The following is a 72,089-nucleotide window of genomic DNA, read 5'->3' as shown; positions in this document are numbered from 1 at the left end:
CAGACTTAGGCTTGCTGCACTATTGTTTGGGGATTGAAGTCTGGCAAGAGCCAGGAAAGATCTTCATCTCTCAGAAGAAGTATGCATGGGAGATCTTGAAGGCATTTGGCATGACTGAGTGCAAGGAGATAGCTACACCTATGGAGGTGAATGCAAAGTTATCCATCGAGGATACATCAGCACTAGCAGACATTGGGAGGTATAGGAGGTTGGTCGGCAGTCTGATCTACTTGTGTAACACTAGACCAGATATCAGTTTTGCTGTTTGTGTTTTGAGTAGGTTCTCAAACAAACCTCATGAGAGTCATTGGAAGGCTGGGATGCGGGTGCTCAGATACTTGAAGAAAACTCTTGACTATGGTATCACATACAGTTTCAGAACTTCTCTTGTGGGGAGCTGTGACTCAGATTGGGTAGGAGACATTGATTCCAGGAAGTCAGTTTCTGGTTATTGTTTCTCTTTGGGTTTAAGAATTTTCTCTTGGATTAGTAAGAAGTAACCAACAGTGGCATTGTCTTCTACCAAAGCAGAGTACAAGGCAGCTTGTTTTGTTGCATGTGAAGCCGTATGGTTGAGAAGGATTCTATGGCATATGGGAGTGCAGGATGAAGAACCAACTGTGCTAAGATGTGACAATCAGAGTTGCATCACCATTGCCAAAAATCTAGTGTTTCATGCGCGCACCAAACATATAGAGATCCAGTATCACTATGTGCGTGATTTGATGGAGGATGGGATAGTGGAACTTGTCTACTGTCCAATAGAGGAGAATGGAGCAGATATCTTCACCAAAGCACTTACGAAGGATCTACTTCAAGTTCATCTTCAGAGACTCAGCATTGGGCCGAGGAGATAGTTCACCTATGGGTGGACATTGAGGGGGGGTGTTAGATATGATCAATGCCCCACTCTCATTAGGTGCTACCAATGATCCATGGTGCTCAAAGTTGTAAGGCCCCCATTATGAGGAGAAGCCAAATGTGAGCCCGTGAGTCCTGACTTGTAAATCAGATGAGGTCTATGTGACTGGATGGCAAAAAGGTGACTGTTGTGGGTCTAATCTTTGGGTTAGAGTGAGTGGTTAAGCTGGTAGCAACTCGAGGCGCATTGCATCGAGTTGCGGTGTAAGGGAGTTAAAAGGGACCCCTATTGTGGGGTCCAGGGGCCACGGAAGTGGCCCCTAGCTGGGGGGTCCTAGGGGGGCCAATGGCCCCCCTAGCGGGGGTCCGGGGGCAGCCCCCCGGCCCGATGGTAAAGGGAATATTCCATGGCCGACTAGTGGAGGCTCATATGGTAGGTCGGCAGGCCGACCTAATGACCTTCGCGGGCTATAAAAGCTAAACCCCTTCGTAGCCATCTTGCACTCATCTTCCACCCAATCTTTCACCCAATCAGAGTTGTTGTTCCAGCTAGCCTTAAGCTCTTCACCTATCTTCTGTCTAGATCGCCATCTAAGCTTCACATAGTGGAAGCGCATGGGTGGACAGAGCCATCTTTGTATCAGTTGTTTGAAGTTAAAGAATTTACTGATTCTCCTCTTATCTGTTGTGTACTCTCTATCTCTTTCTCAGATTCTGTTCGCTGCGCCGTGTAATATTTGACAATCCTAGGCTCAAAACTTCGCTCTCATTTCAATTGACATAAATCTCATTCAACTACGTAGTAGTTAGGAAAGGTTGCGTAATGCTCAATCAGCGTACGAATATTTCATTCAGAAATGAAGTTAGGGAAAGGCTTCATGGTTCATTTTAACATAAAACCTTAAAAGCTTAGTAGCATGAATCATGAATGCATGTCCTAGTAGGATCAATGGAAGTTTTAACATGTACTTGGTCTTTACAAGAAAAGTTAGGGATTGCGAATCTAGAGGAAATGAATCGCATGCTTACGTGAATGATGACGTAATGTAACTAGTTTTTCCCCTCTTTGATCAAGACAATATCTTTAGGAATAGTTCGTCCTTGTCGTAACACAAGTAAATTAGTTTACCCAAAACACCTAAACTGCAAAGGATTCATTTAGGATGGTTAAATCGATACAATATACTCCAAGTTCTAACTAGGGTTTAGCACATTAAGGACTTGACCTAGTCGCACTAATTGCCAAGTCAAAACTCTCATACCCGAAAGTCTTGCCCACATTCACAAAATGTAGGGACAATAGGACGTACTTGCAAGAAATGATCTAGGGTTTCTACCCTAAGGATCACACGTTTAAAAAAATGAAACTCGGATTGAGTTGGAATCCTAGGACCGAACGATGTCGGCCTAGTGCAATCAAGAATGGATTGGATATGAAGACACCCTAAACCCTGTTTCTTATCTAATCATGATTCTGTGATTAGAAGACGCCATTTCAATGGGTGAAATAGTCCCATGGATTAGATGCGACACTTGTGCAACAAGTTGCAAATTCGCATAATCTTGTGGATTGGTCACAAGAGAATGGCCAATTTCTCGGAATGAGATTTGCAGATTCTTACGCTAATTTAACTCACAAGAGGATGAGTAGTTATCCTATTATAAAGTTACTAGATAAGGGAATTAGGTATTTTCTTTGAAGCAAAGGAACAATCAATAATTTGGGGCAACATATTCGCCATGATTTACTATTAATAGAACTTAAGGTGTTAGCCAAGTTGGGTTAATAGGGTACGGCCCTAACCCAAGGACATAAGGGATTAACAAGCAAACCCTTAGGGATCTTGCCAAGTCGCACTTGATCCTGGAACGAATGCTGGATGCATTCGGAGAGAAGGATTCACTCCTTAGCAGTTGGCCGAATAATGACCACTGGAAATGATTGTGATTGTAATAGTTTAGAGGGCACTGTTTGCTTTGTTTGCTCAAAGAACTAAAGGATGAAAAGATATCTAATGCTTCAGGTTGAAGTCCTGAAGGGAGAGGCAGCCTCAGTTACCCCCGACTATCTGCCTGGCCCTAACCAAGGGGGTTGTTAGCTGCGCCGGGAACGTGGACCGAACCCGCTGCGTGAGGTCTCTCCGTTGAGCGCTACTTGGTGTAGGAGGACGCTTGGGTGCCAAGGGGGCTCTGGCCGTAAATCCCTTGCCTTCCAAGCCCTACACAAGAGGCCAACGTGTCTCAGGATTGGATCTCGAGGCCCGCATACTAGTCTAGGGTGGAATCTTGGATTAGTAATCCCTGTGAATTGTTGGATAGCCTTCGGGCGGGGGATTATGGATAAGCCTGCGGGCTGGACTTTATGAATATATTCCAAAGATAAATATGATAACTTGTTGAAAAGGAACTTGTTTGACACTACTTTTCTATGTCAAGTGCTAAGATTATGTGAAGGAATCAGTGTCTAACGGGCTAATTAAGGAAGTTGCTTGATGCCTGTCCAACTAAATGTGGTAGGTAATTAGACAACTAAAACAACCTAAGGAAAGTGTGATGGATGTGGCCATGGGTCCGTCCTACGGATGGGTGGTCCCGGTTTAGTCGGGAACTTTTCTCAATCATAAAGGACAGCAAGGAGATCTTCTTAAAGGAAATGAATAACAAGGGCCCTAACCTAGAGTCTAGGTTATAATAATCTCGGTTTACGCTATTTTAGGGGAATGGAATGGGACTACGCCTTATGGTAGAGAGATCGAGCCTTGCATCCCTCTCATTTCCCATTCTCCTTGAACCAAGTGTAACGTGAATCCGCTTCGGCCTTGGCATTTCTGCGTAAAGTAGTTCTCTTGGGTTTCGACGCTAGTTGCCGTTTAGGAAATGACCATTAGGGGAAACCCTGATTCAGGTCGGTCCTAAGTGGGAACGGCTGGAATACTTCCGTTACATGCCAGACACACAGAAAGTCCTAGATCACAAACCCCGTAACATTCCATGGGAGTGCCGAGCAGAGCTTTCTAGACCTCCTTTCCGATGGAATGCTAAGACGTGTCCTGAAGGGAACAGGTGGATACGTTACAAACTCTTGGAAAACTCAGTGATTTTATTCTTAACACATAAATCTGATGGTTCCATTGGTTCCAAAAGGATGGTAAAACTCCAACAAACTTGGTTGGAATGCATTTAGATCACTCCTTCTTTCTCTCCCTGTTCGAAGTGTTGTCCACTGCCCACAGACTTCAATTCCAGCACAACGATTTTGCCAATCACTCTCTTTATCTTGTCTTTTCTTTTAAATAGCATCCAATTCTATCTTTTTAGGATAATATCTAAAATATCTAGAATATACTAGTTTTGCGCAAAATTTAATATTTTTGGACCATCCAAACTATACACATTAATACTAGTGATTAATATGGCTCATAACTCTCATTCACCTTGTAACTTCCGTGAAGGGTGGCTATGGTCCTTGTTAATCTGAGAAAAATATCGAATTACAACTCTCAGTTTTTCTTTTAATGTATAGTTTTAATAAAATATAAATTCTTAGCTATTAATGTTACTTAGTTTTTACCTTAGTTAGTCTTTAGTTAGTAATCTTACTAACTTATTGATTCACTAACTAACTTTCAAAATCATTAACCAAATTTTATTGCGTGGAAATGTTACATCCTCTTCCCTTAGAGAAATCGAGATGTCCTCATCTCGAGAGAAACTTGGGAAGACAAGCATTAATGGGGCTTGGGGCTTGTGGGTTAGGACCCACCATGCATCCGCTCCGCTACTCTTAATGTTTCAAGTAGTGCACTTATATTATTTGAATTAACCATAGGTACAAGAGTAGCATTTATTCTCAATTGTGTTACCTGTCGATTGAGCTTCAAGGATTTTTTTAGTCATCCTGATATGGTGTAGTGGGTTCTAGGTTTTTTTCATCATTTGATTCGCCTATATCTCCAAAGATTGCACTTGTGTATCTTTGTTTTCTTGGAGGCCCAATGGCTTCTAGACTTAAGTCACAGCAATCTGCTTGGGCGTGTCCTACCTCATTGCAATGGAACCATTGATGGTAGGGATATCTCCTACCGATGTGCCCTATCTGACCGCATGTATGGCATTTTTTATTCTGATCTCGAGAAATTCATCTTTACTACAATTATCAGATATAGGTACTTGGACAATTGGATTCGCTCTGTGTAATACATCTTGCAAGTTTGTTGGACTCATTGCTTCCAGATAGTGGTTCAGAGGAGTGTTTAAGCCACATAAATACTTGGATACTTGCTGCGCAATATTTATAGGTGGTGCGCATTTTACTAGGATTACACACTTTGAGTAGTAAGCTTCTGGGTTGATCCCACTTGCTTGAGCTTGAAGAATTCATTCATCTTCAAACTCAAGTATGTTTACGAAAGGTAACATCCACATAAAACATGTTTCAACTGAGCCTAAGTGACAGGGGCTTCAAAAATATATTGATATTTACACCATTACTTCCACCATATCCAAGCCTAGTCAACTAGCGTAAGTTTGGCTATCATTACTTGATTCATGGAGCCAATTCCCGAAGTAGAGAACTAGTCATGCATTCACTCAATCCACGTCTCTACCTCTAATGTAGCGTCTAACCCTTCTCCATCAAATTCAAGTGCCCTAATTTTCTTGAGAATGAATTTCTTCTATTGCATGTCAGCATTCCTGGGTGCAGATGGTGCCTGACAATCAAGCCATACCACTCAAGTTATTTCTATTTGGGATATATCTATGAGCCAAACATTAATCAATCATACATCATCATGAAGTTTTACTCTAATACCAATTGTCACGTGTCTGCCTATTGGCTATCGAAGCACATTTTAGTAGTAAATCGAAAAATGAATCTAAGCATCGCCGCAGACACTCCTTGGGAATGTTTTGAAGTTTGTCGCCTAAGGTTTCCTGAGTCTTCCTTGCAACGAAACGTTCACGGCCAAACCCACTAGGATCGACGTGAAATCTGGGTTCCTATGGCCAAGCTCTCCTAGCAGCATTCTAGTGTTAAGTTTTAGACATCCTACTTTACGAAAAGATAACTGATTCAAAGAAGATCCATACCGCACTTGGTTCAAAGAGAATGGGAAATAAGAGGGATGCGCCGCTCAACCTCTCTGCCTGTAGGGCATAGTCCCATTCCGGTCCCCTAAAATGGCATGAATCGGGTTCAAACTTAACAATACCTAAAGTCGAATGGAGATAAATCCTTGTGAGAAGTCTCCTAGTTCTCTGGGACAACACTGTTATAGGATGGACCCGTCGGGGATTCCTTCCATCCGCTTCCCTTGATAGCTTTGGTTTTCTAATTAGGTCATACCACATTTATGTGTGAAATATAGAATAAGCTTCATTAATTAAGCCTTTTAGGGCACAAGGTTCGTTCGCATAATTTACATCACAAACACAAAAACAAAATAAGCAGTTCTTTTGAAAAACAAGTTTCTTAATTAATCTTCAAGTTAATCTTTGTCTCTTGCCCATACAAGAGAATTATGTATCCCTTTTGTCCAACAGAAGTATCCAGTCCAAATCACATGGAACCACAATTTCTATCCTTTATCTAGAATAGAATCTCCCAACGCCCTAAACATTGGGCTCACGGTAGTATAAAATTCCATTCCGCACTAGGCAATGGGTGTCTAGAGCTCCACTGAACCCAAGCAGCCTATGAGTTAGACACAGCTTCTATGGTTGGCCTTCTAACCACTCGACCTTTGGCCCGTGAATCAAGCACTGCCCTCTCAGGGTAATCCGTGGTGGGATCTTCAAATTGATCCACCCGTGTAAAATATCATTCTTTAATTAATCCAATAAAGAATCAAGCATAATCAAGGCAATTGGCCCTAATAAAATCTTCTAAGAAAACATTCCTTTATTCCCATCGCAACTTGTCATTACAGACCCCTGTCATGCATTTGCCATCAACACAAGCCTTGGAATATTTATCAAAATCACAATGAAACAATCAGTTGATTGAAAGAAAAACATTTAGGGTGTTGTTCAATCAACCAACAAAAGTAATTGTATTTTTTCCAAACAATACAAGAATAGACACGATAATAATTCCGTCACATATTCGCTCTCCCCCCCTTGGGATCAAAGAGCAATTCTATGCAAAATTTACTTAATACTTATATGCACAATTCCTAATGTTATTCTTTTTACGATTATGCTATTCATAACCTCTTACTAATTCTTTGTCAATGAATAATCCATACACAACTAAGTGCAATTAACTTCCCTTAATACGTGCACTTTACAAACTCCATCTTTCAAATATGTGAGAAGAGGCATGTCCCTTCCCATGGCCTATTCTCGTACATCATAGTATGGAGCCTAATGTATCTCATGCAAGAATCAAAACAAGCATCTATAAATTTAGAAATACATTACTTATGATCAGAACCGCAGTTGGATTGACAGTAATTCCTTCGCCTGAAGCTTCTTTGCTGGTTATAGGATTGCCATCCGCACAAGACATACTTGTGTAGCTTGTGTAGCTTCGTTTTCTTGGAGGCCCAATGGCTTCTGAACATAAGTCAAGGTAGTCTGCTTGGACTTGTCCTACCTCATTGCAATGGAAGCATTGATGGTAGGGATATCTCCTACGGATGTGCCCTATCTTTACTATGATTGCCCGATTTAAGTTCTTGGACAATTGGATTCGCTCCGTGTAATGCATCTTGCAAGTATGTTGGACACATTGCTTAAAGATGGTGGTTTAGAGGAGTGTTTAAGCCACATAAAAACTTGGATACTTACTGCACAATATCCATAGGTGGTGCGTATTTTACTAGGGTTACAAACTTTGAGAAGTAAGCTTCGAGGGTTAATTCTAGTTGCTTGAGCTTGAAGAATTAATTCATCTTCAAAGTCTAGTAGGTCAGTCAAAGGTATCATCCAGGTACAGGATATTCCAGTTGAGCCCAAGTGATAGCAGCTTAAAAAATACCTTGATCTTTACACCATTGCTTCCACCATATCCGAGCATAGTCAACTAGCTTAAGTTTTTCTATCATTGCTTGATTCATGGAAGCAGTCCTGAAGTAGAGAAATAGTCATGCATTGACTCAATCCATGTCTCTACCTCTAATGTGGTGTCTAACCCTTCTCCATCAAACTCAGGTGCCTTAATTTTCTTAAGAAGGAATTTCTTCTCTTGAATGTTAGCATTCCTAGATGCAGAAGGTGCCTAACAATCAAGCCATACCACTCACGTTATTTCTGTCTAGGATATTTCTATGAACCAAACATTAATTGATCACGCATCATCATGAATATTCGCTTTGATACCAACTATCATATGCTTGCCTATTGGCTAGCCAAGCATGTTTTAGCAGTAAATTGAGAAATGAATCTAAGCATTGCCGCCTACTACTCCCAGCGAATGTTTCGAAGTTTGTTGCCTAAGGTTTCCTGAGTCAGCCTCGCAACGGAATGTTCACAGCCAAACCCACTAGGATCGACATGAAATCTAGGTTCCTAGGGCCAAGATCTCTTAAGAGCATTCTAGCGTCGAGTTTTAGACATCCTACTTTATGTAGAGATAATCGATCCAAAGCAGATCCATATAGCACTTGGTTTAAAGAGAATGGGAAATGAGAGGAATGCGCCGCTCAACCTCTCTGCCTGTAGGGCATAGTCCCATTCCGGTCCCCTAAAATGGCATGAATGTGGTTCTAACTTAACAATACATAAAGTCAAATGGAGATAAATCCTTGTGAGAAGCCTCCCAGCTCTCTCGGACCACACTGCTATAGGATGGACCCATCAGGGATTCCGTCCACCCACTATCGGAGGAGGGGTTTTTGTCGAAAGGTCGAATCCATCGAGGATCAGAAGTAGAAGGAAGTAGAGATAGGAGATGGAAGAGAATATAGAGAATACCCAAGTGATAAACACTACAAAAAAAAATCACAATGAATTGAATCAATATGAATTGAAAGAACCTGAAATCTTTGCACTACTCAGAAGCAATCTCCAGGCATTAGTTCTCTTGGAGCTCCTTCGTAGGCCAAAAACGTGGATCAGAAAAATCAGCTCCTTCTCTGCTGCCCCAAACCCAAATTTGATGGCTTCGTTGGCTCCGAAAGGGGGGTAAAACTGTAGGACACCTAGTCACGGATCTCTGAGATCACTCCTTCTTCTTTCAGTTCAATCTATAGTTTTCAACTTGTTTTCAACGATCGCGATGTGCACGATTTTGTCAATCTTTCCTTCTTATGAAAAATCTCCTAACTGGCTGAAAAAGCAACTAGCTTTTTGCATGCCATCCTAATCTAGAAGCTTTTCTAACTTTTTCGGATTTTTTACAATAAATAATATCAAATACAGGCCAAAATTATCCAAAAATCTAGTATTTTTGGATAATCCATGCAACTCACACTAGTACTAATGTCTCAGATCACATTGACTCTCTAGATCAATAAAGAAGTCAGATGATGATGCATTCCATACTTTTTCACACTGTTTCCTCATAACATCACGACATCCACCCTCTTTGAACCTGCACATCCTCCGATATGTGCCAAAATCATAGTTGTCACCAGATTCTGAGTCCTCCTCATCCTCTACAACCATATCCTTTACTTCTTCATCTTCCATATCTTCCTGGCTAGCCCTTGTATCATGGTCACTATTTTCTTCCAATTCTAGCAACTCATAGGCAGTAGATTCTTGCCTTTTGAATAATTTGATTATTTTCCCTGTTACAGGAAGTTTTATGGCTGTCCCATCCAGCTCATTTTATGCATAAGTAGCATTATCAAACACCTATCTTACCACATAGGGTCCAAACCATCTTTTGGAATCTTTAAGCATGGCACTATGCTGGTTATCTGAATTGCTATCATAAACCAATACCCAATCCCCATCTTGTATGGTTCTTGGTCTTAGTCCATGTCTTTTGTCAAACCGTTTCTTATTCTGTATCCTTGCTGCCCTTAACTTTGTAGTTGCTGCCTCTATGTCTTCTAGCTTTTTTTCCAACTGTCTAATGCGTAAGGCTAACAACTCCTCTTGATTCAACTCCTCTTCCCAAGGTAGCACACTCCATGTGACTATCATCTCTTCTATCGGCATGATAGGTTTTTGACCATACATCAATTCAGCAGGCATATATCCTGTAACGACACTATGAGTTATTCTATCGGCCCACAAAGCATAAGGGAGCAATCGTGGCCACTCTTTTACATTCTCTCCACATGCTTTTGCCAATGCCTTCACAATAGGTGGGTGATCTCTTTCACTTTTTCCATTTCCTTCAGGGTTATAGGCTGAAGTTAAAACAAGCTTTATCCCCAACCGTGCAAAGAAATCATGAGCTTCATCTACATCCAACTCACCCCTATCTATTGTAATTTTTCCCACACAGCCATACCGACAAAATATCTCTTCTAAAAGAAAAGTACATATAGCATTTGTTGTCTTAGTACGTAAAGCTTTCTGTTTCACTTGATTAGTCAAGTCTTCACGAGCAAGCACAAGATACCTCATTTGGTAAAGATCTATAGGCATTGTGACCAAATCCACCACCCACTTAAAATGAAGAGACAATAGATATGTGGGTTACAACCCATCCCAATGTCTCACAGTTGAATACATTTGACATGTTGTACATGTTTCCACAAAGAGAGCAACATCCTTATACATAGCCTACCACCAATGTCTTTCTTTGATCTTTGTAAAAGTACCCCAAACACCTCTATGACCAGCCCACAAGCTTTCATGAAATTCTTGCATTACTTTTACTTGTGAAGCTCTGTCACCCAAAACTCACAATGGCATACCCTGTTTCTTTTTAGCATGTTTCCATAAGTATCCATCTTTTAAGAAAAATCCATAGGTTTTCCTCTTGACCTTCTTAAACTCCTCATCTGACCATTCATCTCTCTTTGTTAATGTACTGAGATATTGAACAATTCTTAGCCACTCTCCTACATATTTGTCTTCCAGAAACACTTCTACACAAGATGCAAAACATCTAAAGTGTCTTCTCTTTGTTGTCCAAGCTTTTGTTAATGTTGTAGCAACACCTTGCATTGCTAAACTCACTCTTGCAACATCATTTTCAGCCATAAGAAAGTCATATTCTTCCTCCTCATCCATCATCCCATCTTCATTCTCATAGCATGCTTGAGATAACATGTTTGCCACTGGGTTATCTCTTCCTGCATATGCTGAAATTCAGGGTTCAAATATTTGATGTATGCAATCCACCGGAGCATAGCAATGTCTGGAGTAGCACAACTAGTAATCATACCCAATACCGGAAAACAATCAATCTCAATGACTACATGAGCACCCATAAAATACTCCTTATCACATTTAAGGGCTGTCACAATTCCCCATAATTTTCTTTTAACCTATGGATATCTTCTCTGTCGTTGAGTCAATACTTTTGCACCAAAGCGAATTGCATATCTTTACCCTTCCTCATCATCTTGCCCAATTTCCCATCCAATCCCAATTGGGCTTGTATCAATAGTAATAATGATAGGCTTTGCATGTGAATAGTGAGCCTTTCTCAATGTAGGAGCAGATTTTAAGAGTTGCTTCAATTTCTTCATTGCTTTCTGATGCTTCCTTTCCCACTGAATTTTCTGACCTTTCCTTAGAAGATGATAAAGATCATCGACTACATGTGCAAAGTGAGGAATCCATATCAAATAGAACACACATGCACCCAAGAATCTATGCACCTCTGATACATTCATGCATACATCTCTTATTCTATCAATCCCATCTATTTTTGCTGGTGATTGCCTTTGCCCATAAGGCCCACACATATGCCCAACAATCAAAACCTCCTCAACTGCAAAGAAAGACTTTTGTCCAAAAAGAGTTAAATGCATCTCTTCTAGACGTGTCAAAATCCTCTCACAATCCACAATATGATCTGCAACAAACTATCTACATCCATGAGCATCCATCTCTTCGTTATATTCATCCACTGCACACCCTTTGATTGGAACATCATCCAAGAAGGGCATAGTCAATTGAGGTATAAAATCCCTAAGTACCCTGTTCATAGCATTTGTCATGTGTGACACTGAGTTTTTTGCACCCTGTGGGAGAGTACACATCTGTACTAACCCCAAAGGAGTCTTCATGGTTGTGATATCCCTTCTTTCAATTGCAAGCTGAAACTGATCATAACCCGAGTAAAGATCATCCAAAGAATAGATTTCTCTACTTGCAAAAGCCTCTACAAATTCATCAACCACAGGACTTGCTCCCACATTTCTTATGGTCACTTTATTGATCGGTTGCATGTCTTAAATAAATCTCAAAGCCCCATTCTTTTTGGGCACACTAAACCAACGATTTGAGTACGGGGTTGAAGAAGGCTCCAAGATCTTCATGTGAATCTTTTCATTTAGCAAATCCATCATCTTTGGCAAGTAAGCGTTAGGCATTGGAATAGGCCTCAAGTTCCATGGTATATGTGGCACAGTAAATATGACCATAGGAGAGACAACATTTGGATCCACACAACCTATTTCACTTGGCTGAAATGAAAATGCCTTCCCATGTCTAGCCAACATCCACATAAAATACTCTTTCAGTAGGCAAAAGAAACCCTTCTGCACCAAATTTCAATTCCTATAATGTTTCAGATGTAAACTGATGACCTATATCTTTAGGATCCCATAAGTTTGGCTGCCTTGACACTTTTTCATACATACCCTCACTCTCTAGTAGAAGTGGCAAAGCAATTGGTTTAACTTTTTTGTCAACTGTCTTATACTTTGTCTCCACAAGTGCTTCAGCCCATTGTAATCCTTTCTGTTGAGCAAACAATGCTATAACATCATACATATCCAAAGAACATACTGACAACACTTTGTTTTCAGCCTCATTTTCTGCATGTATAGTTGCTGAAATTTCATCCGTAGTGTCAGTAATATTCAGCCCATAAAAGATGCCTGAAATGCCATCATTTTCAGCTAACATCCCCAATGCTCTCAGTTTCTTAATAGCCTATTTCAAAGATATGCGTTCAGGCCTACACATAGCTTCCATAGGCTTAAACCAACATGAACTGTTTGCTGTAAACTGAGAATTACCAATAGTAAATACATGCTTCATTTCATTAAGAGGCAAGTACACCCTCTGAACAGCACTACTATAGCCCCGCATATTACAACAGTGCTTAATGAAAATCCAGGTCTTTGAATTCCCTTGCATTTGGAATCAAAGGAGACTCTCGAAGCGTATCATGATTTCTAGGATGATTAACACAAACGGTAAGAAATTGAACTGCTTTTCTCCCATCCTTACTTTTGATTCTTGCATAAGCAGAACCATCATCAAGCACCTTTGTTTCCATACGCGCACCTGTAATATAGTGTTGTCCCAAAATCACTGCATATGAGGAATTATCTTGCACAAAGAAGTGTTGCTCTTCCTGTGCATCACCAATCATCACTTTAACATTAGGACATGTAGCATAGAGCTCCCTTGAAGAATTATTTGCGGCCCTCATTCGCCAACCATGATCAGTGTCTATAGGCCATGCACCATTTTCATACAATCCACGCTCAATGAGATTTATCTTCAGACCCATGGTCAAGTAAAGCAACACAAGGAGTTTCAGATTCCCCTATTTTCACTACCGTTTCAGTGGTAGCTCTAGCCCAATGATTTCTTGTGTAGTGACTTCAAGGAATAAATCCTAGATTCTCTTCTCCATATTATTGCATTTGCCTTACTCCACCATGCATATTGCTACAAGACAATTCATTTTCAACCACTTTCTTCTCTTTTCCACATGTTGTCCACTGATTAGTAGCATCCTGCATAGATAATCCAGTACTTACTTTATGCTCATATTTAGCCCAAATATCTAACAAACCAGTTTCCTATTCAAATTGCAGCAATACACTACTGGTATCACCAAGAAGCTGACGCTTCTTTTTAACTATGTCAACGATCTCGTCATGAAATTCTCGCTTGGCAATGCCAAGCACCTCTCCCAAGATAAATTCCACCCGACTGTTTAAGATTCGTTCTTCAAGAACCTTCTTAAGATCTGTGGCTATCTCAATGTCAGATTGCAACTTATATCCTGGCTGCTTGCCCTTCTTTTTCCCTCTTGTTTGTTATCATGTTTTTCCTCCTGACTGACCTCTTCCATAACATGCTCGGGAGGTGGCTGATTTGCAGCTTTAGGCTGATCCATACTTCTTCTTGTCATTCTTTTAGATGTCCCTGCAATATCTTCATCTCTTTTTCTTTTTTCTTCCACAAGTACATCCGTGTTTTGTACCTTTGCTAAATATACATACACTGAATATGCATCTATCGGCGATTCCCAACCAGTTATGCCACGAATGTCTTGCCCTGCATGAGACATTTCACTATCAATGACCTTTCTCTTTTCAACTGCATGTAAAGCATGTGTCCATATTTTAGCCTTTGGACTTGGCCATGCATTCTATCCAATTGTAGACCAAAAGTAGAAGCATGTACCGCTGCATAAGCATTTCGGGCAGCCAAGTCCTCCAACAACTTTTGCATACCTCCCTTTCCAAAATTCAAAGCAAGAGGAAATCCCGTTTCTTGTTCATGGATCTTGCCATCTTTCCAAAAGATAAGCTGTCGTGCCAAGGCCTCCTGATAGGCAGCACAATCCTTTCTCTCATGCTGCAAACTATCACACCACATACATCTTTTTCCAAGCTTAGGGGCTGCTACCCATCTCTTTCCTCTTGTCCTTTTTCATCCAATTTTGCAACCTTCAATTGAAGATCCCGCATCCCTTTGACCAATTCATCTAAGACATCTTCCCTAACAGAGGGAACAATAGTAGGTACAGCCATAGGGTTAGCCACAGAAGTAGGTGGCTTACTGGATACTTCAACTATTTTTCCCGTAACATTGGGCAAGCTAGAGACATGCAATCTTTCTCTTCTTCTATGCTTCTTCACAAGCGCAATAGTAGCTTCCTTGACATGTCTCCACTCTGTTTTCAAACATGTCTCTGTAGTCTGATCCTCTAGAAAATCATCAAGCTTCTCTTGAAGCTTGGGATCAGCTCCTTGTAGAAACAATTCGATTTTCTAACTTACAAGAGCTTGCTATTCTGTGAGATCTAACTGCTCAAATCCACTTTTCAAATTCTCTTAACAATTCCGTAGCCACAAGACCCTTATTGGGTTGTATAACCCACTCCTGAAAAGTCTTGCGTGTAATCAAACTGGTATCCTCAATATAAAATTTTTCCTTGAGTGTCTTCTTGAAGGCTACCCAGTCTGCATCCTGCAAGTATAATTCAGTAATCCATGCTTTCAGTTCATGAACAATAACATGTACAAAATACTGGCTCCATGCAGATTGAGCCACTCAAATAATTTCATCTTCTAAGCATAGGTATGTACATATGGAGATACATTCCTGCCATTGAATAACTTCACCTCACGCTTAATTGCTTGCAAAGCATTCATCACAACACTTTCTGTTTGAGCTGAAGCTTGCATCACGTATTGTTGTTGTTGTTGTACTTGCATAAGCATATTCATATTTTGCACCAACTTCTCCAAAACATCATTGGAGAATGTATTCCAAGATTCTCCCATCTTGTCTTTCCTTCTTCTAACGACCTTTCACATCGGGTTCACCAATGTCGAAGGGGTTTCTGTCGAAAGGTCGAATCCATCCAGAAGTAGAAGGAAGTAGAGATAGGAGATGGAAGAGAAGATAGAGAATACCCAAGTGATCAACACTACAAAAACAAATCACAATGAATTGAATCAATATGTATTGAAAGAACTTGAAATCTTTGCACTACTTAGAAGCAATCTCTAGGTATTAGTTCTCCTGGAGATCCTTCATAGACCAAAAACGTGGATTAGAAAAATCAGCTCCTTCTCTACTGCTCGAAACGCAAATGTGATGGCTCCGATGGCTCCGAAAGGGGGGTACAACCACAGGACACCTGTTCACGGATCTCCCAGATCACTCATTCTTCTTCTTCTTTCAGTTCACTTTGCAATTTTCAGCCTGTTTATAGCGATCGCGATGCGTGTGGTTTCATCAATCTGTCCTTCTTATGAAAAATCTCCTAACTGGCTGAAAAAGCAACAAGCTTTTTGCATGCCATCCTAATCTAGAAGCTTTTCTAACTTTTTTGGATTTTTTACAATAAAAATCATCAAATATATGCTAAAATTATCCAAAAATCTGGTAGTTTTGGATAATCCATGAAACTCACACTAGTACTAATAGCTCAGATCACATTGACTCTCTAAATTAATAAAGAAGTCAGATGATGATGTATTCCATACTTTTTCACACTGTGTCCTCCTAACATCACAACACCGCTACCCTTGATAGCTTTAGTTTTTTAATTAGGTCCTACCACATTTATGTGTGACATTTAGAATAAGCTTCATTAATTAAGCCTTTTAGGGCACAAGGTTCGTTCGTATAATTTATAGCACAGACACAAAAACAAAATAAGCAGTTCTTTTGAAAAACAAGTTCCTTAACTAATCTTCAAGTTAATCTTTGTCTCTTGCCCATATAGGAGAATTATGTATCCCTTTTGTCCAATAGAAGTACCCAGTTCAAATCACATGGAACCATAATTTCCATCCTTTATCCAGAATAGAATCTTCCAACGCCCTCCTAAACATTGGTCTCACAACAGTTTACAGTTCCATTCCGATCTAGGTAATGCGTGTCTAGAGCTCCACTGAACCCAAGCGGCCTAGGAGTTAGACACAACTTCTATGGTTGGCCTTCTAACCATGCGACCTTTGGCCCGTGAATCGAGTAGTGCCCTCTCAGGGTAATCCGCGGTGGGATCTTCAAATTGATCCACCCGTGTAAAATATCCTTCTTTAATTAATCCAATTAAGAATCAACCATAATCAAGGCAATGGACCCTAATAAAATCTTGTAAGAAAACATTCCTTTATTCCCATGGCAACTTGTCATTACAGACCCATGCCATGCATTTGCCACCAACACAAGCCTTGGAGTATTTATCAAAATCACAATGAAATAATTAGTTGATTGAAAGAAAAACATTTAGGGTGTTGTTCAATCAGCCAACAAAAGTAATTGTATTTTTTCCAAACAATACAAGAATAGACACAATAATAATTCCGTCAAATATTCGCTCTCCCCACCTTGGGATCAAAGAGCAATTCCTAATTTTATTCTTTTTAGATTATGCTATTCATAACCCCTTACCGATTTATTTGTCAATGAATAAGCCATACACAAATAAGTGCAATTAGCTTCCCTTAATATATGCACTTTGCAAACTCCCTCTTTCAAATATGTGAGAAGAGACATGTCCCTTCCCATGACTTATTCTCGTACATCATAGTATGGAGCCTAATGTATCTCATGCAAGAATCAAAACAAGCATCTATCAATTTAGAAATACATTACTTACGATCGAAACCATAGTTGGATTGACAGTTATGCCTTCACCCACACTACAACAGAAACGAGGCATAGACGTGCATGTTAGACGCACAAAGTCGGGCGCATCTATCAGAGCGTCTATAAGTGCGTGTAAATGTGCGTGTAAATAGACGCGGATTTTGCGTATTTATATCCGTGCAAATAGATACTAATATAGACGCGCTAGCAGACACACAATTATTTAACCACCTAAAATTAGCAATTCACATAATTAAAAAACCAAAGTTAATAATTATTTAACCACTTGAAATTGATTCTTGAGCATGCACATGTGCGCATGATAAAAACCATAGAATTAAGAATACACATTGAATCATTGAATTAAAAAAATAGAGTTAATAATTACTTTTTCATTGCTCTCTAATGAATGATAGTTCCTCTAGTTGACAAGCCTGATATAAGTAATTAGTTGACAAGCCTGATATAAGTAATTAGCGGCAAGTGACAGAAACCTTACAATTAGTAGCAAGCACTACAATATGTATCTCGTAATTTCTCTACGTACTTGAAGATGATAAAAGATACTTCCTTTTTACTATGGAAAATTCAATTTAGCTTTAAAATTAACTATTGATTCTTGAGTATGCACGTGTGTGCATGATAAAAAGCATAGAATTAGGAATACACATTGAATCAATAAGCAAATTAAGTATGTTACAATGAATGATCCATCTCATCTTCAATGAGATCAGCCCTTGCTAAACTATCTACTTCTAGGTCTATGTTACCAAGAGGTAACGAAACAAATAAGTCTATCCCACTATCAGATGTGTTGCTATATTGCTCAATAACTTCATCAATATCATCGACAATCACATTATTGTCTTCTTTTGCATTTCCTTGAACATCCTCGCGAGGTTCATCTTGTACTATATCACGCATATCATCCATTATGGTGTCATCATGCACATCATCATTAATTGTTGGATTTTTATCTACTATCTCCATGTCGGTAATATTACCATATATTGGTTTTAAACGATTAGATATAGGGATGACATACCACCATCGGTTATTGTTTACCATTGGATGATACACAACCTGTATTTGAAAAACAAAAGCAAAAAACTTAAGTACTTATTATATTGTGTATATGTATCACATGTATACATATAAAAAAATTAGCCTTTGCATATATACTTGCTCGCATTCTTGAGGTAGTACTAATGTGTCATTCTTGTTTTGGTGAAATTTTGTAGAGTCAATGATTACAAAACCACTTGGATGACGTATGATTGTGCAATGCTCACCATTTGTTACCACTTCTTTAAACCATTTCACATCCAATACATATATAAACAATCGTCTGAAGTCAAGCTTCAGAATATCTTGGATCAAGCCACAATAACCTTCCATGGTACCATTGGCAGCCTCAAAGTGAGCAAGGATACCACAATCTTGGGTATTTCTCTTTTCATCTATACGTTGAGTTCGAAGATGTTTACCCTCACACCAAAGTGCATTGAATAATGTGCACTAGTAGTAAAACATAAAAGATCAAACATGTCAAATACTTATATAAAATAACAAATTAATTGATAGTATGTCTCACCTTTGATAAGCAACCTTGTGCGTATTCCCACTCTTCTTGAGATATATTAATTTCCTCCTCTTTTTTCATTCTCTCCATTTCCTCATGTAACCAATCTATATCAATATGACGTGGGAGCGCATTTAGATGATCTGGAAACGAGACATTACATCCATATCTAGTGCGAAATTCTTGTCTTTCGCTTTTTCTTCTTGCCCTTACTTCATTATATAGTGTCATCCATTTGCTCATTACATCACTATTGAGCACACAAAAACTATTTAACTTACGAAGTTCTTCTTTTGTTAGCACTTTACTCATTCCTTTTCCTTGAGGTACTATAGAGGTCATCCTCAAGTCTTCATCATCTTTCCATAGTCGTGGTTGAGAGGGATCCACTTCAGCAAGATATTCAGAGATATAAACAAGGGATGATTGCACTAACCAACCCTCAGCCATGCTTCCCTCATGCCGTGCTTTTTGCCTCACAAAATCTTTCAAGGTTTTCATGAAGTGCTCAAGAAAAAACATCCACCTTACATGAACTGTCCCACAAAGTGCGATCTCATCAATCAAATGTACGAGTAAATGTAATTGAGTAGTCAAAATGGATCGAGGAAAAATTTCCTCCACCAAACAAACCACCTCAACAGATAATACTCGAGCATCTTGCAATGTGTTTGGATCAATTTCCTTCGAGCTCATGTATCTGTCAAGATGTATTTGAGAATTGTTTATTTTTGTGTAGAAATTCAAAGATATATAATGAAAAAATACAATGTATACACACCTCACAAGCTCTCCCATCTTGTAAATGATATCACGTACATCTTTGGAGGCACAATGGGATATGCTAGTAGGAAGTACGAACTGAATGTAAACAATATTCATAGATCAAATGATTAGTTGAGGAAAAAGTCATCATACCCTAAAGTTTACACATAGTTACTCCACTAATTACTATATTCATGGTTAGAGATACCCTTACTTGAATCATTTTGTGCCAATCGTGGGACTTCAAACCAGATAGTTGCTCCACACCTCTTTTCTTTTTCTTTATGAAGGCTCCCTTGAGAGATCTCATACATCCTGTGGGTTTTCGAAAGCTATATATTTGTTCCTTCACTATTTTTTCCTTGTTCTTTGACAACATCCAAGGTGCATGGGGTAGCTCAATCTTTCCTCTAGGTCCAATGCGTGGCTAGGCTCATCTCATGCGACCAATGTTACGTAAATCCTCCCTTACATTAACTGAATCATGAGCCCCTATCAAGTGATCCCATAATGTAGATACAACATTTTTGAATATGTGCATGGGTCCAACAGGTGAATCTTGAGTTCAGTCCAGTACGGAAGACGAAAAAATATAGAGAACCTAATAAACAAACAATATATTATGTAAACAATTCATCATGCTAAATACTTTAAAGTCAATCGAGAGAAATGCACTTCTTACCGACTCATGCCGAGTGGAGGGTGGCTGTCGGCATTAATCCATCTCTCCTTCCAATCTCGGATGATTAGAGATATGATTGAATCAATTACTAAAATTCAATGAAATGGGCTGAGATTAATAGGAATAATACTAATCTCTTATCTATTGATCAATTCAGAGAATTAATTAATCAATAATCTCTCATCAACAAGTGGAAAAGCATTAGCAAGTGGATTATTGAGAGATTTCAGAGATTAAGCAAGAAAAGTACCTTGATTAAGCTTGAAGAGGATGGTAAATGTTAGCTCCAATCCAATTAATGGAAGAATTCTTCAAAATCCACCATGAATCCACCATAAAGCTTGAAGGATCCATGAAATCAGTCTATATGAGCTCCAATATGATCAAATTGGTAAAAAATCAAAGCCTTGAGCTTGCTTGAATGCTTGGATACCAAAGATTCAAGCCTCTTGAAGGAAAGCCCCAAAATAAGCCTTCAATATGAGCTCCATTATGCTCCAGAAGCTGAAACCTTTACAATTTGTTGAAGAATCCTTACTGCATTGATCCCATGGGCTAAATTGATGAAGAATCTTTAAGAAATTGTTAAGAAATGAAAGCTTGGATTGAAGCTTTCATGGTTGTCATGGACTGTTCATCTAGGGTTTCAAGAGAGTGAAAGAATGAAGAATAGCCAACTCTCCAGACCAAAGTGACCTCCAAAAGCAAGTGACTAATGCCAGAGATTGATTAGAATGGGCAGGAGGAAGAAGAGCAGCATCTCAATAAGAGTTCCAGGGCTAAAAATCAACGCAAATTGTGCCAACAGTCTGCTATCCACCTGGCCAAGATCTCCTGCAACTTTGGTAATCAATGTCACCTCTGAAGTAAGGAGAATCAAGAAAGAACCATGGTTGATACTGTTGATGCCTGAGAAAAAAGATCTTGAAGGAAATCAACCATGGAAGCTAAAAGAAACTTGTAGGAAGCTCCAAGAAAGGGAAAGAGAAGCCTCTCTTTTCAAAGTAACCACAGTTTGTTTCCAAACTAAGTCCGGTTAACTCTCATTTAACCTTGTTACCTCTAGATAACATGACAATTTGATGACGACCTACCACTTTAGCCATCCTCTGCCATATCTGACCTTGATGATCTCCAAATGTAGCCTCCTGCTAACTATAGATGGTCTGCAACCCGTCACTAGTCATTGTCTTTGTCAAGTACTTATCTGAAATTGATTTTGTTGGATAAAATTTGGATAGAAATAGAAGGAAAAATGGACCAAAGACCAAGGCTCTGATACCACTTGTCAAGAACTAGACTGGAGAGAGAGAAAGAGGAGAGACAAGACTGCAAAAGAGAGAAGAAAGAGTGCATAAGAGAGAGAAATAGAGTGATGAGGAGAGAGAAATACTAGAATAGGAGAGAGAAAGACATGAAAAATAAAGAAGCCACCATTGAAGTTATGAGCAAGGAGAGAGACGGACAATAATGTATTAATGTATCAAAAATATTGGAAAATTTACATACCCTCTCCTTTTATACCAATGTCAGTGTGACATGGCATAACATCAATATTATTTGCATACTAAATACTTATACTTCCCAGCTTCTTACATGTTGAAATTTCTTATAAAGTGGTTTAAGTCCAATTTTTTACTTAATGTCTTAGCTAGCAAATAAGTCTTAATTAATAATAAAATTTATGTATATTTCTTTGGAAACACAAACCATATTTGGTCAAAGGTTAAATCTTTTGTCTTAGAAAAATCATAAACTTCTAACTTTGTATATAAATCTTCATTTTATGATATGAAAGTTCATTTAGCTAGTCAAAGTGTTACGCTAGTTGATTTTGGCCAAAGCCAATATCCATCTTGTCCATATATTGTCAAGATAGATAGAACTTTTGAACAAAAGATATTTATATCATGCATGTACATATGAAAAATGAAAATGGGATGAGTACTTATTTAAAATACTTGTGTCTATTAGTTCACACAAAAAAAAGAACCATCACATCATAGGTTATCCAAACTTATTACTATATGGTATTAGATCAAGTTATTAAACCACACCTAGTTTTAGTGGTGACTCTTTTAAGGTCCTAGTTCGAGAAACTTATACATATCACTTTAAATGATGCTATATCTAAAAGAAGAAACTCATATTATGATATCTTCAAATCCATAACATTATAAATTTTGGTCATGATAACATATCTTCATATAATGTTTAAGGCTCTTCTATTCTAAATTCTCTATGCACTCTTTCAAACCTTTGTATTCCTACATTAAACTTGGAAAATTCCTAGGTATATCCTAGCTATGCCTCCTTGATGTTTCCACCACCATACAACATCACATTTTTTTAGTATGCTAGAAAAGATAGAGGTGAAATCCAAATCTCCTAATAGCCACATAGCTTACACTTCATCACTTAAGCTCCAAGATGTGTGATCTCATATTTGTAACATACAAAGTGCCCTTTAAAGACAAACATATCTAGTTCATGCCTTTTGCTTTTACACTTCCGACAAGTGGTTTTTTCAATTTTGAGGGGGCAAACAACATCAGAATCGAGATCTATATGGACGGGTAGTTCCATGACATTGAAATATACAAAGTTGGGCCCTGTCCTACTCTTCTTGGCTTCCAGATCCAGTAATCACTTCACAACCCTAAACCTTGCGAGGATTAAATGGGAGATCAAACAACCTTGGAATGGAGATTCGAGACTTGCGTTGGATTCTTGACGTCGTTTTGCATCTATATAGACTTCAGATCATCCATCCACCATTGTTTGATTTCCATGAAAATAAGCACTAGTGCTTTAGGGACCTGTCGCTTAAAATCGTATTGATTGCCACGGCCACCTTCGACGAAGTCTATTTTTCAACTAAAATTTTAAATTTTTGGATATTTTTAAGCACTTCACGACATCAAAAACCATCTGTCATTGGCAACCACAGAATAGGGTGACTTAGCCCATCGAATCCCACGAATAGATCTGCACATAAGCAGAACAAAAAGAGCATCAAGCTGATACAAAAAAGATACACAACAAAACACAACAGAGCTCACCCCCTACCATTGACAAAACCAAGGTATAAAATACACAAGGAGTAGGTCTAGCATAAACTAGTAGAAAACCCAAGCTAGTCGCTAACCAACTGCTCCAACACAGCCAAACTAAAAAGATCAATCAAAGAGGTCATTCTAAGTGGTGGTCTAAACTACCTACCTAACTAAGGACAACTCAAATAGGAGCTACTACTTGGTTAGGACTCCTATAGCTTGATCAAGAAATAGTATCTTTTAGCACATTACTCTTTTAGCCTCTTATTTTCCATACTTGGGCATGTAAAAAGGAGGGAGCGGAGTGTAGCGACCCAAGGAGATCAGGGCATCGGCCTCAAGTCCTATCTCAGTACCCAGAAACCTACCAAGCCCTCACAAGGCAACATTGAATCCTTTTCTAATGCTTACTTTTATTATTTCTCCACTCTTCTTGTATTCTTTTTTTTTTCAGCTAGAAGCCACCCCTAGGAAGACAAGGCATCAGCCCCAGATCTTGTCTCATCCCCAAGAACCTATCAAGCCTTCGCAAGGCGATAAACAATAGCTCAAGGATTTTTCTTTCTTTCCTTTTCTATTTTTATAGGGGTTAGAATCCCTTTTTACACACCTCCGTATATTCATATATTGTCTTTCAGATATTTAGGCTTTTTCCTTTTTCCATCATTATTTTAGCAGGCTTCTCTAATTGCCTCACAACTAACAGGAACTCCTAGAACGGCCGCCTAGAAAGTCAGTAGAACAGGGTCACTAGAATTGCCTTCTAAAACAGGTCTTTCAATGCCTAACAATTCCTTTGCAGGAGGCAATGACTACTCGGACCTCCCCCAGACATACCCAGCCTAAACCTAGGACTTCATGCCTCGAGTGCCAGTCCCCAACAAACAAAAGAAAGTAACCCTTACATACACATATATCATTAATTGCTTAAGGGAAATGTAACGTGTCCACCTATTTACTTGCAGGACATGTCTTAGCAGCCCATCGGAAAGAGAGTCTAGAAAGCACCGCCCGGCACTCCCATGGAATGTCACGGGGTTCGCGATCTAGGTCCTCCCGAGTCTACCATGAAGCGGAAGCATTCCGACCTTTCCCACTTAGGACCGACCTGAATCAGGGTTTTCCTAATGGTCAAATTCCTAGAAACATCAGGGTCAAAGCGGATTCATGCTGCACTTGGTTCAAGCCCTCCAAGCCTTCAACTTGAAGCATTAATTATTTTTTCATCTTTAGTTCTTTGAGAAAAGCAATACAAACAGTGCTCCTAAACTGTTCAAACACAATCAAACCTGTGGTTGTTTACATGGCCAACTGCTAAGGAGTGAATCCTTCTCTTCGAATGTGTCCAGCATTCGATCCAGGATCGATTGTGACTTGGCAAGATCCCCAAGGGTTTCGTTGTTTGTGTACCCTTGTATCCTTGGGTTAGGGTTATACCCTGTTAATCCAAATTAACCAACACCTTAGGTTTCTTAAATTAAGATAGTAAATCGTGGGCAATCCCCATTGCCCTAACTTGATCTGTCAATTGCACGTTACCTTAACTTGGCAACTCAGTAGTAGTAGGATGACTACTCATCCTCTTGCAATGTAAGCTTGTACTTGGAACTTGCCAACCTTGTTCCAAGGAGTGGAAACTCTACTTTGTGATTTTACACAAAACCATGCGACATTGCAACTTGTTGCATAGGCATCGCACCTAACTCGTGGGATCATTTCTCCCATCAACGGCGTTCCTTGGTTAAGAAATACGTTTGGTCAAGATGTAGGGTTTGGGTCCTCTTGACCCAACCCAATCCCTAACCTTACTAGGGCAATAACGTTTGGCCCTAGGGTTTCTAAACTCAATCGGATGTTTAGTATTAGGTCATTTGATCCTTAGGGTAAAACCCTAGAGCGTTATTGCATGGGCGTCCAGTTAACCCAAACATTCCGTGAATGTGGGTAGGACCTTTGGGTTTGAGGGTCTCGACTTGGCAAGCAAGTGCAATACTAGGCATAATTTCTAATGTGCTAAACCCTAGCTAGCACTTTGAGGTGTTCATTGTACTAACTACTTATGATTTTAAGAATCCCTTGAGGGTTATACCTGTTGAAAACTAGAGTTGCAGCATTGGAATGTGTGCAGAAGAGGGAGAAGAGAGCTCAAAGTACAAGAATGAAATCTTGCTTAGTAAGTTGCTTAGAGTACAACTTGGGTACACTCTCCCACACATGATAGTGACCCATAGGCTATTTATATAGCCTTTGCCAAGCTAGGGTTAGGGTTTCCCCTGCCCCTAGGGCTATTCACACTCATCTGACCTTATACTCCCTTGCTTATAGTAGGTTCCTATGCCTGCCTTCTAACACCCCCCCTCAATGCCAGGGTGGCATTGGATTACAAAGCATGTAAGAGGTTCTCTCCCTTCTTGGGATGCTTTTATAAATCAGGCTTACAAGGCTGTTTTAGGTAGATGATTTAAAGAGTCAAAACGCTCGATCTTCAGATGGATTGGAGGCATAGTTGGCCACCAATTCTTTGGGTATATCAAGAGTGTTGGGACATTTACTAGTGATATGCCCTTTCTTCTTGCACTTGTTACATTTCATCTTCTCGGGATACTTCTTCAAGCAGGTGTTTACAAGATGTCCTTTTTTCTTACAGAAAAAACATCTAGTGAGAGCTGTATGAACCAATAATTGATCATGGGAATTTGAAGTTGCCTGACTGTTGCTGCTTTCTTTGTGGTTCCTCTTTTCTTCATCCAAATAGGATTGAATGGTACTTGCCAATGTAGGATTTGGAATGTTGGTGAGAATGGTTACAAGAGTAGGAAACGCCTATTTTACAGCTTTTAGGAGAATAGCAATAGCATCTTCTTCATGTATTAGAGCTTGTACAAAGGCAAGCTGTGCCATAAGTCCCTTCATATGAGAGACAAATTTTCCCAAATCTTCTCCTAAACGATATTCCAAGCTAAAGAATTCAATTTTAAGGAAGATTTTAGTATTTTTGCCAGTGGCTCCGTAGAGCTTTTCAAGCTTGAGAGTGGAATTTTGGTGCCGAGAAGTGCTTGAAAATAGCTAAAAATTATGAATATCAAGGGAAAAATATTCAACGTCAAAGGCGGCGGCTCGATCTAGAACAATTTTAAGCGTCAAAGTGCTTTAAAGGCGCCCTAGCAACACTTGTTGATTTTTCATAATTTTTTAGACTGTCATGTGGGTTGACAAGAGTTACCGGCCAATGTGGGATGCTGAGCCGGACGCCCAGGATTTTTCAGAGCTCAATTCGGAGTCCAGACGGGAAAATGGCCAAGAAACCGGTCAAGATGCGAAGAGGTGGACAAAATTTGGCCAAAATGGGCAAGTGACCCTTGGGAGCCCAAAATTTAAATGTAGCATGAAACTTTTCATGCATGAAAGAGAGGAAATCGTGGAGGAGGGCGTCGATTTTCACGCCATGATGTTGACCATGCCCTCTCCTGCCTGTGAGCAACCATGCCCATTGATTATGGGGCCTCATTCCCCTTCGGATGCTGACTCTATCGCTGTGCTTCGCTCCTCCAATGGCGGTCTCTATGAAGATCTCTGATTTCAGTCTTTCTCTCTCCTCCCTCTCTCTCTTCTAAGGGCAGATTCATGTGGTGAAGAAGAAGAAGAAGAATGGATGACGGATGCTTGTCCAATGAAGACCAGATTGCTCCGTGGTTCAAGAGGAAGGAAGATTGCTGATTGTGGACTGTCATGAGCATTAATGGTAGCTAGAAATCAGTCCCGAGATATGGCAAATAAAAACCCGCAACCCGCAAAGAACGGTAATCTTATTTTTACAAAGGAAATTGATGTTTTATGCAAGTTGCTTCATGGATACTTGTTCCCATGGGATGATTATGCATTATAATGTTGTTTACAATGTCATCTAACTGTTTGAAATCAGAAAATCAGAAAATCATAAGTGTTCTGGATGAAATTAATAGTGTAAAACTTGTAAAACACGCGAAATATGGAGAAATTGGGTGTTTTTGAGATAAAAATGGAAAATATAATAAGACACACCAACTAAATTTGTGTTTTGACTGTAAATGAACCTAAGGGCCACATCCCACAACTCATTTTGTATTTTTAGTCATTTAATATTGTAAAAAATATAAGAAAAATAGAAAAAATAGAGAAAAATAAGAAAAAAATGGATTTTGAGTGTCGAAAATTAAGGAAAAATAAGAATCATGTTTGTGGATGTATGGGGGGTCTGAAGTATGAGGTTTAGCCTCAGTTCAGCCCTACCTTTATGTTTTAGTGAGTTTTTATTGCTTTTCATACAATAGAAATGTGGAAAATGAACCCTAAACCTATGCACCATGCACAACCTAAATGGGTGAGGGGTTAGAGTGTATAAAAAGCATTTAAATGCTAAATGAAATGATGAGAAGCTTGCTGGTTTTTTATGCATACCATTTAGGTTGGTTGATATTTAAAAATTAAGAACCTAGTAGCACGAGGGTTTCTCGGTGTTAGGTTCATGCAACGCCCCATACGAGGAATAGTCAAAATCATTGAAAGGAATGTTTTCCACATGTGCACAATGCTGATTTTTCATTGTTTGAGGATATGGGCATTCACAATTTGCATAAATCATAAAAAAATGATAAAAGGTATTAGATAATACCTCCTATATGCATGGCAATTGCTTTCTAGAGGAATATGACCAACGTTGAGTGAGTAAGGTTGCCCAAGCTGTAGACTAGAGCGTTGGGTCTACAGGGAAAGTAAAGTGAGGTATGGTACATTCCTAGATACGATCAATTGGTACCTTGAGTGGAAATATGTGCGATGAAGTGTTATATATGTTTAGCGACGCATCGAGGGGCCAATCCCCAAGGTGTAGGAGAGTGGCAATGAGGTAGCGGCAGCCAGCTGTGGGAGGATCTCCTATGTTTGTACTTCGTGCTATTTGGCAATGTGCTAGGGCTCCCTCTAAGGAGTGTTAATTGGGTTAGAGTTGGACTACGAGATGCAAGATTGATCCTTTATTCATCGATAAGCATCATCTAGCAGAAATCCAAAAGCAAGAAAGAGACGAAAGAGCTAGACGACGTGCTGAAATTCTTAGGAGGTATTCCCCTAAGTGTAGCGGTGTTGAACCCTTACGAGGGAGTGGATCTAGTGGTCTTGGTGCCACAAGCAGTAAGTTTGGAGAAGATGGAAGCTCTAGTGCTCCCCTTTCTTCCATAAGCCAGTCTACATCAAGTGCAGGAGGTGTAACCCCACCGTCCCCTATTTCTAGTGCAAATCCAATTTCCGTCATGGCATAGCCTATTGCAATTCCTGCAGGAACGATGGATTTGCCGGCTCTAGGTTACCCACTACCCATTTTTAATGGGCTAGTTGAGGAAGATGCGGAACTCTACATCAAGGAGTTTCAAAAGCTGATGTTTAACTGTCACATCCAAGAAGAAGGACATTTAATGATGTTCTTCAACATGACTCTCAAAGGAAGAGCTGCCATATGGTATCATGGTTTAGAAGCCGGAACCATATTGAATATTGATTCATTTTATGGAGCTTTTCGAAGGGAGTTTGCCCCTGAAAGGGGTGGGCAATATTGGTTGCGTGCACTTAACGTGACCCGCCAAGAACCACATGAGGATATTCGTGCTTATGCGAAGAAACTAAAAGAGGTTTTCCTAAGTTGGACACCTCTATTCCTATCCCCACAGCTGCCCAATTGCAATATTTTCTGCATGGCTTGGACTTTAATATCCAGTTGTAGTTGAGTAGTGTCCCTTTGGGGGATATAGATACTGCCATTACACGAGCACAAGAAGTGTAATCCCGACTACAAGCAGCCTATGCCTCTCATGCCAATCCGAATATGGGTCTAGCATTGGGAAATAATATGGCAACGGCCAATGGCAATGGTAGCCAAGGGATAACGATGGCTAATCCTAATGGGAGAGGTAACATGATGCACAATGTGCCATTATTACCAACTCCCCTTAGCATGTCGATGCCTACGGGCAGTCAAATGGCTCCAAATGGTGGAGGCCAGGCAGTTAATCCTAATACCATGCCTGTGGTTCAACAACTAGTGCCTAATCGGATCGTCAGGCCGATGGAACGACAGGGTAATGATCAAGGCTACGAGTCGAGCGCTTCCAATGTTCTTGGCGAGGTTGAAGCATTATAACGACATGATTACGGAGCAGTATCGACAAATAGCCATTGATGTCAACTTTCTTAAAAAACAAAAAAAATTTGATAGGAAGTAGACACCCAGATGAGGGTGCACCTTCGAGGTTTAGCTGCAAATGGTGTGGTGGGCAACATTATCCATGAAATTGCCCAAATGTCAAGTGCGACATCTGTGGGAAATCTGGCCATTTAGCAGCCACTTGTGCTGGAGTAAGATTAGTTCCCTCCAGCAAGGTAGTCGGTAACCAGGGCCTATTAATCATCGTGCGCAAGGAAATGATTCCCAGCGAGAAGACAGGCCTAAACAAATACTCCAACGACCAAAGACTACAATGGAGGAGCTGCCTAGTGGTAGTGGGGTTAGTTTGATTGAGGTTGTGCATGTTAATGACGTTGAAACCTCTAATCTGTGAGCTGTCCTTACAAGAGGTCAAAAGGGTAGAGAGGCTGACAAGGATAAGCCTGTCGTCGACGAAAACCCTAAACAAGGCGACAAAGGAACACAAATTCTGGATCCTGCCATGGAAGGGGGACCTCTGAAGCCCGTAAAGAGTAAAGCTAATGTTAAGAATGATAAGGAACCACCGAGGAAGAAGGTGAAAGTTAAAAAAGAGGCAATAAAGCCGATTCAACGACCTAAAGAGCGGATGGTTTGGGCTGAAAAGCGAACTCTACCGAACTATCATAAATTCGATTTGGCAAGCTCTCTTTGCGAAGTCAAGCTAAATGTGAATCTTTCACAACTTATTAAGCTTTCCCCAGGAGTACGCAAGGAATTTAGAAAGATCCTGCATACCGGGTATATCGTAGAACCTTTGGGTATTGCATGAGTTGGTGATGACTAGTTTGAGCATGCTGAGAAGCATTGCCCAAGGGTTGCAGCCTATGTCGATGGGATATTAGTAGATTATGCCATTGTCGACACAGTGAATTCGAGTTAACATTATGAGTTCTGAACTGATGGAAAGGTTGGGTCTTGCGATCCAAAAAGATACCTCCACAATTCTCAAAATGGCGGATGATAGTTTGAGACAGCCAAAAGGTTGCATTACTAAGGTCCATGTCACTGTTGCAAATGTAGAATGCCTGTTGGACTTAGGGAAATTCGTTTTGCAGGGCGTCCAAGTTACCAAGTATTACTTGGACGACTTTGGATCTTGGAAGCGGACTGCCAAGTGGATATACCCACCGGTCGCCTGATATTTGGCAGAGGTGCTCAGCGTGTGGTGATTGATGCATATCCTAAGTCCCCGCAAAGTGAGAGAGCTCCTCTATCTTCCACAGAATTGGAGACATTAGAGGATTTATCTGCTAGTGAGACATCATCGAGTGATGAGTCCAAAGAGGGATCCACCACAGAAGACATCTATTCGATCACTTTGAACGAGCCGATAGAGGCCCAAGTTTGTATAAGAGATGCAGATGTTATCGAGCTAGACCTTGGTACGCTTGATGAGTCGCGATCAATCAAATTAGGTTCTATGCTCAGTTCAGTAGAAAGGGAGGACTATGTGTCCCTAATTCAAGAATTCCGCAATATCTTTGCCTGGAGTTATGATGAGCTGAGAGGCATTCCTCCCAGCCTGGCTGTTCATAGTATTCCTGTAAAAGAGGGCAGTCGTCCTATGCGTCAGAAAGTAAGGCGTATGCCTTTCAAACTCAGGGATGGGCTGTTTGAAGAGTTACAGAAGCTTCGGAGAGCGGGTTTGATTTTTCCTGTGCAACACACAGAATGATGTTCACCAATTGTGATCAGAAGAAAAATAATCAAATCCGATTATGTGTAGATTTTAGAGAGCTGAATAAGCAGACGGTTAAGGATTACTACTCGTTGCCATTCATTGACCAGATTTTGGATCAATTAGCGGTAGGGAGATATATTCGTTTATGGATTGCTTTGCAGGATATAACCAGATGGAAATTGCAGAAGAGGAAAAGTTGAAAACAACTTTTATTACTGTCTTTGGTACTTTTGCGTACCATGTGATGGCCTTTGGTTTATGCAATGCGCCTGGTTTGTGGCAACGAACGGCAGATAAGACATTCGGTGACATATCCCCTGAAGAGTTGAAGGTGTTTATTGATGACTTAGGGACCGCCACCATGAGAGAAAGGCAGTTGATCATTTTAAGAAAGTGCTTTGAGTGTTGCAGACAATTTTGTATAGCTCTTAACCCACGGAAGTGCATTTTTGGTGTACCTTATGGGCTCTTGCTGGGCCATGTGGTCAGTTCGGTAGGAATTGCGACTGATCCCGAGAAGGTCAAAGTCATAGTTGCCATGGGTCCACCACGCACTTCGAAAGAAGTTCATAGCTTTCTGTCTCTTCAATTGGTTATTACCGTAGATTCATAAACGCCTTGGTAGAAAGAACGTTGCCGCTTACAAATCTATTGTCCTTAGCTGTTTGTTTGTATGGAGCGACCCTTGTAAGGTGGCATTCAAGGATGTGAAGCAGGAGCTAGTAAAAGCTCCCATTTTAAAATCACCTAAAAGAGGTGAGGTATTTTATATATTTTCAGCAGCCACCCTGCATAGTATCAGGTGCTGTTTAGCCCAAATCTGGGAGGAAAAGTGGTATCATTCGATAGCCTTTGCTAGTCGAAAATTAGGCATTTCAGAGATCAATTATACATACATGGAGAAGTTGTGTCTGGTGATGGTCTTTGGGACTAAGAAATTCAGACATTGTATTCTCTATGAGAAAGTTGTGCTTTATACGAAGGCGGAGGGGCTTCGATTATTGATGAATAAGCTGCAGTCGCCTGATCGTCTAGCGAAGTGGTTAATCACTTTGTAGGAGTTTGATTATGAGATTAGGAGTAAGCCACCAAGGTTACAAGGTATTGTGGAATGTCTTGTGGACTTTGGGGAGCCAAAAGAATCTGTGGGGCTAAAGGTAGTGACATGGAGTTGTTATTTAAAATAGATACGACGTCTATTCCCTCCTGGTACGCTGCAATAACACATTATTTATCGACAGGAGAGGCTGGATCCGAACTATCTAAAGTTGAGAGAACAAAAATTAAGCAGCAGACATTAAAGTTTGCTTTGATCGCATGTACATGATATCGGTAAGGGGTTGATGACATCTATCGTCGATGTGTGATGCCTGATGAGGTGCCATTCATTTTGGAAGAGTGCCATGATTCCGCTTGCGGAGGCCATTTTGCTGGATGGCTTACAGCACAAAAGGATTTAAGAGCAAGTTACCGGTGGCCTGCCATCTTCCAGGATGCGTTTGCATATGTTAAGAGATGCGATATTTGTCAACGACATGATAGTCGAGAGAATAGAAAAAGACCACTCACCCCTATTATGGCGATACTTCCATTTGAGAAGTGGGGAATAGACTTTGTGGGTCCTATTACTCCGTCGTCGACTGCGCAAAAGATGTATATTATTGTAGCAACTGACTACTTCACAAAGTGGTCAGAAGCACGTGCAACAAGGAAAGATGATGCTAAAGAAACTGCTAGTTTCCTTTTAGAGTAGATAATATGCCGTCTTGGTCCACTGAAAGAATTAGTGTCGGACCGTGGAACCCATTTCCTGAACAAGTTATCAAAAGCTTGACTGAGGCTTGGCAAATCAAGCACAATAAAACGACTCCTTATAATCTGCAGGCAAATGGACAGGTTGAAAGTACCAACAAGCAGCTTGTGGGTATCCTATCGAAAGTCGTATCTGAAAAGAAACGAGGTTGGGACACGAAGCTATATGTGGCAGTATGGGCATATAATACCACGTTCAAGCGAGCCACTGGCCACACCCTGTTCAAACTATTTTATGGTGAGGAGTGTGTTTTACCCTTAGAAATTGAGTTACCGACCATTAGATTCGCAATAAACCATTCTTTGGGTAGTGAAGACGCCCTATTAGAGCAATTTACGACCTTAGCACACCTAGATGAAATTAAGTTGCAAAGTCTATTACATCAAGAGGTGGCTAAACGTCACATGAAACAGTTGCATGACCTAAAAGCGAAGAAGTATACCTTTAAGAAAGGACAACTGGTTTTGTATTATGATGCGCATAGGGAGTTGTTTCTAGGGAAGCTGGAACCTAAATGGGATGGCCCCTACAAGATTGTTAGGTTAGGGAAGAATAGGTCTACATCCCTATTAGCTGATTTACACGGAGTATAGTTTAAGAATAAGGTTAATCTTAATAAGATTAAACCTTATTACTTCTAAGTATGCTAATACAAAGAAAATGCATTGTAGGTCCATGCTAGGAATGAGTTGAGACCTGCGAAAGGGTTTAAAAGACGGTTGATGGGTCGGTTAATCCCTTATTTGGAGCACCCATATCTGGAGCAAATATACCATCAAGGGAAACTCATCTGGTGGAGCAAAGGGTATAAAGTGATTGAGCAGAAGATGTAACCTTTGTGTGGGAGATCAAAGTCTTCTGCCATCACTGCTTACGATTGTTGACGAGTATCCCTGTTGACTTCAATAAAGAAGGTGGGATGGAGCCATCAGTTCATCCTCTCCATATGCTAAACTTTGATTACCATAATTATGAATAGAGGAGTTCGTGATGGCCGACTGTGTAAACCCATTATGGACGTATACATTATATTTTGACGGAGCATCCAGGGGCCCTAATAAAAAAGGGAGTGTTGGAGTAGTAATCCAAGACCCCCGACGAAGAGTTACGATGAAGTTAGCTGCTTATCTCGGGGTAGGATTTACTAACAATATGGGGAGTATAAAACCTTGATTATGGGACAGCATATTGCCAAACAAGGTGGTATTCGTCAGTTGTTAGTAAAAGGGGATTCCCAGTTGATCCTGAATCAGCTAGATGGGACATACACAGTGCGGAATCCCATTCCTTTGTATGTATCATCGGACTGCTATGACCCTACTAGAGGAGTTTGAGAAAGTGTCTTTTCAACTGATTCCACATTACTGGAATCAGTTTGCGGGTTCATTAGCAAATCTTGCTTATGAAGAAGACCTCTTCTTTAATTGTGGTCCTAGTCTGGATATTGTGATCAATGATGAAACAGGACCCGATCGCTTGTGGGGAATGTTATCAGAGCATGCAATATATGGCAAACGATGGTTGATATGGGTGATGCAAAGAGTAGCCGAGACCAATTTACCGTTATTATCTGGGACCCATAGGTTCATTAGACAACATATCATGCGTACGCCTCTTGCTATTTATGCAGGAGGGATGGGTCATAACCTTATGCATTTAGTTTAAGGCTACGAGCCTGTTTTGCCTCCTTGGAAAGAGAGATATTAGACTCTTCCAGGGAGGGATGTGTAGGTGTTATTCTATTTGATCTCATTAGGCCAAGAGGGCCAATGTTGCGAGGTTTTGAATGCTTTATTTCATTAGGCCAAGAGGGCCAATGTTGCGAGGTTTTGAATGCTTTATTTCATTAGGCCAAGAGGGCCGATTCAGTTTTATAGTGAAGTGTTTTATTTCATTAGGCCAAGAGGGCCAGTATTACAAGGTTTTGAATGCTTTATTTCATTAGGCCAAGAGGGCCGATTCAATTTTGTAGTGAAGTGTTTTATTTCATTAGGCCAAGAGGGCCAGTTGTCTGTTTAGTGCAAGTGCAGTTAATGGTTTCTTGTTTGAGTTCTGTGCTAGATAGGTTTGAAGAAGAGCTTGGAAGGAGCCTTTTGAAGGTGGAAGCTTCTTGTGGCCCTATCCAGGTGATATCTTTCCTTTATGAGTACTGTGGTTTTTATGTGTTTGTGTACTTGTTAAGGGGGGTTTGTTGTTTCTTGTTGGGGACCAACGTCCAAGGCATGAAGTCCCAGGTTTAGGTTCAGTATGTTTGAGGGAGGTTTGAATAGTTGTTGCCTCCTCTAAAGACATTTCGTGACACCGAAAGACCTGTTTTAGAAAGGGAGTTCTAGTGACCCTGTTCTGCTAGCCTGCTAGGTAGCCGTTCTAGGAGTTCCTGTTAGTTGTGAGGCAGTTAGAGAAGCCTACCAGAAGGAAAATAATGATGATAAAGGGAAATAAAACCCTGAATATCTTCAAGAAAATAAATAAATACAAAGGTGTGTAAAAAGGGGTTCTAACCCCTCTAAAAATAGAGAAGAAAAGAAATGAAAATGTATACGCAGATGATCATTGCCTTGCGAAGGCCTGGTAGGTTCCTGGGGACGAGTTAGACAAGGGGGCCGATACCTTGTCTTGCTAGGGGTGGCTTCTTGCTGAAAAAGAAGAAACAAGGAAGGTTGGAGCGAAAATAAAAGTGAGTGTCAAAAAAGGATTAAGTGTCGCCTTGCGAGGGCTTGGTAGGTTCTTGGGTACCGAGACAGGTCGTGAGGCTGATGCCCTGTTCTCCTTGGGACACTACGCTCAGCTCCCTCCTTTTTACATGCCTAAGTATGTCAATAAAATAAAACCCTAAAAGAAGAAATGTGCTAAAAGAAAATACTTCTTCATCAGGCTATAGGAGTCCTCGCCTAATAGGAGCTTCTAGTTGTGCTGTCCTTAGTTAGGTAGGTAGTTTAGATCACCACTTAGGGCAACCTCTTTGATAGATCTTTTTAGTTTGGCCGTGTTGCTGCACTCGGTTAGTGACTAGCTTCGGATCTTCTATCAGATTGTGCTAGGCCTACTCCTTGTGGATGTCATGCCTTGGTTTTGTCAGGGGTAGGGTGAGCATTGTGATGTGTTTAATATGTATCTATTTTGTATCAGCTTGATACTTTCTTTGGTTGTTTTGTGCAGATCTATTGTGGGATTCGACGGGCTGAGTCGCCCTATCCCGTGGTCGCCAATGAGAATAGAAGTTTGGTGTCGGGAAGTGCTTAAAAATAGCTAAAAATTACGAATATCAAGGGAAAAATATTCAACGTCGAAGGCAGCGGCTCGATCTAGGACGATTTTAAGCGTCAAAGTGCTTTAAAGGCGCCCGAGCGACACTTGTTGATTTTTCATAAATTTTCAGACTGTCGTGCGGGTTGACAAGAGTTACCGGCCAATGTGGGATGCCGAGCCGGACGCCCAGGATTTTTCAGAGCTCAATTCGGAGTCCGGATGGGAAAATGGCCAAGAAACCAGTCAAGATGCGAAGAGGTGGACAAAATTTGGCCAAAATAGGCAAGTGACCCTTGGGAGCCCAAAATTTAAATGTAGCATGAAACTTTTCATGCATGAAAGAGAGGAAATTGTGGAGGAGGGCGTGAGCAGGAGGGCGTCGATTTTCACGCCATGATGTTGATCATGCCATCTCCTGCATGTGAGCAACCATGCCAATTGATTATGGGGTCTCATTCCCCTCCGGATGGTGACTCTATCGCTGTGCTTCACTCCTCCAATGGCGGTCTCTATGAAGATCTCTGATTTTAGTATTTCTCTCTCCTCCCTCTCTCTTCTAAGAGCAGATTCATGTGGTGAAGAAGAAGAAGAAGAATGGATGACGAATGCTTGTCCAATGAAGACCGGATTGCTCCATGGTTCAAGAGGAAGGAAGATTGCTGATTGCGGATTGTCATGAGCATTAATGGTGGCTGGAAATCAGTCCCGAGATATGGTAAATAAAAACCCGCAACCTGTAAAGAACGGTAATCTTATTTTTACAAAGGAAATTGATGTTTTATGCAAGTTGCTTCATGGATACTTGTTCCCATGGGACGATTATGCATTATAATGTTGTTTGCAATGCCTTCCAACTATTTGAAATCAAAAAATCAGAAAATCATAAGTGTTGTGGATGAAATTAATAGTGTAAAACCCGTAAAACACGCGAAATATGGGAAAATTGGGTGTTTTTGAGATATAAATGGAAAATATAATAAGACACACCAACTAAATTTGTGTTTTGACTTCAAATGAACCTAAGGGCCACAACCCACAACTCATTTTGTATTTTCATTCATTTAATATTGCAAAAAATACAAGAAAAATAGAGAAAATGGAAAAAAATAAGGGAAAAATGGATTTTGAGTGTCGAAAATTAAGGAAAAATAAGAATCATGTTTGTGGATGTATGGGGGGTCTGAAGTATGAGGTTTAGCCTCAGTTCAGCCCTACCTTTATGTTTTAGTGAGTTTTTATTGCTTTTCATACAATAAAAATGTGGAAAATGAACCCTAAACCTATGCACCATGCACAACCTAAACGGGTGAGGGGGTAGAGTGTATAAAAAGCGTTTAAATGCTGAATGAAATGATGAAAAGCTTGCTGGTTTTTTATGCATAGCATTTAGGTTGGTTGATATTTAAAAATTAAGAACCTAGTAGCACGAGGGTTTCTCGGTGCTAGGTTCATGCAAGGCCGCATACGAGTAATAGTCAAAATCATTGAAAGGAATGTTTTCCACATGTACACAATGCAGATTTTTCATTGTTTGAGCACATGGGCATTCACAATTTACATAAATAAAAAAAATGATAAAAGGTATCAGATAATATCTCCTGTATGCATGGCAATTGCTTTCTAGAGGAATATAACCAACGTTGAGTGAGTAAGGTTGCCCAAGTTGTAGACTAGGCGTTGGGTCTAAGGGGAAAGTAAAGTGAGGTATGGTACATTCCTGGATACAATCAATTGGTACCTTGAGTGGAAATATGTGCGATGAAGTGTTATATATATTTAGCGACGCATCGAGGGGCCAATCCCCAAGGTGTAGGAGAGTCGTAGTGAGGTAGCGGCAGTCAGCTGTGGGAGGATCTCCTATGTTTGTACTTCGTGCTATTTGGCAATGTGCTAGGGCTCCCTCTAAGGAGTGTTAATTGGGTTAGAGTTGGACTACGAGATGTGATACAAACGCAAGATGTTTAGGAAGATGATGTATGTGTCATCCATGCTCTTGGCCGCGAGGCCGTGGGGTTGTTGAGCGCATGATTGAGGTCCGGCTAGTGCATGAGCCAGTGCTCGCCCGTTTCAAGTCCCATCAAAGTTCATCCCATTTTTCTTTATCAGTGTTTAATTGATCAACATGATGAATCAGGGATTCATCTAAGTGTAACATTATGATTGCTTGAGCTGGTCTTCCTCTATATCAACCAAATTTGCAGAGTTTATAGCTCTACTGCCTTGAATTAGAGGCCAATACCCTCTCTCCATCATTTTGTATTTTATAAGTACCTGCCATGGGTGGAAATATTTGCCATCAAACTTTCGAATTTGAGGACGGACATTAGCATATGTTGTGGTCATTGGGAAGGTCTTACCACTTGTTAGGACAAGGGCAGTGTCTAGTCCCTTACAAACTTTCCACTGAATGCAGAAGCAAATCATACAATTTGAAATGAAATTTGCAATGAAGAGAAAGGTTGAAAATCATATAAATGTAATATTTCAAAGTATGAATGTGGTGGTCCTTTCTTATGTGCAAACTTCTTTCGAGGTTTAATAGTCTTTATAGATTTTAATGAAGTAAAGACTTCAGTCTCCTCCTTGTGGTATGGCTTAGTGGATGAAGCTTGTGTTGGACAAGGTTGGTCTATGATATCAATGCTTGTTGCTGATCATTCCGAGGAGAGTACAATGACACTCATGCTTTTGATTAAACGGGGAAAAGACCGTGTGCACAAGGCCTATGGGAGCTTATCTTAAGAAGCTTCTGTTTCTTATAGAATGACGTGGAGGGGGGGTAATGATTGGAAGGGGGGAGATGACGACGAAGGAGGTAGTTATGATGGTGAAGGCAAAGGAAATGAGGTGGCGGTGGGTCAGCGCAGTGGTGGCAGCCGTTCTATGGCAGCTCCTGGCGAGGCAGCGTACTTCACGACAGCCTCAGCAACCGTCTTCCTTCTCTCCTCTCTCTCCCCCTCCCTCAAGCTTGGGGAGGGGGTGGTTTTATAGATCTAAGGGGCGAGAAAGGTAGCCTCTATGAGTCGGCTGCATGCCACTCCCCATGCCCTCCACGTCTCAAGAGTTCTCACACTCCTCTCCCCCGCCATGCATTGGCTGAGGGGAGGGGGTAATTAATAAAAAAATTTGCACTACCTTAATCATTTATCCATTTACCTTTCTGTAAGGGGTGTTTCTCGTGTGGCTCGTGGTCTTCAAGCTCGGCCTTAATTTGCACAACACAAAGCCAGATTTTAACATTGTGCACAGAGGGAACACTTAGCTATCGACATTAATCGATGCAGGAGATGACTTTACACAGCTTTTGTGCAAGCGTGCAGTAATCAAAGTTCTTTAATATTTCGAGCAAAAATATTACATTCTCTCCCCCTTAGAGGAATCGAGATGTCCTCATCTCAAGAAGAACTGGGGGTATTGTTGGTTGAGAGCACTTTCATCCATCCAAGTGGCATCCTCCTTGGGATAATATTTCCACTGGACGAGGTATTCTCTCAAGGTTATGGATCTCAAATGTCTCTCCCTAACATCTAAGATCCTGTCAGGCCGTAGCTCAAGGACTCCTTGGCTAGGCATTACAACTTTTTGATCATCAAGTATATGACTAGGGTTTGGTACATACTTCTTCAGTAGACTGATATTGAATACATTATGAAACTTTAGGTTCTCAGGGAGTTGAAGTCTGTAAGCATTAGGTCCTAAGCACTTGAGGATCTTGTAGGGTCCACAATACCTTGGACTTAGCTTCTTGCATTCACCTAAGGATAGGGAACTCTTCTTTGGACATACGCGAATGAAGACCATATCTTCTTCAGCAAAGGATCTATCTTGACGTTTCAAATCTGTGTAAGCCTTTTGTCTATCCTTGGCAGCTTGGATGTCCTGTCTTATTGACTTTATTTGGTCATCCATATCTTCCAGCATTTTCTTTGAAGCTTCAACCCTTAAGGTTGGATCTGAGAAGTTTAAAGGACTTCGATAATCATGTCCATACAATGCTTGGAAAGGGATCATCTGAATGCTTTGTTGATAAGAAGCATTGTAGGCAAACTCAACCAGTGGCAAGTATTGAATCCACTTTTTGGGTTCACGGTAGTAGTGTGCTCTTAGCATATCCTCGATGACTTGGTTGACTTGCTCTCTTTGGCCATCGGTTTGGGGATGGTAAGCTATACTGAAACAAATTTGAGTCCCAATGGCTTTGAAGATAGCTCTCCAGAAGTGTGATGTGAAGAGTGAGTCATGATCACTAATGATTCTTCTGGGTAATTCATGTAGTTTTAATATCTCCTTGATAAATAACCTAGCAATGTCTAAGGCTTTATAGTTTGTCTTGACGGGAATAAGATGTGCAACCTTGGAGAGCGTATCAACTGCAACCATAATGGAGTTGTATCCTCCCTGAACTTGGGGCAGGCCAACAACAAAATCCATACTAATGAATTCCCTTTTCATTTGGGGAATGTCAAGTGGTTGCAATTTCCCTGGCATTTTGACATGTTTGGCCTTAATGCGTTGATAAGACAAACACTCTATGACATATTTGAGAATGTCACCTTTAAGTCTCCCAATGATAGCTCTTTCTGACTGCATTGAGGGTCTTGGCATAGCCAAGATGTCCTGAAAAAGGGGATTCATGATCTTCCCATATTACTTTCTACTTGAGCGACTGGCTTGCCAGTATACATAATCTCGTTCTATAGTAGACAAGTCCACCATTGATAGAGAATTCTAGATACTTTGCATGTAACTTCGGGTCTTGAACCTTGATGGGGATCTCCCTTAGCATCTTCTGATAGGTTGGATCATGGCATGCCTCTTCTTTAGCTAGCTCAAGTATTGGGTTTTTTGGCATGGATACCTTTGTGGCTAGAGATCTAGCTATTGATGGATCTTGCAAGATTAGAGAATTTAGAAATGCATTACGACTAAGTGCATCGGCAACTACATTCTCCTTTCCCATCGATATTTGATTTCAAAATCATACTCCTCCAGCACTTCAATCCATCGATGTTGCCTCATGTTAAGCTCATTCTGGGTAAAGATCCACTTACAACTTTTATGATCCGCCACTAGGGTAAACTTATTACCTAGCAAGTAGTGTCTCCAAAGCTTGAGAGCATGGATGACAGCTAACAATTCCAGATCGTGGGTAGCATAATTCTTCTCATGGCTCTTCAGTTTCCTTGAAGAGTATGCTATAGGATGACCTTCTTGTATAAGTACACATCCTAAGGCAAGTGTGCTAGCATTAGTTATCATTTCAAACTCCTTATCAAGATCTGGAAAATTCAGGATAGGTCTTGATACCAAGCTTTGCTTTAGTTTATCAAAGCTAGATTGTTCAGCAGGTGACCATACGATTGATGTTTGCTTCTTCAGTAGATTGGTCAGTGGCACTGCAATTAAAGCATCGTTTTTGATAAAGACCATGTACCATCCTGTCAATCCAAGAAAACTGCATATTTCTTTGATAGTTGTTGGTATTGGCCATTCTAGAACATCTCTGACCTTAGCCAGGTCTACTGAAATTCCTTCAGTTGAAACAATGAATCCCAGATATTCAATCTTTCATTTGAAGAATGCACACTTCTTCTTTTTGGCATACAGCTTGTGTGCCCTCATTGTCTCAAGGACAATGCAAAGCTGGGGTTCATGATCTTCTTCTTGTTTGGAGTAGACTAAGGTATCAACGAAGAAGACGAGTACGAAGTCATCAAGATATGGCCTAAAGATATCCTACATTAACCTATTGATGGTGGCAGTTGCATTTGTTAGCATGAATGACATGACTAGGAACTCAAAGTGTCCATATTTTTTACTAAATGCCGTCTTTGGGATATCCTCTTCCTTGATCCTTATCTGATAATAACCAGACCTGAGATCAATCTTGGAGAAGATCTTCGCACAGACGGTGAAGAAGTTCATCTATTCTTGGAATAGGATACTTGTTCTTAATGGTTGATTGATTCAACCCTTTGTAATCAATACACACCCGAAGCGTTCCATCTTTCTTCTTCTGGAATAGCACTGGAGCTCCCCATGGTGAACTGCTAGGACGAACATAGCCTTGATCTAACAGTTGCTTGAGTTGCTCCTTCAACTCAATTGCTTCCGGGATGGACATTCTATATGGTCTCTTTGCAATTGGCGTGGCTCTTGGCGCTAGCTTGATTTCATGATCAACTTCCCTTTGAGGAGGAAGTTCTGTCAGCTCTTCAGGAAATACGTCTGCGTACTCCTTTATCCATGAAGGTTCTTCACTAGACTCTTGATTCTGATCTAGCTTATTAAGCTTAATCAAATAGATAGGTAGTCCCTTTCTAGCTCCCTTTATTATCTGAGATGCTTTGAGCAATTGAATTTTTGGCTTTCCAACCTCTCCTTGAGTTGTGACCAATTCCCCTTCAGAATTTTGAAAGGAAACTTGGCTCTTTCCACAGTGAATGTGGGCATCATTAGGTTTAAGCCAATCCATTCCGAACAAACACTCATGGATACCTAGGTTCATAACCCTAAATTTGACCGAAGTCGACTTTCCTCCCAGCAGGAATTCCACCTTAGCAGTTTTCTTGGTACAAGTGACTTCATGACCATTTTCTAATTCCACAAGTAAGGTAGGTGCATCTTTTATGGCTATTCCTGATCTTTTTGCACAAAATGGTGAAATAAAAGAATGTGTACTACCACAATCAATCAAGGTTTTGAAGCCTTTACCTTGATAATCCGATGGTGTCTGAATCACTGAAAACTGGCAGCTTGAGCCTTTCTTGTGAAGGGTGGCATGGAGTGTTGCCCTCTCAAAGTCTGCTTCCATAGTCGAGTCTTCTTCATCGCACATCTCCCTGTTGGCTCCTTGGCCACAGGAAGTTCCTTGGAATGGTCCTTGACGTTGTCCTCCGCCAAGCTTGGAACATTGCCTTTTGAAATGACTGGGCTCTTTGCAATGGAAGCAACAGAGGTTAGGGCCATTACCTTGGGTAGAAACAAAATTATTGGCATTGTTGGTCCTAGCTTTCTTCCTTTGTCCCTGGTTCTGACCTTGACCTCTCTTTGCCTGGGACATATACACTCCCTTGTTCTAATTCTTATAAGACCAAGTCTTGTTACTTCTTGGCCTAGTTTGCACTTCCTGTATTATGGGCGTAGCTTGAATGAGTGCGTCCTGAAGATCTGTTGGGCACATTGATTCGAGGTGGGTGTTTATAGGTGGGTTTAATCCGCACAAAAATTTGACACCTATTGTGTCATATCCATTTGTGGCACATACTTCAAAAGAGAGACAAACCTTGAGTAGTATGCATCAAGAGATAGACCAAGCTATTTTAGCTCATAGAACTTGTTCATCTTCTATGTGAGGTAGGCAGGTGGTAAGTATCTTCCTTGCACATCTCTTTTCAGCTTCTCCTAAGTAACGAACCCTTATGAGATCCCTTGGTCTCTGCACCATTGCTTCCACCAAAGTCTTGCTTCTCCGGTAAGCTTCAGCTTGGCAAGCATTGCTTGGTTAGTGGGTGCAGTAACTGCTGCTTCGAAATTATCCTCCATGGATTCGATCCAGATCTCAACATCAGTTTGGACAGACCTTCCCTTGCCATCAAATTCTGGTGGCTTGATTTGCTTGAGAAGAAACTTCTTCTCCTGAATCACGATCGTACTTGGTGTAGGGGTTGGACTAGGGATCTACACTTGAGGTTGTGCCTGGGCATTGAGATTCTTTACATTAAAACTTGCTAAGTGTTTCTCACATTTCATTAACATGTCCAGTTTAGCTTTTGCCAAGTGACCTAATCACTTAACTTCTTTATCAATACCTATAGTCAAGACAATCATTGATAAAAATAAATCTTATTTCATTCATATAGGCATAGCCCTTTGAGAGTACAATATTTCTTGGGGAGATGGAACAAGCTGATACATTAATTCGGGGAGAATAAGATTGTGTTACATTCAGCTACAGAAACTGAATAATAGTATGGATCGGGGTCATGGATTTTCAAGAATCCATAGGCCATTGGAAGATTAGCGTATCCTTTCCTTTGGTACCCGTTCTTTCGTAATGTCCCAACACCTTGATTCTGTTGGCAGGGATTATTCGGGTCACTTCCTCATACACATACATGTTTTGCTTGACCTTCCGTCCTTCGACATGTAGGGTTGCATTTGCATGGGCCTAAACAGAGATGAAAAGCTTCACGATCTTCAGGTCCTCCAACCACTTGATTCTCTTTAGGTTGGTTCGAAGGTATGCAAATCGGTGGGTAGCTATGTAATAGATTCTTGAATCACCCATCCATCTCCGTTCCACGTATAGGGGTGATGGATTATAGATGTGGTCTAGGATATTCATCATATCGATTCTCCGTCAATAATCTGAAGCATGCATCACGGTCATAAACATAACTTGGAACACCAAGAATCTATTCCATGCTTCATGATTTTGCAAGACAGCATCGATAAGTAAGGAAATGTTCTTAACAGCAACATTTGCTCTACTTCTCCACATTAAGTTTTCTTGTAAAAGATAGAACATTTGTTGGTTCGCTCTGATACCAATTGTAACATATCCACCTGTTCACTTGCAGGACATGTCTTAGCAGCCCATCAGGAAGAGAATCTAGAAAGCTCCACCTGGCACTCCCGTGGAATGTCACGGGGTTTGCGATCTAGTTTCTCCCGAGTTTGCCACGAAGCAAAAGCATTCCAACCATTCCCACTTAGGACCGACCTGAATCAGGGCTTTCCTAATGCTAAAATTCCTAGAACGACAGCAGGCATCGAACCCCAGGCAAAGTACTTTACGTAGAAATGTCAAGGTCGAAGCGAATTCATGCTGCACTTGGTTCTAGGAGAATGGGAAATGAGAGGGATGCAAATCTCGACCTCTCTGCCCATAAGGCATAGTCCCATTCTCTTCCCCTAAAACAGCATAAATTGAGACTCTAATATCCTAGATTCTAAGTCATCATTCCTTGCTATTGATTTCGTTTGAGAAAAGTTCCCGACAAACCGGGACCACCCATCCGTAGGACGGACCCATGGCCACATTCACCGCACTTTCCTCAAGGTTGCTTTAGTTGTCTAATTACCTACCACATTTAGTTGGACATGCATAAAATAGCTTCCTTAATTAGCCATTTAGTCACCGGTTCCTTCACGTAATCTTAGCATTGACATAGAAAAACAATGTCAAACAAGTTTCTTTGCATCAATTGATCTTATTTATCTTTGGAATACATCATATAATCTAGCTCGTAGGCTAATCCATAATCTGGCTGAAGGCAATCCAGCAATGCTAAGGGATTACTAATCCAAGTTTCTGCCCGTAGACTAGTATGCGGGCCTCGATATCCAATCCTGAGTCACGTCAGCCTCTTGCGCAGGACCTGGAAGGTAAGGGGTTTACGGCGAGACCCCCCCTTGGAACCCAAGCGTCCTCCTACTCCAAGTAGTGCCCAATGGAGAGACCTCTCACGGCGGGTTCGGTCCACATTCCCGGCACAGCTAACAACCCCCTTGGTTAGGGTCAGGCAGATAGTTGGGGGTAACTGATGCTGCCTCTCCCTCCAGGCCTTCAACATGGAGCATTAATTATTTTTCTATCTTTAATTATTTGAGCAAAGCAATACAAACAGTGCTCCTAAACTGTTCAAACACAATCAAACCAGTGGTCGTTTACTTGGCCAACTACTAAGGAGTGAATCCTTCTCTCTGAATGCATCCAACATCCAATCCAGGATCGGTTGCGACTTGGCAAGATCCCCAAGGGTTTTGTTGTTTGTGTACCCTTGTATCCTTGGGTTAGGGTTATACCCTGTTAACCCAAATTAACCAACACCTTAGGTCTCATAAATTAAGACAGTAAATCCTGGGCAATCCCCGTGGCCCTAACTTGATTTGTCAATTGCTCATTGCCTTAACTTGGCAACTCAGTAGCAGGATGACTACTCATCCTCTTGCAATTTAAGCTTGTACTTGGAACCTGCCAACCTTGTTCCAAGGAGTGGCAACTCTACTTTGTGATTTAACACAAAACCATGCGATGTTGCAACTTGTTGCACAGGTGTCTCACCTAACTCATGGGATCATTTCTCTCATCGATGGCGTTTCTTAGTCAAGAAATACGTTTGGTCAAGATGTAGGGTTTGGGAGTCCTCTTGACCCATTCAATCCCTAACCTTACTAGGCCAATAACGTTTGGCCCTAGGGTTTCTAAACTCAATCGGATGTTTAGTATTAGGTCATTCGATCCTTAGGGTAAAACCCTAGATTGTTATTGCATGGGCGTCCAGTTAACCCAAACATTTGGTGAATGTGGGTAGGACCTCTGGGTTTGAGGGTCTCGACTTTGGGGCCAAGTGCGATACTAGGCAGAATTTCTAATGTGCTAAACCCTAGCTAGCACTTTGAGGCATTCGTTGTACTAACTACTTATGCTTTTAAGAATACCTTGAGGGTTATACCCTTACAAGTGATCTAGCCAAATTAGTCTACTTGTCTTGCAACAAGAAACGATCTCTTCTTAGAGATGCTAAATTTGTTCTAAAGGTGTAAATAGTTGCAAGACATCACATTACATGTAAATATGTGATTCATTACTTCTATGCAACTATAAGGTTTGCAATAAATTTTTCTTTTCCTTGCTAAAATCATGATGATTGACAATTTGGGGAATAACTTGCGTAAAACCTACATGGATTTACATCAAGAGCTTTGCCTACAACCTTTCGTTTAATGCAATTGAATTTCAAGCTTTAATATGACATGCAACCTTTTCTAGATACAACTTTGATAAATGAAGTTCATGCATGACAAATGTCATAAGACTATTTTTTTCTTAATCCATTCTACGGTACTTAATCCATCTTAAGATACAAGCATCTTTGTATGCAACATGCAAGTCCATGGTTTCATTTCCATGCAATGCAACTACTTGGACAACATCGACAACGATTATGCCATAGGAATCTACAAGTAGAAAATTACTACCTAAATGCCTTATGCGCTTTTCTTTTCCACGGCCAATCAGAGATGCATTTAAACAATTTCATCTTTTAACGCTAAGCAATATGCGCTTGGGATTTGCAACTTGGAAATGCAAGCAACCCAATTGCATGACATGCACCAACTCTTGTAAATCGTTCAAGCAGACAATTTTCCAAATGTATTTTAACTAGGCTACGTGAATTAGAAACATGCGTAAATGCATTCTTCCCATGAAATTTAAGCATGCCCAATACAGAATTAAACTTCTAAGAACCTGGATATGAGGACTTGCAGCAATGTCCACGTGTAAACTTGGGTTTGAGACTTCCACGCTTGCGCCTTGCAACTTTGGTTTTGGAGCCATCATTGATGTAGTGGATTTGGACTCCGCGGTTTGTCCTTGCCTCTATGCGATTTTTGAACTTCCTCCAAGATTTGGCAAAACAGCCTCAAAATCTACCTACTTCCCCCTCGTGCAAGAATCCCCTTTACAGATGTGGGTTTTTAAAAAAATGGGAAAAAGGCCGCGTGCAGAAGGCCTATGGGAGCTTATCTTAAGAAGCTTCCAAGAAGCTTCTGCTTCTTACAGAATGACGTGGAGGGGGGGTAGTGATTGGAAGGGGGAGATGATGACGAAGGAGGTAGTTATGATGGTGAAGGTGAAGGAGATGAGGTGGCAGTGGGCCAGCGCAGCGGCGGCAGCTGTTCGATGGCAGCTCCTGGTAAGGCAGCGTACTTCACGATAGCCTCAGTAGCCATCTTCCTTCTCTCCTCTCTTTCCCCCTACCTCAAGCTTGCGGAGGGGGTGGTTTTATAGTGCTAGGGGGCGGGGGGGGGGGGGGGGGAGTAGCATCCACCATGAGTCGACTACATGCCACTCCCCATGCCCTCCATGTCTCAAGAGTTCTCACACTTCTCTCCCCCGCCATGCATTGGCTGAGGGGAGGGGGTAATTAATTAAAAAAATTGCACTACCTTAATCATTTATCCATTTGCCTTTCCGTAAGGGGTGTTTCTCGTGTGGCTCGCGGTCTTCAAGCTCAGCCGTAATTTGCACAACAAGGAGTCGGAATTTAACATTGTGCGTAGAGGAAACACTTAGCTACCGACATTGATCGACACGGGAGATGACTTTGCACAGCTTTTGCGTAGGCATGTGGAGCCCCAAGAGGAACACCAAGGAAAAGGGAATTCTCTTGCAAGAAAATCTATCTTGTAACATCAACAAGCTTGTTTATCATGTTTTATATGATCACAATGAAGAAAAGAACACCAGGCACAACAAATCTTCATACAACATCATGTAGATCTCCCACGGATTTGATAGAATCAACCATATTCTTCAATATCTTCATAAAATTCATCAATAGAACAAAGAAAGCAAAGGAATACACCATATTTGAATGAAAATACATCACATAGTATTCATCTTCAATATCTTCATAGTCTTCTCTCTCAATCTCTCATATACAATCACTCTGGTTGAGTAGAATTGGCTATCTCTGACTCTCTCTCTCTCTCTCCATCAATAATACATCATATCCTCACTACAATCTCTCTAAAATCGCCCTCAATAATCCTTCTTAGGTCGTGGATACCCCTCCCAAGAGGTATGTCTGATATGAAGAGTCACCAGAGCCACTGCAGTTTCTTTTCATAGCTCACTACTGTCACTTTACTCTAGTCTTCACTTGAGTCTTCAGAAGCTACTTCTTTCAGCTCTTTTGCACTTGTATTCACCTCCTTCCAAGACTAGAAAACTTTCCCAAGCTACACTCTCATCCATCAGAACACATACAGAAGCATACAGAACAGACACAGAATAGCTACAGTACAGAACAGAACAGAGCAGAACAGAGACAGAAGCTCTACAAAAGACCTACAGAAGGTTACAAAAGGTCATCAAAACCACATAACTTATTCTCAAACCATTCCAAACTCTCACAAACCATTCAATAAACTTTCACAATATCTCAATCTTCATCAATCAATACTCCATCCCTCTTTACAGAAGACAATCAGAACAAAACAGAGCAAAACAGAACAAAACAGAAGGTATACAGAACCTATCAGAACCTATCAAAACATCACATACCATCAATAAACATCATGATCTTCCAAAACCCAATCATTATCATCCAAAACACTCTCAAACCACTTCCAAATCAATCAATCATCTCATAAAATCAACCATTCAGCTCTCAAAAACAACAAAAATCAGCCAAAAAACAAGTCATTTCAACACTCAACATATCCCCACACTTAGAAAAGAAGCGTCCTCGTGACCCAGGAAAAAGGGAATACAAGTTCAGGGAAAAGCTCAATTTTGATCTTCAATATCTTCTCAAAAAGAATCCATCCACCACGACCCCAACTTATGACCTGTTTCTGATATAAAAATACAAAGAAAGGAAAACCCTTATACATTAACACTTCTGATCGAACTAAAAATCTCAACAAATTTATAAAGGATATAAGAGTTTGCTTCTTCGTCATCAACATCAACTTCAATTCTGCATCCACGACCCCATCACCACAATTCTCCAAAACGTAGCTTGCACACGAAATCCAATAGGAAACCACCACGTTCGTATTACATAAATGAACTCACAACACAAACACTAATACATAACACAACCATCTGAATGACTCCTTCAAAAAGAGAGATTTTCATTAAAAAGCATCCACCATACATGGGAAAGGTATCAATGAAGATGATCCCTCTTAAAATATTGATGTTGTCGGAAACGATCCACAGACAAGGATTCATCTACAAAGTTTTTGGGAGGATTTTGAAAAAACTGGAGACAGCACATCCTTTCCAACAGGACCAAGTATCTGCTAGGCAAACAAAGGGCATGAAAATACAATATATCCAGCTGCTGAGAATCAATGCTTACATTGACATTCATGCACAACTTTGGAATAGGCTTGGAATCATTATGAGAGTGCCTATGCATATACGCCAGGTACCAAGCAAAATGAGCAGTTAATCTCACTGAGGGATCTGCAGACTGTGAATACTGCTAAGCAAAATGAACATAGTTCTTATAAGCTTGACTGGAAGGTGTCCATTCTCTTGGAATGACTGGCCAATTGATCTGAGGTCCTGTAAGGCAATCATCCAAACTCCATCCCCTTCTTCTGGAAATCTGATTATCAAACCCATCACAGTCACTAACCAACTGAGGTGGTTGAGATATAGAAGTGTTAGGAGAGGGTAATGGAATAAGGAAGAGTGGATGAAGGGAGGGATAGAAAAAATCATAAAAGGAAGAAAAGGTTAAAGAAGGAGTGGCAGAAATTGGGAGGGAATCACTAAGGAAGGGTGTTAACTGATAAATAGGAAATGTAGAGGGTACATTAATGGATGGAGAAGAACAGGGCGGAGAAGGGGAAAATACCCTATCCTCAATAAAGAAACAGTATGTAAAAATGGGAATTTGAGGGAAAGATGAAGGTTGGAAAAGAAGGGGTAAAATAGTGGTGGAATTAGATTGACAAAGGGAAAGATATATAGCATAGCAGTGAGCCATTTGTTGGTAATAGAGGAGGGTAGGAATAGAAGGTCCTAAGAGAGATCGTCTATGATAGGCATCAAAGAAGGTAGCAACAAATGGATTATGTTTTGAAAGATAGGCTAAGAGATCCATCCTCAGTTGATTAGTACTCTAGGCAAAGGTAGGAGCTGTGTTTTGTCTTTGATTTAGGACCACAGAATCAATCATGGGATGCCACGAATTATCATGACAATCAGCTACTTTGGAGGAATAACTCTGGAACATGTCAGCTATGCGCAACTCCAAATGATTGACATACGAAACAGCCTCTAAGACCACATCCCCCACATACCATGCCATATCCACCTCATCTAGAATTAACAAGTCTCCTCGTAGATACATGTATGACATCAACATGGTATCTGGCGTGACAGAATCTTCAAAGACCATCCTGACTACCTCTGTCAACAACTCAGCAGACCAAGCCCCACTCCATCCATTCTCTGGAAGAGGTAAATCCATCGTGGAAAGCTTCATGTAGAAGACCAACTTCTGTAAGTGGTAGTGGACAAAGAAAGAATGGTCAGGTAAAACATATTCCTGAAACTGCTCAAATGTAGACCATAACAAGTCCATTCTGGACTGCAATCTTTCCACTTTATCTTGGAATAGAGGGCACAAAGTAGCCTGTCTCTGAAGAGCAGCCAAGTCCTACTGTGAAAGAGAAGGAATCAAGGGAACATTAGGGCTTGGAGGAACAGAGCGGGACTTTGCAAGTTGATCTTGCAACTACTGGATTTGGGAGGCTTGGGATGCCACTGTGGCATTAGCAGTCTGTAAAGCTAAAAGTTTGTCATCTAAGATAGCTTGGAATTCCTGTGCTTCTCTGGACATCCTCTCCTTCTCCTCTGAAAGGCTAGTAACCTATGATTGAGCCTCTATTAACTGGATCTTCAAAGAAGAGATCTCATCGCTTTGGGTGGCAACCAGTTGGGTTTGTTGTTCCATTTGCTTAAATAAATCTGCTAGGGTATCCTTAGCAGAGGCTAACTCAGATGTTGCCTTATGCAACTGATCCTTAGACTGCATGAGTTCTTCATAAAAAGACGCGTACAGCTGTTGAACACAGGCTATCATGGATAATTCAATGGAGCTCTGAATATCTTTACAAAGAAAAGGAATTGCATCTCATGAGACTAGACTGTTCAGGGAGGGAACTGATATCTCCAATGATCCTTCTCGATGTGCTCTGAACAGGTTATTACAAGTGAGATACCCAGGGAGTTCACTGCCAGAGGTAGCAGGGATGGACACTGAAGGAAGTACGGAAGGAGCTTTATCCGCTACCCGCTTCAAGCGTTTGCGCTGTATGACTAGGGGAGGCGGAGAATCATCATCCTCTATGTCAATGGGTTCTGACTCATCTGAAGGGGGAGGAGGAGGTACTGGATCTGATGGAAGAGGTGGAAGCACAGTCTTCTGTAAACCTGAATAGGTCAAGAAGGCAGACAAATATGATCCATATGTGACATTGGTAACATTACCCCTAATGACTTTAACAAAATGCTGATCCATTTTAGTGAGGAGGTAAGTGCTCCAACAATAGCAACTCCTTTCAACACCATCCTGGAAGCGGTGAAAAGCTCTTTGGACAAGTACTGGGATGGGGTTTTGGCAGGCATAAACCTGTCCTGGAGAAACTGACAGATCGTCTTCCATACGGGATCAGTGATCATAGAAAAGGAAACTCCTGAAGAGTTTATCGCCTTCTTAACATCGAGGATTTCCCTTGTCTGCTTTTGCAACAGCTTCAGAATCTCTTCATTAGAGAAGAGCTGACGAGTGGTCACAAAAGGTTCACCTTTGGAGGGTAGAGACAGAGCCTTCCCTAAGCCTCGAGGTGTCAAAGTCATAGAAAGTCCCTGGACTAGTCCTGTCTTCTTGTTGTAAGAGGCCAGAAACTCATCACATAACGACGGATCCTCTGGAAGCAATGGAAAAGAAGTAGCCACAAAAGCAGCAAGGCCCGCCTTCGTGAGAGGCTCAAAAGTAAGTAGGGAAGAGTAATCCCTACTAACTAATGGGACGCACTGGATAGGGGGAGGAGCATGAGAAGGCGCCATTCAGATGGTTACACACACACCACAAACACAGACAATCAAGGAGAATGCCTGCAAAGCAACAGACAAAAATCCAAGGATAAGAGAACAACCAATAAAACGTGACTCGACCAACTAACCCCAAGCAAACCACAACCTAGAAAAAATTTGACATGACCTTGAGACATATGCGACCGAAAGCTTCATGCGATGCATCAGACAAACACCCATAACCCCGTATCAGGCAATAAAAGAAAAAACTGCATACCGTACCCGGAACCGTAACAAAGACAGGAAACCAAAACAATACCATATCCGACACATAGCAAGACTACATCGGTGATAGAACACTAAGGACTGCGCATACCCATCCCACGAAACGGTGGTTCATTAAAAAGGGGAATTAATGTAGTGAGGGGGAATCAATTTAATGAAGGGTTGATTTTAATAAATTATTAAGAATGGGTGAATTTTTATTAGGTGATAAACCTTGGCAAGAAAACGGTGGTTCCTTATCATAAATTAAAATACCAATTATTAGGTTAAAACGGTGCTTTTATTCGAATCCCGGACGTCGATACCCGACTGGGTCTCTAAATGCAAATTCATTGATTACAAATTAAGGTGATGTGGAGCGCTTTTTTGCCAGCGCGTGCTCATGTGACGGCTGGTTCATTTTAATTAAAATTAAAGTGCCTCTGTAGCGCACGTAGCGCGTGCTAAGTGAACGGCGGGTTTATTTTAATTAAAAAGAATGTGTGTGTATAGCACGAATGCGCGTGGAAACTGTGGGTGAATAAAGAGTTCATTTTAACAATTAATTTGTGATTAAGGGGGAAATAAAAATAAATAAAGCACATAAAATAAATATCTGGAAGGGGTGTGTATGTAATGCAGAAATGCGCACGGAAGAGTCCCCCAAAAGAAGTGAATCCAGTAAAGGAAAAGTAAAGACCACTGACGAAACAACAAAGAGAACACCTTAGCGGATGTGTTGATTTGTTTTGTGGTTGGGTTTTTTTTTTAAATTTTTGTAATTTGGGATTATTGATGGTTGGTTTTTGTTTGTGAGGTTATTATGTTTTGTGGATGTGTGTTTTTTTTTTTTTTTTTGTAGTTTGTGGTTTGTTTGTTTGTTTTTTTTATAAAAACAATAGGGGTACCATGTATGGTAATATTTTAAAATGAAAAATAAATGAAAAATGGTCAAGGGGGGTGAGGGGAATTTTGGATAATTTTTTTAAGAATTTTTTACTATTTTTAAATGAATTTTTTACATTTGTTGGTAATTTGGGGGATAAATTAGGAAATATTTAATTTTCAGAAATTGTAGGGTTGGAAATTTCCAACGAACAAACTCCCAAAAATTGGCAAAAAGCAAAGGGAATTTTTAGAAATTTTTCTGAATTATTTTGATCTGAAAATTAATTTAGAAATTAATTAAATCATGTTAATCTGATAAGTAAGTTAAAAGTAAGTCTGTTAAGTTTGGTTAGTCTGTGTAAGTCATGGTAGTCTGCCCAAGTCAAGTCAGGTTAGTTAGAGGGAATTAGGTTAGTCTAGGTTAGTCAAAGTCAGGTAGATAGACTAAGGCAAGGCAAGTCAGGTTAGTCTGGGGTAGGCTAAGTTAGGTTAGTAGACTAAGTTAGGTCTGTGGGGACTAACCTAAGGGGGGTTAGTTAACCTAAGGTGGGTTAGGGTTAGGGTTAGGGTTAGAGTAACTAGGGGTATTTAGAACTAACCTAACTGAGGTTAATAAAACTAACCTAACTAAGGTTAAGAAAACTAACTAGAGTTAGGGTTAAGTAGCCTAACTAGGGTTAGTTAGGGTTAAAGTGAGGGGGGTAGGTTAGGTTAGTTGTAACTAACTAAAGGTGTGTTAGTTAACTAATTATAAGGTTAGTAAACTAACCTAAGATGAGTTAGGGAGGAGGAGGAGGAAGGGGAGGAGGGCGGCGGCGGCGCGTCCGGCGGCAGGCGCGTCGGCTACGTCGGCGTCGACAGGGGCGGCGACTCTAGCGGGAGGCGACGGGCGGCACGGCGCGTCCGGCGACGGCGGCAACGCCCACAATAGCCTACAACGACGGCGGCAGCGGGAGGCGTCGACGATGGCGACCAGACGGCGAGGAGGAGGAGGGAAAGGAAAAAGGGGAAGGAGAAGGGGAGGAAGAGGCGGAGGGAGAATGTCAAGAATCGCGTGGTGGAGGGGGTTGCTCAAGATGCTGCGCCGAACACACACAGAATGTACAAGGAGAAGCTCACTCAAGAGACAAGAAGAGAGATGGAGGCCAAAACGTTTTCTTGCTGATTTTTTCTTCTTCTTCACACTCTTCACAATGTACACAAAGTATAGATAAGATACAAGATAAAAGGAAAGTGCCCTACTAGGTCAAACAATGCATAACCGACTACACTAGTCGACTGGCACTATAACTATGCCAGCTGTAAATAGGTGTAACAACCTAAATATAATAAGTAATGAGTCAGTGGCCATGTGAGAGTCATAATGACCACCGACGTGCTAAGTGTAGACGTGTGGACCCATCTAACCAGGCGATCTATCATCAATGTCCACATGTGTTGAGCTTGTCATCTCAACACTCCCCCTCAAGCTCAACTGCATCTCTGCAACTCCAAGTAAGCTTCGAAACTTTTGAAGCTTCTTTGTACCCAATGCCTTCGTGAAGATGTCAGCTATCTGATCCTGTGTGCTGACATACACCAAGTCAATCTCACCTGCTAGTACCTTCTCTCTCACAAAGTGGTAGTGTACCTCAATATGTTTTGTCCTGGCATGGAACACAGGGTTCCTAGCCAACTGTATACTGCTCATATTGTCACAATAAATGACAACTGGACCTTCCACCTGCACATCCAGATCAGCCAATAAATTTTGCAGCCATACTACCTCACATGCTGCAACAGCAGCACCTCTATACTCAGCCTCTGTACTCGATAAAGCAACTGTAGATTGCTTTTTGATGCTCCAAGCAACTGCTGCACTACCAAGAGAGAACATGTATCCACTGATAGATCTTCTATCAGACATACTACTAGCCCAATCTGCATTTGTGTATCCAAACACCTGTACATCTGTACCTGCCTCATAGAAAAAGTCCATAATGTAATGTGGACTTCACATATCTCAATATGCGTCTGACTGCATCCAAGTGTGGCTTTCTAGGTACTTGCATAAACTGACTCACAAGACCAACAGCGTAGCTCAAGTCTGGCCTTGTAATGGTCATGTAGATCAAACTCCCCACTATCCTCCTGAACATAGTAGGGTCTTCTATCTCATCCCCAACATCAGCACTCAGCTTTACATTCTGCTCCAACGGGACTGAAAGTGGTTTGCATGCTGTCATACCATACTTGGACAACATATCCAAGCCATACTGTCTTTGGGACAGCCATATACCATCATCACATCTGATCACCTCAATGCCAAGGAAGTACCTTAGCTCACCTAGATCCTTCATCTCAAACTTCATCTTCAAACAACCCTTGACTTCAGCAATCCCACTATCACTATCACCTGTAATAATCAAGTCATCCACATAGATGACTATGATGACCAAACCTGCATCTCCTTTTCTCACATAAAGTGAGTGATCAGCATTAGAAACATTAAAACCAATATTGACAAGATACTCTCTAATCTTGTCAGACCATGCTCTAGGTGCTTGCTTGAGCCCATAGAGTGCCTTCTTCAACCTGCACACATACGTGGGATGCTCTAAATCTTCATAACCTGCTGGCTGATCCATATACACTTCTTCCTGCAAATCACCATGCAAGAAGGCATTTTTTACATCCATTTGCTGCAACCTCCAACCTTTGGCTGCTGCCAAAGCAATCACACATCTGACAGTTGTCATCCTAGCAACTGGACTGAAGGTTTCATCGTAATCTATGCCATATGTTTGAGCATAGCCTTTTGCAACCAGCCTAGCTTTGTACCTGCTAATAGAACCATCTGCATTGTGCTTAAGATTATAAACCCATTTACATCCAATAGCTTTCTTTCCCTTTAGCAATGGTACTAGATCCCAAGTCTTATTGGCCTCTAATGCAGCCATCTCCTCATCCATTGCTGCATCCCAATGAGCATGACCAACAGCCTCCTTAAAACATGTAGGCTCAACATCCTCAACTAGTTTCACCATATAAGCATAATGGTGAGCTGCATAACCTTCAAAACCAAATCTTTTAATAGGGTATCTCACCCTGCTAGACCTGTGTACCACTGGATCACTCAATGGAGTCTTTACATCAACGTGTGCTCTCTGCACACCTGGAGTCCTCACTGAAGGAATTCCAAGCTCATCATCTAAGCTCTCTGAGCCACTGGAGTCTCCATCAAGAACTGCATCAATGCCTTCTGACACTTTATTCTTTCCTTTGTCTTTACCTGTAGTGCTACTAGATGCACCCGAAGATGTAGAGGTACTCCTTAGTCTCCCAGACCAAGGACTACTAGATGATGTCTCTGGTCCACTAAGAGTCCGTGATTCTTGCCTTTCAGCCTGCACATGAGTGTCATGATCATCATCAACATCCAATGCATCACCACTAGATGCATACCAACTACTCATTTCATCAAAGATGACATCCCTGCTCACTCTGAACTTACATGTGTCAGGGTTGTAACAGTGATACCCTTTCTGCTCTAAAGAGTATCCAATAAAGACACACTTTTCAGCCTTTGGATCCAGTTTCTTCCGCAACTCATCTGGCACATGAACATACGCAATGCAGCCAAATACTTTCAAGTGTGAAACATCAGGCTTCTTACCTGTAAAACATTCTTCGGGGGTCATACCATGAACTGCGGCTGTGGGAGTTCTGTTCATAATATAAACAGCAGTATGAACAGCCTCAGACCAAAAATGCTTAGGCTTATTCTTTTTAGCCATCAAGGCGCGTGCAACTTCTGCAATATGCCCGTTTTTCCTTTCTGCAACCCCATTTTGCTGTGGGGTATAACTGCATGTGAACTGTCTCTTTATCCCATGAGACCTCAGAAAATCACTGAACTCATTTGAGAGGTACTCTCCCCCTCAATCTGACCTCAGGCACTTTACTTTCAAGCCTGTTTCTCTTTCAACTGCAGCCTTGAAAGTTCTAAAGTGCTCAAACGCTTCACTCTTTTTCTTCATAAAATATACCCACAGCTTTCTAGAACAATCATCAATGAATGTGACAAAGTATGAACTGCCTCCAAGAGATACATTTTGTGTAGGTCCCCAAATGTCTGTATGTACAACATCAAGAATATTTCTGCTTGCATCTCTATCATGTGAAAAAGGTTGCCTTGCCTGCTTACCAAACTGACATGCTTTACATACCTTATGAAATTCTGCAACTCTAAATGTAGGCAAACCTGTAACCAACCCTTTGGACTGCATTAGTTTCAGCCTTTGTACATTTGCATGTCCAATGCGTTTGTGCCAAATTTCAATATCTGCAACAACACCTTTTCCTTTGGCATACATAGCAGCATTCATAGTAGGAATTCCAGCATTTAGAGTGAACATACGTCCAACTCTACTTCCCTTTGCTACCAACCTGCACTTGTCATTGAAATCTTCTACAAAGCAGCCCTTTGCATTAAATCTGACTTGCAGCCCTTGCTCTACCATTTGACCGACTGACACCAAATTCTTTGTAATAGATGGCACATGTAATACATCTGAAAGACTCTTTGTCTTACCATCATGCAAGGACAAGGGAACTTTTCCAATGTGTAAAATTGGGTGGCATGAGTCATCACCTGTCTGCACATAACCTACATTCTGCAAATCCTGCATCTCTCCAAACCATTCTGCATGGCTGGTCATATGATTGGATGCACCTGAATCGACATACCAAACATCTTCATGTGTTCCCTTTCCTGTAACAGCATTCAGCATATGTTGCATAACAAACAGACGTTCATTTTTGTCTTCATTCTGTCGTGAAGACTATGCATAGTTTCCTTGCTGCAACTTACCACTCCGAATATCATCTTTCTTGGCATAACATTGGGCTGCAATATGACCTGTTTTGCCACAGTAGTGGCACACAATACTAGAGTTGTTAGAACCTCTGTTCTGCCATCCACCTCTTCCTCTAAAGCTCCCCCTGCCTCTAAAGTTACCACGACCTCCTGAAACCTGCATATCGCCAAATTGCTGATTCAGTCTGTTTTGCTGGTTGTCACTACCACGTCCTATACCATGGCCTCTTGAAGAGAACCTGCCACGTCCCCTTCCTGAACTAGAGTAGAAAGCCTGGACCTGTTCACCACTTCTTTCAGATATCTCACTCTGCATGTTGATCTCTTCAGTGATCATAAGGGAGACCAACTCATCGAAATCTGGAAATGGCTTTCTGACATATACGGAAGTTACAAAAGACTTCCAAGCCTTTTCATTGTTAAGTCCACCCAAGGTAGACGACACCAAATCATCATCATCAGGCATTACATCAATCGCTGCCAATGCATCTGCAATGCTTCTTACCTTCAGTGCATACTCATTGATAGACATCTTCCCTTTCTTTAATGTATTCAACTCTTGCTTGAGTTGAATCTTCCGTGCCTTTGTATTTACAGAAAACATACTTTCAAGTATGGTCCAAGCTGCATATGCATTCTCTGCATTTCTAATGTGTCCCAACATATTATTGTCAATTACTGCAGACAACCAATACATGACCTTCTTGTCTTTTGCATTCCATTCCTTTCGTGCCTTTATCTCTTCTGTAGTTGGAGGGTCACTCACCTCCGGCTCCTTTTCTTCACCTGAAACGAACTCGTAGAGGCCTTTTCCAATAAGAAAGTTCGTGACACGGAACTTCCATGAAGGGTAGTTGTTCTTGTCGAGCTTCTCAATGATGGGGCTTCCACTGTTTTCTGCCATTATCACAAGAATAATACCAAACAGCAAGCAAATCTTCTGCAATCCTCGACCTGTAGTGCACAACAATACACTAGATAGCCTTTTTCACTGTCTGCTCAACAATACATGCAATCTGCAACCTGTTTGCAGATAAGCCTCGTGTTTACTCACTGGTAAACACCTTTAATCTTACAGATCTGAAATTTGTAACCTGCACACCCACTGTCGGTCGATACAACTGAAGTCACAGCGTACCCTGAAACTGTTGTTCGCAACCTTGCGGCTCAAAAATGGGCTCTGAAACGGCCTCAAATGCCCAAAACAACTGCAATTCCTCACACCAAATCTCACTGCAATCTGAGATTTTTGCTCTGCTCTGCTTCCGGTGCCTCCACAGTCACTATCCAAGAGAAAGAGTGGAAGGATGGGAGAGCTTCTTACCCGTGGCTTGCTTGCTCGAACCTTGCTTCTTCTCCTTTGCTTCAACCTTCGAAATCAGGCTCTCTCAGTGATGCGGCTCTGATACCATGTCAAGAATCGCGTGGTGGAGGGGGTTGCTCAAGATGCTGCGCCGAACACACACAGAATGCACAAGGAGAAGCTCACTCAAGAGACAAGAAGAGAGATGGAGGCCAAAACGTTTTCTTGCTGATTTTTTCTTCTTCTTCACACTCTTCACAATGTACACAAAGTATAGATAAGATACAAGATGAAAGGAAAGTGGCCTACTAGGTCAAACATGTTGAGATATCGAGCTCCACTCGTGATACGCCAGGGTGACCGTTGTGTATTTATGTCACCGACTTGTCAGTTGCAGATGCGGTTGGTACACCGCCCATGAATAATAGCTACATGATAGCTATCCTTATCTACTCTAGTTCGTGGCTCAGTTAGTATGCCACCTTAGTTAGTTGAGTTTGGTTTGAGACTTATATATAGGGTTCTTCTATTTCTTTGTACTTGAGTTCTTTTGGCTTACACAACTAAGAAGAGGAAAACTGTTTTCAGCCTCCATCCTTGTGTGTCTTCCCCCATTGTGCAAGCAAGAAAGCTTCAAGCGAGACTCCTTCCTTCTCTCCCACAATCTTGACATGGTATCAGAGCCTTGTTCGTGGTAAGGAGCTCAAGAAAGCAAGCCAAGCTCGCGGTGTTCTGGTAAGAGGAGCAGTGTTGCTTTCATTTTCTGTTTTGGGAGCAGATCTCTGCAGGTAGCACAGCCGGAAAGTGCAGGAGTGCATTGTCTCAGGTTGAGACGCCCTTCGCGGTGAAGCAAGAGGGCAGTATATGCTGCGGGCAAGGGCTTTAGCCCTTGGCGACCTTGTTTTTTTTATTTGAGGCCATTTCGGGGCCTGTTTTGGAGGCGGAAGTTTTCTGCACGCACTCAGAAAAAGGCCCAGTTTTATGCTGTGCAGCCACTGTTCTACAGGTCGGTGAAAAGTTATTGTAGAAATTGCATCGTATGCTTGTGCGCAGAGACATTGGGAGTTACAGAATCATCCCTGTTGCCTGTTGATGCAAAATCGTCACTAGGAAGTGACTGTGTGGTCAAATACCACTTTCGCCAGTTGTACAGATTTTCCCTTGTGAGGGTGAAGCTATTTTTTTTGCAGTGACAGAATTTTTTGCAGTGTTCTGTAATGGCATCTGATTCTCTTTCACAGATTGTCACTGAAAAGCTTGACAAGAACAACTTCCAAGCATGGAAGTTTAAAATGATAAATTTCCTTATGGGAAAAGGATATTCGGAATTTGTTGCAGGAAATGAAGAAGAACCAGTTCTTCCTGATGTTCCCAATCAACAGCAAATGCAGGCATTTAAAACATGGCATGAGAGAGCCAGGAAAGTTATATACTGGCTGTCTATCAGCATTTGAGACTCTATGATTGTGCATATTCAGGATGCAAGTACGCCAAAGGAGGCATGGGATACTTTGTCAAAAATTTATAGCACAAATACGCAAGCCAGGAAAATGCAGCTCAAGCAAGAGTTGCATAATGTGCAAAGAGAAAATATGAGCATCAATGACTACCACATGAAAGTGAAGAAGATTGCAGATGCACTTGCTTCCATCGGGTCGCCAGTGGAAGATGATGATTTAGTTTCTGTGACCTTGAATGGTCTAGGAAATGATTATGCACAGTTTCGGACATCCATTTCAGTTCGTGAAAGATTTCCTGATTTTGAGGAGCTGATTGCTCTTCTAATTTCTGAGGAGCAAAGAAATGGTGGTGCATCTTCTTCAGGAGGAACTTCAAAAGAAGCTGTCTTCTACTCAAATGCTGGAAGAGGTAGAGGTAGAGGTAGAGGAGGCTGATTTGGAGGCCGTGACAGAAATCAGAATATGCAGCAAACTTAAGAAAACCAGTCCTATGGAGGAGGACGTGGTAACTCTAGAGACAGGGGGAGCCAAAGAGGTCGTGGTGGATGGCAAAGAGGTCAAAATGCAAACAGTAATGTTGAATGCTACTACTGTGGTAAAATGGATCATATGGCTAAAGACTGCTATAAAAAGCAGAATGACATCATGAATGGAAAACTGCAACAAGGAAATTATGCATCTTCTAGCAGACTAGGTGATGACAGAAATGAGCATTTGTTCATGGTGCAGCACATGAACAATTCTGTGACAAGTGTAGAAGAAAGCAATGATGTATGGTATGTTGACTCAGGTGCATCAAACCACATGATAGGTCATGCAGAATGGATGGAGGATGCAAGGAAAATGGAAAAACCAGGATTTGTGGAGACTGGTGATGATACTGCACATCCTATTGTGCAGATTGGAAAAATTCCCTTGTCTATGCAGGATGGGAAAAAGAAATACCTGTCTGATGTATTTCATGTCCCGAATATCACCAAGAATCTGGTTTCTGTCGGTCAAATGGTTGAGCAGGGCTTGCAGGTCAGATTTAATCCTCATGGATGCTTTGTTGAGGATATGAAAAATAAAGGTCGCTTGATAGCAAAAGGAAAGAAGAAGGGCAGAATGTTTACGTTGGATGCAGACATGTCTGAATTGAGTGCAGCAATGTTTGCACATGGGACCGGTGTAGTTGCAGATATTGATATCTGGCATAAACGCATTGGTCATGTTAATGTACAGCGACTTAAATCAATGCAGGCCCAAAATATTGTTGCAGGATTGCCAAAATTCAAGGTTGCAGAAATGCATAAGGTATGTGAAGCCTGTCAGTTTGGAAAACAGGCAAGGAAACCATTTCCTAGACATGTTCAAGAGAGTGAGAAGCCATTGGAATTAATCCACTCTGATGTGTGGACTACTAAAGCTGCATCTCTAGGAGGCTGTCATTATTTTGTTACTTTTATTGATGACTATAGCAGAAAAGTTTGGGTGTATTTTATGAAAAAGAAAAGTGAAGTTTTTGGGCATTTCAAAACCCTTAAAGCTATGGCTGAAAAAGAAACAGGTCTGCAAATAAAATGCCTAAGGTCAGATGGAGGGGGAGAGTACCTCTCAAATGAGTTTGCAAAGTTCTTGCAGGAGCATGGCATAAAGCAACAATATTCATGCAGTTATACCCCACAACAAAATGGAATTGCAAAAAGGAAAAACAGGCATATTGGAGAGGTATCTCATGCCATGCTCAATGAAAAAGACTTGCCAGATTTTTATTGGGCTGAAGCAGTTGCTACAGCAGTCTATATAATGAACAGGACTCCCACTGCAACAATACATGGGATGACTCCAAAGGAGAGGTATACTGGTAGGAAACCAGATATTTCTCATTTGAAAATTTTTGGTTGCATTGCCTATGTACATGTGCCAGATGAGTTGAGATCCAACTTGGATCCAAAAGCTGAGAAGTGCATCTTTATTGGTTACTCTCTGCAGCAAAAAGGGTATAGATGCTATAAACCTTCTACTCGTAAGTTTACAGTGAGCAGAGATGTTGTTTTTTATGAGATGAGTAGCTGGTATAAACCAGTAAATGTGATTGATGATGTAGATGCACAAAATGGTAATGCTGCACAAAATTCACAGCAGCAGTCACAAAATATTAGTGGACCTGGAGCGTCCTCTAGTAGTGGTTCACATTCTTCGCCATGGACAGGCAGATTGAGATCAGGAGAATCTTCTCAAAGTAATACAGATAGTGGTATGCAGGTATCACGAAAAGGAAAAGAGAAGGTTGATCAGTCCATGTTTGATGTAAATGCAGGTCACTCTTATGTGGATGGTGAATCCAGTGGCTCAGAACAGAGCATCGATGATGAGTTGGGTATTCCTTCTATTGTTACACCTGGAGTAAGGAAGACCAGGGATGTTTTGAGAGCACCTGGGAGTGAACCTACTTTGCGCAGGTCTACGAGAGCTAGGTATCCTGTGGATAGGCTGAAATATGATGGATTTATAGCCATTCACTATGCATATATGGTTAAAGTGATACAGGAACCAGAACCCACTTCTTTTGAGGAAGCCATGGGAAAAGAAAAATGGGAGAAAGCCATGGATGAAGAAATGGATGCCTTGGAAGAAAATGCTACATGGGAGTTGATAACTTTGCCTAAAGGTAAAAATGCAATTGGCTGTAAGTGGGTTTATAAGGTGAAGCACAATGCAGATGGTTCTGTGAATAGATACAAGGCAAGATTAGTAGTCAAGGGGTATGCATAAACATATGGCATTGACTATAAAGAAACATTCAGTCCGGTTGCAAGGATGGCAACCGTAAGAGCAGTCATTGCTATGGCTGCATCAAAGGGATGGTCTTTACATCAGATGGATGTAAAGAATGCCTTCTTGCATGGTGATTTGCAAGAAGAGGTCTATATGGAGCAGCCACCAGGTTATGTGCATGCTGTTCATCCTGAGTTTGTTTGCAAGTTGAAGAAAGCCTTGTATGGCTTGAAGCAAGCACCTAGAGCATGGTCTGACAAGATAGGACAGTATCTTGTCACTATTGGCTTTCAGATTTCCAAGGCAGATTTTTCACTTTATGTGAGAAAAACAGAGAAAGGTATTATGCTACTTGTCATTTATGTTGATGATTTGATTCTGACAGGTGACAGTGATGAAGATATCCTTCATGTGAAAATGCTATTGAAGCAGAAGTTTGAGATGAAGGATTTGGGAGAGCTGCGTTATTTCTTGGGCATTGAGGTGATTAGATCACCAAGTGGGATTCAGCTCTTGCAGAGGCAGTATGGATTGGACATGCTGTCCAAATATGGGATGACAGGCTGTAAGCCTATTTCAGTTCCTTTGGAGCAGAATGTGAAGCTGAGCACAGATGCAGGTGAGCTTCTAGAAGACCCTACTATGTACAGACGCATAGTAGGAAGTTTGATTTATATGACTATTACCAGGCCAGATTTGAGCTATGCTGTTGGATTGGTAAGTCAGTTTATGCAGGCTCCAAGGAAACCACATTTGGATGCGGCTAGATGCATACTCAGGTATGTGAAGTCCACATTGAAGTATGGACTATTTTATGAAACTGGGGTTCAGATACAGTTGCATGGATACACTGATGCTGATTGGGCTGGTAGTATTTCTGATAGACGATCTACCAGTGGATATGTGTTCTCTTTTGGGAGTGCTGCAGTCACTTGGAGCAGCAAGAAACAGCCTACAGTTGCCTTGTCAAGCACAGAGGCTGAGTATAGAGGTGCAGCAATGGCTGCATGTGAGGTAGCTTGGTTGCATAAGCTACTTTATGATATGCATCAGTCTATAGATGGACCAGTTGTCATTTATTGTGACAACATGAGTAGTATACACTTGGCAAATAACCCAGTCTATCATGCTAGAACAAAGCACATTGAGGTGCATTATCACTATGTGCGAGAGAGGGTTTTACTAGGTCTTATTGATCTAGTTTATGTCAGCACAGAGGATCATGTAGCTGACATATTCACGAAGGCATTGGGCGCAGAGAAGCTGTGCAAGTTCAGAGACCTGCTTGGTGTGCAGGAATTGGGATTGAGCTCGAGGGGGAGTGTTGAGATATCGAGCTCCACTCGTGATACGCCAGGGTGACCGTTGTGTATTTATGTCACCGACTTGTCAGTTACAGATGCGGTTGGTACACCGCCCATGAATAATAGCTACATGATAGCTATCCTTATCTACTCTAGTTCGTGGCTCAGTTAGTATGCCACCTTAGTTAGTTGAGTTTGGTTTGAGACTCATATATAGGGTTCTTCTATTTCTTTGTACTTGAGTTCTTTTGGCTTACACAACTAAGAAGAGGAAAACTGTTTTTAGCCTCCATCCTTGTGTGTCTTCCCCAATTGTGCAAGCAAGAAAGCTTCAAGCGAGACTCCTTCCTTCTCTCCCACAATCTTGACAAAACAATGCATAACCGACTACACTAGTCGACTGGCACTATAACTATGCCAGCTGTAAATAGGTGTAACAACCTGAATATAATAAGTAATGAGTCAGTGGCCATGTGAGAGTCATAATGACCACCGACGTGTTAAGTGTAGACGTGTGGACCCATCTAACCAGGCGGTCCATCATCAATGTCCACATGTGTTGAGCTTGTCATCTCAACAGAGAAGAGGAGAAGGCGGGGGAAGGGAGGGAAGAAGATGGAGGAGAGGGAGGTGAGGAGAGAAGAGGATGGAGGAGAGGGAGGAGGAGGAGGACGCATGGATAGGGAAGAGAGAGAAAGGGGATGGGAGGCGGTTGGGGTGGGGAGGGAGGGTTGGGGAGAAAGAAGGGTGGGGAGGGGTGGGTAGGGGTAGGAAGGGATGGGCAGGGGTAAGGGTGGGGGAAAATGGGCGGGGTGGGGGTGGGCAGGGGCCCAAGGGGGGTGGGGGGTGCCCAAGGAAAGGGACGCGTACCCCCGTCCTGCGCACGTGCGCGGGGCGGGGTTAAAAAATTTGCCGTGACAGGATTGAAATGGCACCGGGATGACGGTACGGGTCATGCGGACACGACCGGGGTGCGTGGAGATGCGTAAAATCAAAAAAGGGTGCGTTCACGCGCAAAACGGGCGCGCGAATACACGTAAAAATAAAGAAAAATTAATAACTCCCAATCCGGATGTCAAAACGAAATAGCGTAAAAACAAAAAGTGGGCAGGACGACAGGGGGAAAACAAGAAAAATATGTGACAGAGGTTTCGGGAGGGGGAAAGGGCGGTCACATACAGAAAACCCAAAAAACGAACCAAAAGCGCAATGAAAAATTAATATCGAAAAATTCGTGCATCGGAATGAGGTGCAGAAAAAAGGAAAACTGTACAGAAAGATGTGCCCGACAATCCTATCACATCAAAACATAATTACGACGGAGATAAGATGCATTCACATGGGAAAAACCCAAAAAACAAACCCAAAAATGGGATCAGAAATTAATATCGGACGAACCTTTCGCCGGAATGGCATGCAGTAAGAAGAAAAAATGTCCACAGGAAGGAGGGGCACATGGTGATCACATTAAATCGCAGTTCCGCTGGAAATAGGAAGGGTTCACATGCGAAAAACTCCAAAAATACTCCCGAAAACTCATTGAAAAATTAATAAATAAAAATCCAAAAGTCGAAAGAGGATGGAGGAAAAAGGAAAAAGGTGGGGGAAGGTACAGGGGACACGGCTGTCAAATCAGATTGGAATTCCGATGCAAACAGAGCAGGTTCACATGGAAAAATATCAAAAAATACGCAGGAAAAAGTTGTAAAAACATCGGAAAATTAATATTGGACAAACCGTGTATCGGAATGACACGGCGTAAAAAGGAAAAATGTCAAGGGAAAAGTGGTTGTCAGGGCTAGGACGTCAGATCATAGTTCCGAAGTAAGAAAAGCACGTTCACATGGAGAACCGGCTAATTTGCGCAAAATGTGTCAAAAATTAATAACTCAAAAACCGTGCACCAGAACAGGGGTAGGTAAAAAGGAAAAATGGTCAGGTCAAAGGGAGGAACAGGGCTATAAGGTTGGATTTGGACTTCGGTGAATGTAGGGTGCATTCACATAGCAGGACCTTAAAATCAGGGAAAGAAGGAAAACTGTAAGGGAACAGCCCCAAGGGTGGGGGAAACATAACCGGGTGGGTGGGAAGGGACCCCATCAGGGTAAAAGCAAGTCATGGCATACATGCATGAGCAGGTTAAGGCATATGCAGAGGGGTAGGCAATGTAGACGCGCAGGGACGCGTCCCCACACTTAAGACCTTAACGGATAGGGTTAACTGAGCAACAGGGACCTAGGACTACGCCATAGACCATCCACTAACGTCCCCACACTTAAAACATGACTGTCACGAAGAAACCAAAGTGGGAGGGTTAGAAAAACTTGGCCCATTTCGTCAAGAAGCAAGGTTGAGTGTCGATGGCACGTCCAGTGTTGTTGTCAGCGCTGGAGGTACCAAGGCATCTTCTCGGCGCACGTCCTTCATGGAAGGGACCATGCAGCAGTACCCAGGGAGATAGCTGGTTGAAGGAATCGCAGAAAATCCGTCGATGATGAGGGATACTACACTCAACTCGCAGTCACTCAAATGAAATGAAAGAACAGTCACTCGTCCCATGACTAATATCACTCGAGGAAGAATGATTAAAACCCATATCTCATACCCGGTTGAGGAATCGACAAGGGGGAATGGTGTAGAAGGGGTATGCCAGGGTGCACAATTGAGGGTGCATTAGTGCGTCCAACTCGTCTGGCATAGGTGCAAGGAGGAAGGCCAAGGAGCCTTACAGTGCAGTGTACAGAACAGGGTGACGTGTTTTGTGATGACGGCAAAGACCCATCCCGTGGGTGCACAAGGAAACGGGAACATACCTGAATCCAAGTGTCGTAACGTCCCTCAATCTCACCTCTCGGTAAGTGATTGAAGAAACTCCAGTCACACTCAACCCACCCTCTGTCTCATGCTCTGTTGATAAATACAGAAGGGCAGCCCGTTCCTGAAACCCATTGATATAATCCTCACAGTCACTTGTGCAAAGATTGTATGGCTTGTGCGCATTTGATGGTGCAACGGTGCATCCCTCCCTGTGCCGGCATACAGTGCAAGAAGGAAGGCCAGGGAGCCTTATAGTGCAGTGCATAGAACAAATTGTGCTTTGTGCATTGAGAGGCCCATCCCGTGGGTGCAACACTTCATTCACACTTCTCACCTCTCATTTGATTTGAAGGGAAAAGACTGGTCTCTCGCCCCACCCTCTGTCTCACATTCTATCGATAATTATAGAGGGCAACCATACTCACTTCCCCATCCGGTTAGGATGAAAGCTCACGTCACTCGATTGTTTGTCGATGAGGATCGCGTCATCAGTTGTTGAAGAGGCGTACCCAGGGAGGTAGCCATCAAATCAAACGTTGTTTTGAATAGGACATGTCATCTGCTAGAGGACAGTTAGGCACTTTGCAGAGAGACCCAGGACACAGCGTACCAAGGGAGGCAGCTTCGGAATTGGATCCTAGAAATATCAATTAATGAATCCACTTTCTGGACTGCTGGGTGTTACCACCTTTTCCACAACTTCCCACCCAAGGGTGTTTACCACCTTTTCTTGGAACGAGGCCTGCTATGACAGGGAATTTCTTCCTTTTCTCTCATAACAGATTTGTTTTTTTTTTCTTTTTTCATGTTTTCCCCTATTCCCGAGGGTGTTTCCACCTTTTCTCGAAGAATAGGTTGGCATGACAGGGACCTAAGTCCTTTTCTCCCATGACCGATATGTTTTGTTTTTTTTTTCTTTTTCTTTCTTTCTTTCTTTTTTTTTTTCCCGAATTGAACAAGGGAATGGTAGAACTTCCATTTGTCAGAACCCACCTCGCCACTATCGCTGGTGGAAAATAGAGGATAAGAGATTAAGGCTGGAGGGTGGAGTTGAGGGGACAGAGGGTTGTGTCCACTTTATCAAGAATAGCTGAAAAACGGCTATCAGAAGTAGCAGCATAAGAAGTACAGTGCCGCGCCAACGAGGGAAAGGATCAACTGACCGTAATTGTCAAGATCCCCAAGGAGGGAAGTACTTCTTCAGGCGATATCCATTGATCACAAAGGGATCATCAGAGGCATCAACGGTCTGTACTTGGACAGAGCCATTAGGGTTGACGACAAGTACCTTATAGGGGCCCATCCACCGCTGTTGGAGCTTGCCAGGAAACTTGCCAAATCGTGAATCATAGGCTAGGACCAAATCACCCAGAGGGCCTCTGTAAGTCGATCGTCCCAATCACGACGATGTGCGGCGATTGTTCTTGTCAGAATCGAGCAGAGGATGCGATTGGTGACTTCGACTTGGCCGTTGGCTCTGGGATAATAAGGAGTGGACTTGCGATGGCGGATCTTATACAACTCTGTCAACTCTTCCATGACTTTATTAAGGAAATGAGTGCCTCTATCACTTACCAGCTCTAAGGGACTGCCAAAATGGGTGATGATATTCTCGTACATGAACAGGGCCACGCTGTTACCATCGTCCCGCTTTAGGGCTTTAGCTTCACACCACTTTGTAATATAATCCGTACATACGAGGATGTATCGGTTCTGTTTCCTTCTGGTAGGAGGATCGATCGGACCTACGAAGTCGATGCCCCATTTCTCAAACAGCTTCAGGGGAAGGATAGGTTGCAATGGCATGGCACTTGTCTTTGTGGGTTTCCCCATTCTTTGACAAGCATCACATCTTTTACAGTAATCATAGGAATCTTTGTGAATGGTAGGCCACCAATAACCTGCTAGTAGAGCCTTCCTGGCTGTAGCTTCTCCTGCAAAGTGACCTCCACATGGCTCGTCATGGCAAGCCTTCAGAACAATCCCAATTTCATTTTCTGCAACACATCTTCTGAGCACTTCATCTTTGCCTTTCTTATACAGTGCACCGCCTAACAAGGTATAGGGGGCTGATTCCAGTATAAGCTTCTTCCTTTCCCGACTAGAGATACCAGGAGGGTACTGTTGGGTTGCCAGAAGATTGGCAATGTCTGCATACGAGGGAGTTACAGTTTCTACCAAAAATAGGGAAGCATCAGGGAGGTCTGGATCATCCTTCTCCTCATCTGCAGTTTGTGGGATACGCGACAGATGATCAGCTAGAACATGGGAATGACCAGGCTTAGTAATCACCTCAAAGTCGAACTCCTGAAATAGAAGGATCCATCTCATCATTCGTCCTTTCACATCTGCTTTGTTCATCAGGAAGGACAGGGCCTCATGATCCACATAAAATTTAAAGTGGGTAGATAGGAGGTAATGGCGAAACTTTTCCAAGGCAAACACCATTGCCAAGCACTCCAGCTCTGTCACTGTATAGTTCCGTTCCCTATCAGTGACTTTTTGGCTTGCGTAATAGATTGGTTGATCCAACTTCGAGGAGCCCTTTTGGCAGAGGACATCACCTAAACCTTCAATTGATGCATCCGTGTGTACATGGAACTCTTTCGTCCAATCAGGAGGTTGCAGAATGGGTGCCTCAATCAGACACTGCTTCGGAGTGTGGAAGGCTTTGTCACATTCTTCCGTCCAAGTAAACTCTGCATCTTTCCTCAGAAGCTTGTGCAAGGAAGTTGCCTTTGTCGCAAAATGGGCTATAAACCTTCTGTAGTAACCCACATGGCCTAGGAATCCCCTCAACTGTTTGAGGTTGGTGGGTGCTGTCAGAGCTGCGATCTTTTCAATCTTTGCAGGGTCTGTTGATATCCCTTGTGCAGAGACAATGTGGCCCAATAGAACTCCAGAAGAGACCCCAAAGATGCATTTGTCGGGGTTGAGGGAAATCCCATACTCCCGGCATCGGTCAAAGCATTGTTCCAGGTGTTCCCAGTGTTCACGGATCAAACTATAGACACAGAAGTCATCCAAATATACTTCAATGAAGTCATGCAGATGATTTTGAAATGCGGCCATCATGACTCGTTGGAAAGTAGCAGGGGCATTGTAGAGCCCAAATGGCATCACTCGGTAAGCGTAAATCCCCCATTCTGTGGTGAAGGTTGTTTTGGATTGGTCTTCTTCTGCGATTTGGACTTGGTTGTATCCGCTGAATCCATCCAGAAGGGAATAAAGCTCATGTCCTGCCACTGTGTCCAACAGTTGGTCTATAAAGGGATAGGAAAGTGATCCTTCTTTGTTTTGGAATTAAGCTTTCGGAAATCCACACATATTCGCAATTTGCCATTCTTCTTGGGTACAACCACAATGGGTGAAACCCATTCACTATTTGCCACTGAATAGATGAACTCGGCTTCCAGAAGCTGCAGCAGCTCCACTTTCACCAATGTTGAATAATTCGGGTTCATTCGCCTCTGTCGTTGCCGTACTGGCTTGGCATCAGGCTCCAAG

The sequence above is a fragment of the Lygodium microphyllum genome, unplaced genomic scaffold, assembly GCF_053477565.2.
Source record: "Lygodium microphyllum isolate KBCC unplaced genomic scaffold, Lygodium_microphyllum_v1.1.10 scaffold_54, whole genome shotgun sequence".
NCBI classification, from domain to species: domain Eukaryota; kingdom Viridiplantae; phylum Streptophyta; class Polypodiopsida; order Schizaeales; family Lygodiaceae; genus Lygodium; species Lygodium microphyllum.
The sequence above is the reverse complement of the archived record's forward strand: the minus strand, read 5'-3'. Positions refer to the sequence as shown.